Source organism: Pterocles gutturalis, unplaced genomic scaffold (assembly GCF_000699245.1).
Source record: "Pterocles gutturalis isolate BGI_N339 unplaced genomic scaffold, ASM69924v1 scaffold29530, whole genome shotgun sequence".
NCBI lineage: Eukaryota > Metazoa > Chordata > Aves > Pterocliformes > Pteroclidae > Pterocles > Pterocles gutturalis.
In genome coordinates this window covers 1-64,760 of record NW_010144328.1, presented here as the reverse complement: position 1 = coordinate 64,760, position 64,760 = coordinate 1, and the positions used below count along the sequence as shown (strand labels likewise).

Genomic DNA, 64,760 nt, shown 5'->3' with positions numbered 1-64,760 from the left:
GGGATGGTGCCTCCCCCCCTTCCCGGGGCAGCCTGTTCCAATGCCTGACCACTCTTTCAGTGAAGAAATTTTTCCTAATATCTAGCCTAAACCTCCCCTGGTGCAACTTGAGGCCATTTCGTCTTGTCCTATCATTTGTTACTTTAGAGAAGAGGCCAGCACCCACCTCACTACAACCTCCTTTCAGGTAGTTGTAGAGAGTGATAAGGTCTCCTCTCAGCCTCCTCTTCTCTAGACTAAACAACCCCAGTTCCCTCAGCCGCTCCTTGTAAGCCCTGTGCTCCAGACCCTTCACCAGCTTCGTTGCCCTTCTCTGGACCTGCTCCAGCCCCTCAATGTCCTTCTTGTGGTGAGGGGCCCAAAACTGAACACAGTATTCAAGGTGCGGCCTCACCAGGGCCGAGTACAGGGGCACAATCCATATTGTGTCTAAACACAATATATCTCAAGACACCTTATTTTTTTTTAGCAACTAGTATAGGAAGGTGTGGGTGTCTCACAGAATCTATATCACACCACTTGTCCCTCATGGATAACTCAAATATCCCAGAGCATGTCACGTCAGAAGTCTTGCTAGATCACTCTGTAATCTCTTTCCATAGCTACATTTTTCAGGAACAGGTTCTTTATCACAGTTGCTAGGCTGAAAATGAGGCAGAAAGAGAGGTCATGAGCACAGGAGGCCACAAAAGTCAAGTAGGATGCTAGTCACCAAGACTTTCTGGCCAGCTTTGTCGGAGTCCCTCTGAGACAGCTGGCCTCTGCATATACACACCTCACATAACCAATCCTCCCTTGCCAAGCAGCCAAGTTGCCTCATTCATAGATATGGGACCAGACACTTGAAACTTAAATCCTTTGCTGTTCTTGCTTCACACCTGAGCCCTTTTATGGAACTTCCCCTAAACTTCTTTGTAGGCAGAAGAGAGAAATGAATTAAAAGAATACTCATAAGTAATTCGGGACCAGATTTCTATTAATGCCTCTTGCTAATCTCTTCTAAGCTTTTTCTACAGACACATCTTGGATGTTCCAAAATAGGGTTTAGGAAGAAATGCTCTCTTGCAGGCTCAAACCCTGAATGGCATGTTTAGATACAAAAATGCATATTTTACATTTTTTGACAATATTGAATTTTGTGGTCCACATGCACCAATGCAGCAAAACTTGAGAATGCAACACACCTGCCAGAAGTGTCAGAGATCAATGCTTTACAACTCATCGAATCACTGTTCACAGTGTAGGAGTAATGTGCAATTACATCGATGGAGCAATTCCAAAGGCAACAGTGAATAATATGGAATGAGAAATGAGAGTTACATATTTGCATTCTGTTTGCAAGCAAATACTGAGCTGAAAGAGTAAACACTATGTAAGGCTTACCTTCAGCTTGTCCTTTCTGTATTTACAGGGGACACACAGAGCTCTTCCCTGGGTTCTCCTACACCCAGGAAAGGAAAATGGAAGGGGTGAGATGTTAAAATTTCACTTGCTGTTCTTTCACAACATTCATTCTTGTTCCTTTAGAAAAGGAGGGACGATACCAGAGACTTTTATTGAGAATTTCCTGCTGTCATTGCGTAGCAACCTTTCAAATTAATATTTTTGAAAACCCTCCATACTTTCAGGCGAGTTCAGTGCTGTGCATCTTAACTTCCATGCCTCGCCACGCAGTTTCTGCAGTACACACTAGATGGCAATGCAATATCTAGGCTGACAGTCCCAAGGTCTCCAAATCTCCTGTCCAGGGCGGTTCACCCTGCACCGGGGTTTGGGTGGATACCCTTGGACGCTGTGAGAGTTCAGCTGAGGCTCCTCTTTTTGCGTTAATCAGGAACATAAAATAACCATTGCATCACTGCCGCACACAGCTTGGTAGTGTTGCAGCAGTCACCTAATTTGTTCCTACGCTTCCACAAGAAATAGATATTTTAGAGAATGTTTTTTTCACAAAGTTGTGTTTCAGCTTGTGAAGAAATGATGAAATATTTGAACTCGGAAAGATCACACACTCTCAGGCCTGCGAACAATGTACAGGTGTTCCACTTGCTGTTTGCCAGCCGCTCAGAGAGCCAGTCTGGCCACCTCTGATGAAGGGCGTGAGTAAGTACACAAGACCTTCACGCTCAGCAAACCCAATTGCTGCCCCTTACCATAGCATCAGAATGACAGCTCCCACTTTCCAAGACTCCTCCTTTTTAATGTTCCTCATCCAGAAAACTCACCTTCTCTGGTGCTCTTTGCTTCCCATGGCTATGAGGACATCTGACCATGACCTACTTAAGCGTTTGAGCTCAGTTTTACTTACAATGATGACATGTCTGAAAATGTCTCTGTATGTATTTGTGTAATTCTGTATTGAAAATATCTGCTTAAATATGGTTACAGCATCCCTCCCAGATTTTCTATTGTAAATCAAGGCTCTAGCCATTAACTGATACACTGCCTTTATTGCAGGATGTGTTTTGGTTGTAGAGAAAGGAGGCTATGTTCCTGTTTTTTCTATCTGTGAAGAACACATGTATTACAAAGAAAGCATTAGATAGACAGTTATGTGTTGAGATAACATATTTGCACCTATAATAACAGTATCCAGTCAAAAGTTTGCCCATGATATCATCCCTGAATGACAGGAACTAAAAAAATCATGTCAACGGCAAACTTGACTTTGTAGCCTACCTTCAAAAACATGTCTACAGGGTGTTCTGTAGGGTTTTCTGAGTGAGCAAGATATGATCCCTTTCTGAGCCCCATTGTCAAGCTAACAATGCAAACCCTGCTGAGAATCAGCACCTCAGCAACCTGTTTTTAAAAGTTAGATGACAAGTAGGTCAGGTCTAGCTGAAATTATGATTAGACTACTTTTCACCTGTGGCCGTTATTTATGGAAATAAAATATTTCTCCATCTGTGTGTATTTATTGTCTTTAGTCATGATGTATGTATACTTCCTGGAGTTATGAAGATTGGATAGCAGTTTATCTTTTATTTAGAAAATCAAACTTGTAAAGAAAAGTGTTACATGATTTTCCTTACATGCTCATGTTTTTAAAGCTAAAAATATTAAAGGTATAAAAGGTATTTGAGAAGACAATTGAAATGATTTATCAAAAATAGGTTTCCCTCAAAATAATTTTTTAAATAAAAATTTCAAATAACTTTTTAGTATTGGAATAATTCAGTGAAGAGACGAGAAATTTTGAGTCCCCCCCTGAAATTCAATCACATTAAAATTGAAGATATTATCAAAGAAGGAAAAATAACTTTCTGTTGGATTTGATCTTGTCTTATTCCAGGGCTAATTATTTATGGATGTGCTGGAGGAGTGATATGTATATACGTATGCATGTTTTTGTATACAATTACTGACCAAAAGAGGCATTTTGGAGTCTGTGACTGACAAGTCTATGATCTCTCATCCCAGTGAGATGACATCCTAATACCTTGGTGAAAGCACTTCTCATAACACTCAAGAGACCCTTTACAATGATGGATGATCAGTTTGTTTTTCAAAATCAAACACCTTGAACTATACGGACAGAGAGTCAGAACTGGACTCTTAAGTTATTCCTCAGAGAAATAAGGACCAAGATGTTACATCAGAAGTTATCTGTGTCGCTAAACAGATAAGGTGCCAAATGCTGGGCTTGTTCAAGTCTCCCTCTCTGTTTTTATTTGCAAAATGCATGTGTGGATGTCCTGAAGATACAGTTTCTGTTGACTGGCCTACAACTAGTATGAGAAGGATACTGGATGTGTGTCCAGTCGTCACTGTATGTTATGGGAGATTCTGAACAATTTTAGGATGAGGATTTAATCCTAAATTTTGCAGTCATTTGGTATAAAATTTCTCTTATGGTGTTTTGATATATATAATTACTAGATTGGTCTTTTCATATACTTTAAATCAGTACCTTTGACTACTGACTGCAATTATTTTTTGTCACACCTACCTTCGGCTGAAGAAAAATGAGCTTTAAATAGCTTTACCTGTACAAACCGAACTTGGCATGGAGGTGATCCTGCGGGGAGCCAGTACTGTAGCTAAGGCTTTTGTGTTGTTGTGTTTTAAATGTTGATTTAGAAACTTGTATCCATTATTCAAATTAGCTCTGCAAATGAGCTTTGCAGCAAGCCTTGCCTGGTTGAAGTTCGGCACATGGTATCTCGGCATCCCTGCCAAAGACTAAGCTTTCATGCTGAGTGCCTGAAGGGCAAGGAGAGCATTTCCAGGTCTGAGGAGGTGGCGGAGGCATGTTAAAATGACAGATATGCAACCTGTAATAAACTTTCTCTACTACTGGCTTTGCCAAAGAAGATTTTATAGGCAGCTGCCATTGCATGAATTCATCTCTAGCTGCTGACTCACCATGGAGCACGTGCAGCTGCTGATACATAAAATACTGCCTTTCACTTCTTCTGTCCCCATCAGTCTGCTTCCTCCAGCCCTCGTCAGTGGCTGCTGATGGTTTCTCCAGACAGGCATTGACAACTAGCAAACATGTAAAAATCTGTGCTGTGAAGCAGGCAGCTGCCACACACATGTCATCATTACCACATACACATATATGTAGCAACAAAAAGTGAAATTGCACCACTTAATAAGGCTGTAACTCTCCTTCACATCATCTTCAAACACACCGATTACATTGCATACTGCATCACACCCTCCTCACCCATTTCCTCTGCCTTGATAACCACCCATGGCTTTGATAACGACTATTTTCCAACTCCGTGCACAATTGTACCTGAAACCTCCAGGTACTTGGGGTGGTAAAGTGAGATATCTGGCAGTGAGGCAACAGAAACGCATTTGAGAAGATAACACATACCATCGCTCTTCAGCTGAGTGCAGCCCCACACTCTTGACCAACTTTCCGATCATAAATCAGCAAAGACTGGAGCACCTCCCCTATGAGGACAGGCTGAAAGAGTTGGGGTTGTTCAGCCTGGAGAAGAGAAGGCTCCGAGGAGACTGAATAGCAGCCTTCCGGTACCCGAAGGGGGCTACAGGACAGATGGGGAGGCACTCTTTATCAGAGGGTGTAGTGATAGGACAAGGGGTAATGGGTATAAGCTAAAAGAGGGTAGATTTAGACTAGACATTAGAAAGAAATATTTCACTGTGAGGGTGGTGAGGCACTGGAACAGGTTGCCCAGAGAAGCTGTGGATGCCCCATCCCTGGAGGTGTTCAAGGTCAGGCTGGATGAGGCTTTGAACAACCTGGGCTAGTGGAGGGTGTCCCTGCCCATGGCAGGGGGGTTGGAACTCGATGATCTTTAAAGTTCTTTCCAACCCAAACCATTCTATGATTCTATGATTCTATGAAAGTGAAAGTGAGTGAAATATGGGAAAAGACAGACAAACCTGTGTTGGATATACCTTATCTTTGTCTTTTGCGTAACTCAGTCTTGTGTACAAGGCTGATAATGTCTCTTTGCTTGAAGAACTGCACACTTCAGCGCAAGTACTGCCTGTCCAGGGCTTTTCCACACAGGGTACTAGTGATTTACTCGGTGTGTTCCAGCAGATTGGTCAGAGCACAGGGACAGCGTGTCAGCATGGAGAGCTGCAAAGCCTGAGGCTGGGCAGCCTTGACCTGCCTGGCCTTCCATTGGGGAAGGGCACAGGTGTTTTCAGGTGCCATTGTTTTCTGAGATTTACAGGATTAGGAAAAGGATTTGAAGAGAGTAACTGCAGCATTTTAATGACCGTGACATCAAAGGGTAAGAACACTTTGCTCATTTTCTAGGGCATGGTCCCAGCTTTTGGTTGTCATAGGCTGGCCTCAGACCTGCACTTCCCTCAGTCAGCAATCCTGGCTTCCAGAGCTTAAAGCTTCACACACAGGGCATTCAAAACCCAAATGTTCAACGAAGTCTGATCACTGAAGTACTGCTTACACCTACGACTCCTATTCATTTCAGTGGGTCTTAAATAACAATTAGTCAGATACCCCTGGATCTTGGGCCCAAGGCTCAAGTCAATATGGTTATAAATAGCCCTGAAAATATGACTCCAGGGTGATCGATCATGAGGTTTACTGACACCACCGAACTAAAAAGAGCAACTGATATGTAGAACCCAAAGCTAGACTATAATGGATGCCATGTAAATAGCACGGTTTTGGATTGCAAACCATGCACGAGCTACTGCAAATGGTGGTCTGGTCTGCCTTCAAATAGGTGTTCCACCCCAGCTCCCACAAATTCAATGGAAATCTTTCCATTAGTGCAGCCAGCGTTCGTTCAAGACATTTTGCCTCACTGAAAAGTTTTTTGCAAATAAAAACTCATCTTCTTTGTCTCATTTCTGCATTCAGAAATTGAGTGTTGCAAAACAGAAGGTATGCAAGCAGCAAGCATTTAGCAAAGTTCCAAGTAGTGCCTCCCAGTAAAAGTTCTTGCTCCTTCTTGTATGCATTTTTCTGCTGAAAATCAGTGGTTTGTAATCAAAAGTTAATAACTGTACCAGCTTTCAGCATCTGGAGAAATCATAGTCCAAAATAAATTGTATGCTTTACATATTGTTTAGCTCTGGTGTGGTCACTTGATTCCTGAGGAATGAACACATTCTGTGTGTGTAGGACAAACTCTTCACCCTAAGAATGCAATCTAGCAAACACCAGCTGTTTAGGGTTTTAGCCAACAGAACAGGAGGAAAAAAATAAAATAAAAAATGCCAGAAAGCTGTATTTACAGCTGCATTAGCACTTAATACCATAAATTTCTTTCAGACTCAGAACAAAACTGACCTTTAAGAGTAGCAAACTTAAATACAAAACACGGTCTGATTATGAAAGCCCTGATATAAAGCAGGTTTTATTCTTACAGTGCTTTGTCAAGCCCTTGGCTTAGAACTGCAAAGCTCTTTGGTTGCCATGCTTTTCCAGGCGACGATAAATCTGCCCGCTTTGTGCAGTTTGATACGACAGCATGGCTTGTGTGATTCATTTAGGCAATGAAGATATGCCTGAGACCACAAGACTGTGTCACAGATAAAGGAGCTCCCTCTTGCATTGTTTTTTCACAGGGATGCTAAGAGTATTGAAATGCTCCTGGCTCAGGCACATATGGTCATTTATTGATTGGCTGCGTAGATCCAGTTACAGCAAATGACATTGCCGTATGCCCTCCTCCCTAATTACTTAATGAAATTCCTTTCAGCTGCAACAATTTCCATATTAAAGTGGGTGGTTCATGCATAAATATAATGACTTGAGCTGAAGCAATCTGTTTAAAAGCAGAGGCTAAAGGCCAAAGGCCATTTCCTACAATTAAATTAGATAATTTAAAAATCAAGTTGGATTGGGTGGGTTGCTGTGGTTGTAGAGGTGTGCTGGGCAGTCTGATTTATTCTGTCAGAAAGAACATTAAGGCTATACATCTCTTCTGCTTGTAGTGTTCTGGAAGCTGGAAAAGTGGAAGAGACAGTTCCTGGGAGCAGCTCCCCGGTGGCATAGAGAGGTCGACGATCATCCAGGTGTATCCACCCATGTCAAGCAACTTGGTCCTCACTACAGCCTTTCAACCACCCCGCCATGTGACTCCTTCTGCATCTTTCCTGCCTTGCTGGACTATCCGAAGGCTGTCACTGATGTATTTCAACAGGGCCAAGAGTGAAGGACTGCTGTTCTGGCCTGGGCCTGTAAGCACTGTTACAGTGCAATATGGAGGAGGTTGACATTCTTCAGCCTCTCACCCAAAGCTGAGGGGAAGAGGGGAATGAACCCAGGGCACTCACTGTTTATGTGTCCCAGTGTGTGCCTCTGAGTGACCTGGCACGTATGAAGTCTCTCAGCTGATCCATGCTGTCAGTGTCACTGCTCTTCCTCCTTTCTGGAACCTGACTTCAGTCATCCCATAAAGGACCTATGCTGAGGCTTATCACACCTAGCGTCACATGTCCTTACCATAGGTATTATACCAGCACATTACACCCTCTCTGTAGTTAATGGACAAAATGAGGCAATTGTGAATCATGATTCCTGTAAGCTTAAGGCTTGTGATGAGCTATACCACAAATTACAAAGGCTTATTTACAATCCCTTGACCGAGGAATTGTAAGAAGTAGCTCATATGAATTCCTCCCCTCATGATATTTGGTGTGTTTAGGGCTGCCATACGTTATTTTGGAATTACTGTTCCAAGTTGCTATGTATGCCATCAAATCTAGCTTCAGGAGAACTCTCTTTTCAATATGTTGCATCTGATTCTGGATGCCCAAATCAAAACTCCCACCTGGCCTAAGTGACACTTCCTGGCCACAGACAGCTAAGCTTTGTCTGCCCACGTGTGAGCACACCAGTTACCTAAGCTCTTGGGAGTTTTGAGGATTTCCACAGCAGATAGAATTCTGATTACAAAGCATGAGCCTGTAGATGTTCTCAGACTATGTGCAACCCCAGTTAAGCACATCCAGAGAAAGACCCCTCCCCTCTTCCCTTTTCAATCACAAGTCATGGGGCTAACTCAAATGCCAGTCCCTCCCCCAACAAGAAGAGACTTTAATCCCCTTCTCTCAACCACCTTGAGGCTGGCTCCCTCGTTGCAACTTCTCCAGGGATATCCAAGCCTCTCTCACTAAGGTTGCTTAGCTTTGCAAGGAAAAGAGAAGAAAGGAAAAAAGAAATCTCATGAGCTTCAATAAATAGTACAGTGCTCAGGACTGTCACCTGACAGAGAAACCAGCACTCTGCTCTCTTTGAGCATTGAAACCTCCCTTTTGGACAGATTGCATTGAAAATCCAGCCCAGAGCCTCTGTCTAGTTCCCAGTACAGCAGCCCAAAATTGTGGCGTGAGACTTGCTCAACATCTCCCTTGCTCTAGAAGGAGAGGACCGACAGCAACAAACCCTATATGAATGAATCAACAAGTTCTGCATTCATGTGACAAGTCCTTCTACAATAATTTGAATCTTACTCCTCCAAAAAGTGTGTTAATGGTTATTTGAAAACCCTTTAACCTTATTGAGGTATTGTCTTTCTCAGTAGATAGGGCAATAAACAGCTGCATCAATATTTACCTTAACAGAAAAGTATTTTCTCTGTATCAGTTCTCTGCTTTTTTGTGTTTTCTCCAGCCTCTGTGCTGCAAAAGAATACCTCTTTGCTTCTTCAGTTTTCAGATTGCAGGGAAAAGGGATCTTCCTACCATTTTGCAAACATGCAACCACATTCATGGCAACAGCTGAGCTGTGATCAGCTTTCTTGTGTTGCTGGAAGTTGCTGTGTAACGGTAAGCGTGCTGCTCCTGCAGGCTTCCTAGCAGTCAGCTAGCACATATCAGCAAAGGTCCAACTCATCTTCCCTAGACTAGTTATAAAATAGCAGCAACTGTTTGTTTAAAAGCAGGCTATGAGGACTGTATTGGTACACAGTGTGTTTATTTGCTATAACTCATTTTCCAGCAGTTCAAACCATTTTTTTATCTTTGTGAAAAGGCCAGTATGCAATTTAGGGTCAGCGGTGATAAGAGAAGTTGAAAATATTGGAGGTTAAATATCCTCTGAGACTTGCATTTTCACTTCAGCTGTTGCTGTGCGTGTGTAGCTGTCTGCAGAACAGAGTGTGAGATCTGGGATGACACATTCATTTTGAATTGCAACCAATTTTCTGACCAGCCAAATGAAAATATAAATTCAGGCTGTGCTCAACTGTCTCTGCAGCTCTCTCACATTAATTACATCACATGTTTCTTGGAGTCGGTGGACCCAAGTGAGTTACAAACAAACAAACAAAGAAAAACACAGAACCACCCTGCAGAGACAGCTAGAGAGAGGAAGGGTCAAGATTTGTGGCAGCAAGGAAAATTAAACTGCACAACTGGTACAAATTCCTATGTTAAGGAAAAAAAAAAAACAAACCAAATTTTTCAGAGATAAGAAGTGCCAGTATATTGCCAAGCAGCTATACCCCATGGCAATAGAAGAGGTTTTTTAAATTTCCATTTTAAAAAAAAAAAATTCTGTCCTTAAAATCAACTTGATATGTAAGTTAATGAGGCACTGCTAATAGTTTCTGGTCAAAGGCTGGACTGCAGAACTGACTCATTTTACAATTTTTAAGTGTGGAGGCACGCTATAAAACCAAGTTTTAAGTACTCTCTGATCAATAGTAAGGAGAATATGAGCCATACGCTCGTTAATGTAACGCAGAAGTGTATTCTAGCACCATCTAGCCAACTTCAAAGGTAACGTCAAGTCAGCAATAAGGCCCTGACTGTCACATAGCATCAAACCGGGATTAACTGTGTCAATACAGTTGGTGGCCTAAACAGCACAGTTACAGGACAGAAAGAGTTGCAAAGTTGTGCGCCATCTCCCAGTCTGGTTCAAGGCTGCATCCAGTCCTGAAAAAATGTGCTTCTTTCTACAAGAGAGAACCTCCAGTGAAGAAACTGTTCAGCTATCTTACTTATTACTCAGTGTGGAGGAAATACTCTAGTTATTAGGGGATCTGAGCTGTTTGGGTTATGGAGGTGATGGAGAGGAATAAAATTGGCACAGTTCTGACTGAAATTTGTAAAATAAAATCAACAGCAGGGTGCATTTAATTTCTCTTTTACTGCACAATGGCAGAAACTGTAGTGCATTATTTAATTCTGATTTTGGTTTTATTTTTTTCTTAATACTACTGAGCCTATTTTTCTCTGGTTATTTATTTTTTTTTAAATATACCTTCTGAATGATTTCTCATTACTGTGTGTTTACGGTATCCTGACTTTGTATATGGTTGCTATGGCCATAGTAACCTAAAATAAATAACACAGCAAATAAGTGTTCATCTCAGTGACTTGGAATTAATTTGTGAAGGGAGGATATAGAGCACCCATGATCAGGTGGTGAGAAAGATTTTAAACGCAGAAGACCCTGGACACAGGAAAAAGGAGGCTGAGTGTGATTCTCAGAAAGCCAAATCCCACAGGCCTTATTCAGCCCTCACTCATCCAAGATGAGTAACTAACTCAGTATAAATTTTCACTAGGAACCTGGCTTAAGAAACCAAGAAAGGGAGTACATTAGGCTGGGCTGCAGTTCAATAGGTCTTCAAGGAAGTAATTCCTGGATCTTTCCTAGGATCTAGGGATGGGAATTGCTAGATGATGCCTGCATTAGCCAAGGAGTTTATGACATTGTACAAGACTCTGCATATTTTAGCATGAACTGTCTTCACTTGAATTCTGTTTCTTTCATGAATTATTTATCTCCCACTCTTTTCCAGTAGCTAAATTTCAAATTCAAGGTGTGATGACTCTTAAGGACTGTCTTTTTTAGTGAAATACAGGTGTGCAGCATGCAGAAAGCATTACAGAAACTGTTCTCCCATCTTACAGCTGAAAGAGGTCACTACCAAGTGTTATTTGCAAATCAGAGCTTTCCTGGTTATTGCACTAACCTTCCCAGTGCTGTGTCCTTCTTTAGGATGCCAATAAGTCCCAAAGCTGTCTTCGTGCAACTTAGTGCCTTGTCCTGGTAAAGGGACTTAAAATAATGGGCTAGACCCAATGGTGGCTTTGCAAAATTCTGGTGATGAAAAGCAGCTGTGAACTGACTTAATCAACTAATTAAAGGGTGTTTATGGCTATTTCAGCTTTCTGGGACAGCACAGAGTAGCTGGAGTCACCCAAAGGAGACGCCCAGAGTTGCCAGTCTGAGGCAAAGGAAGGGGGCTGCACCATCTCCTTTTCCCACACTGACAAGTAAGGCAAAATGTGGTGTAAATGGGGCCACGGGGGATACAGCATCTGGTATGGCATGACACTGTTTGCCACACTCAGCTCTGTCTTCACAGCCAGTAACAGCTCAGTCAACAGCAGTTACTTCAGAGGTTTTCCCTCAGAGTGAGATTTATTCTTGGCATCCAAACCTGAGTGCTCTCAATGCAGGAAGACTTGTACCATTTCCAAGATTTCTGCTGGCTGACTTTACAGTTGGCTGGAGGATGCAGGGGAAGTTTCTGTTCAGCTTATATGGTTTTCGCCATCGTGTCTTTAGCTCCTTTCAAAATAACAGCTTGCCTTCTTGACAGGAACGAATAAACTGGCAAGGCAATTCTTTCTTTGTTAATCTCTAACTGATCTCCAGCAACACTAGAAAATGAACCATCTCTAACTCCATTTAGGGCTCCTTGGCCAGTGTGCATCGCACTACAACAGCCCCTGTGCCGGGAGATGACTAGCATGCTCCAGAGGGCCAGGTGGTTACCAAATGACAGTGAACATTATTCCCTACTTCTGGAGCCCTGGATAATCCACCAGGCATGTTATGCTCTGCTTTAACCATTTCCAGATAGACAGTTCCAGACATTGCTAAGTGGAGGACACAGCACAGGACAGATCCATACGAAGGACAAATCCATATATAGATGTCATATATTTCTAATGGTCAGAAATCTTAGAAAGGGAAGAAAACTCATTAGCTCCTTTTGTCTCATCTATGTGAAGGAAGCATAGGGATTTGTTGCTGTGTGCCTCTTCCACAGCAAAGGCCTTTGATCTTTCCCCCTGAATAAAACAGTCTTAGGAACATTTTTTTCGTGCTCACTGTTCTGGCTATCCTGGACTAATTCTTTTGATTACTGACATTTCTGCATTTGTTACAAAAATAATTTCTCCTAAAGATAATTTAACTTAATGTATTTATGACTGTATTTATTACTTAAAAGGGCCCAACCAAATCCTCGTTGTGAGCAGTGAAAGGATGCTAATCTTGGTGAGCTTTGATCTATGGGAAAATTGGACTTTCAAGGCTGAAAGAATCATATTTTTCCATCATATAGCAACTTGCAGTAGCAACTCAGTGTTCAGTGTTCATGTAAGGACCACGGCATGTTGCATTGCTCTGTATTTTTCTGGAGTCCTGTTCCTCTCTGTCTGTCATTTTGAGCAAAGTCTTAAAAATACTGTTAAGTTTTTTCCAAACATTTTATCAACTGCTGAAACTATTTAGGCAGATATTATAGGTAATACTGTAAGTAATATTATTTTTATTGAGGTCTTATTAAACAAAAGGCCTGAAAGGATGCCCTGGACATTATGTCTTAAGACATCAACTTGAAAGCAAGTATAAGCCATATGTCTCTTAGGGACCTTTGAAATGGAGACAGAGAGAGCAGATACTGGAAAAAGAACTACTGAAAAGAGCCAAGGAACAACGACTATCCAAAAGAGTTGTGAACCTAAGGTTAAGTAAAAGTATTTTTGCTTTTATGCTACATGTTGCTGTGCAAGTTGCTCAGTTAGAAAACTGTCTTTCTTATTGACTCTCATTTCCCACGGACAGCAATACTGGCCATTTTTTATTTGCTTTTTCTAAAATCCCTTGAAAAAGTTTTAGGGCTTTTAAAAATGTTGGTTATTGTGAGATCCCATGGCCTAAACTGTCTTGAATGTGGAGCTCAGCAAACATTTGAGTTCATTTATAAGGCTGGCATTCAAATCAGGAGCAATTAAGCTGATACAGTGCTAAAAATACGTGAAGGCTGTTTGCTCTGTAAAGCTGTACGTAGAATCCAATAATGAGTCCTGGGATACGGGACACTCTATCACTGTAAAGTAATTATTTGTTGACTGCTGAGCCAGCTGTGTTGAGTTTGCATCTTGGAGTGTTCAGAATGCCAAAGCATCTTTAAATCTCAGTCTTTAATTTAGATTAGACAAATTAAATGACAGCACATTTTTTATTTCTTACACTGTGCTAGTCTCCTGATGCTAAAATTATTGTTGAGATAGTGCAGAAGGTAACTTAGAAAGGGGAGTGAGTAGAAGAAAGGATTTTGTTGACCAATTGCTTGTCTTTCAAAATTCTCTTAGAGATGGTCACTGCTCTACCCACAAGCTACTGATGTCTTGGGACTCTGAGGTCTGATTCTTCCTCTGTTGAAACAGGAAAAGGGCATATATTAATGTTAAAGGAAGCTAAATACTGTATGGCAAAAAAAGCTCCTCTGTATGCAGATAGGTGTATGTCTGCATGTATCTATCTGGAACCTGCTGGTGAGTATCTGTGTATAATTTTACTTGGGTTTATATTGCATGAAGTCACTTCTCCCCAGACCACTTTGGGGTGCATGAGAAGGGCTTACAAAGGATAAAGAAGTATTGGTCTCCTGAGACCTAGTCCATTGCTTTACGCAAAAGCCACAATGCCTCAACCTGCTTTTATGGCCTGCCTCACAGAATTACAGCTGCTGATTTAATTCTGGAGGCAAAAATTAATTCCAGAGGCAACAATCATCCTATAGCACTGGGAGGCACCTCATTTTTAGCAGTGCCTCCCGTACAGGCAGCATTTTTCACTGATCCCCTTTGTGCTCTGTGGCTGCATAGAGGAGGCTGCTCCTGACACTGCTCTGTCCCGCAGGGATCCTGCATGGGCACGTGCATTGTCATAGACTGTGTGAGTGTGTGCATTTTGCATCCTGCTTTCAGTAGAAGAGAGACCTTAGAAAGGTCTTGTCACCAAAAGAGAGACATTAGAAAAAGCAGTAGCTCCCAGATGGGGAAAAAAAATATCCATCAGACATTTGAAAGATAAAGGAGAAAACTCAGATCTTTGAAGATCTCACGTCTGATGTCTGGAGATACCCCATGTCTTGTTTCCCCACTGGTCAGGGCTAAGAAATCAAAGCAGTAAGTGTTGAGCCACGCTGCAACCCTGCAGGAGCAGGGAAAAAGAGGAAGGGCTGAAGATCAGCAAAAGACAGGATCCTAAGTGGGATATAAAGACAGAGGATCAGATCTGGGAAAGCTTTCTCAGAATGTAAAACTCTGTAAATGCCCAGCTTTTTTTGGAGCCTAATCCAAACATTTCCTACAGCACATGGGAGTACTCGCAACATCAGCTTCTGATGCAAAATGCCCCGCTGCCGAGCAGGTAACGATCCAGTGTCAGCACATCTAGGAACCAGCCCGTACGGAAATCCTGGAGTGAGGTAATCTTATCCACTCACACCTCATAAAGCCTTGCAGGAACTTGTCTATCTGGGAAATCAAAATCCAGGTTTAACGATCCAGAACCTTGTTGTGAAGGTCGGTATTTGTGACATTTAATTTTTAATTATTGTCCTAAAGAACCGAGGAGGCCCTATGCTTTCTTATTAAAATCCATCTGGAAAAACAGATGATAAGAGCAATAATAACACTTCCTGGATGGTGGATGCAGGAAAAAGGAGCATACTGTAGGTGTCAGGCAGGTTACTTCATTCCAAGGAGAAACCAGGAAAAGGGAGGGAGCTGCGGCTCCTGCGGCGCATCCCCGCCAGCCTGCCTCCCCTGCAGAGCTGCTTGGAGAACGCCGGAGTCCCATCTGAAAGAAAAAGCTGAACAACAGAATTTGTTTCATCTGCAGGATTTCACAGAATGCGCTTGGCTTTTTGTTTGGTTGGTTTTTTTGTGTTTTTCTTTCACAGTGAAATAAAAGCAGAAAGTGTTTACAACTCACTCCCCTTTTTTAAAGCTGGACATTTCTGACTGACTTTATACTTCTAGTAGAAAACCAATTTTTCTTCTTTTCTTTACTTACAATGAATAAATGTTAAATGTGTTTATATGCAGGGTCTTTACATTGGGTGATTTCTAAAAGAATTCATCTCTGACTCTTTATGTACTCCTGGAAATCTCTGCGACTGAGTGTTCAGCACAGAGCAGGGCTCAGAACTCATCAGCTGTAACACCTGATGCTGTGAGTATTTTCTTGGACTTTTAAAATAAATTTTATTGGATTTCTTTTCAGATAAAAAAATAAAGTTCCTTATTTTTAACACACATCTATAAAGGCGAAACAACAAACTTTTAAGTTGTTGCAACACACTTTATTTTGTCAGGCAAATAGTATTTTAGATATTCAATTAAATAGCACTATGTTAAACTACATTTTGTTCTTTCTTACACACTATATAATGCATATTCACTGTAATGACAGTTTCATCATGCTAGGAACTTATACACATACCTACACTTTTAAAAACAAGATTTTCTTAATAAAACACACATATCTACAGTAACAACAACTGCGAAGAACACATTGTTAGGTCAAGATTTCAGCAAACTTTACAAACTACACAAAACAAAAATAGCCAAAAAAATATCAGTACACGGTGAAGTTCTTAGAAGAGAACGTATCTTTACATTTGGTGAATTTATGCCTAGAAGTCATTTTGCTTTTGTATATTTTAAGGAATCAAATTATATATATTATATAGTAATCCTTAAAATAGGAAGTATTAAATAGCACAAACAATATTACAGTCTTAAGTTTTGGTGTTACCTACAGTAGAGGGGCTACTTTAAACAAATAAAAATTGCAGTTTGCCTATTCTGTACATTTAGGGCCAAACCCTCATCTGGTATAAACCACAGTAGCTAAATGGGCAGCAAGGACGTTACATTAGTTTATACCAGCTGAGCATCTGGCTCCTGACTATGCTATACACAGGGGAAGGCTGCTAAAGCATGGAAGCTTGGAACAGTTACGCACTGACAGAACCTTATTATATATATGCTGAAGTTTTCATGCAGCAGGAAAAATGTTAGTTTAAGTATAATCCCTTAAACAGTCATACCATAATAATGGTATACGAAGCAGCTTTAAAAATATTATTTTATAATCATATGAAACTCTGAGCTATGCTGATTGTTTTAACGGAATCCCTTATTGCCAATATTCTATTAGAAAACAGTGTAACTATAATTTCTGAGGCCTAATGGAGGCCTATTAAAATATCACTGTACCTAACCACTTAAAGGGTAAATTGTACCCTTAAATGCCTATTAATCACTGTATTCCATCTGGAAGCAATTATGATCCTCACAATAGACATTAATATCACACTAACTCTGCAGTGAATCTGCTGGGGAGACAGGAAGAGCATGGCAGCACACAGAGTATATGCACTAATGTCATTCCAGGAGGTAGTTCTATTTTATGGCACTCGATTTTTGGTTTGTCACGTACACACTTCAGGAGTCAGTCATCCTCAGGAAAAAAATAATAATAAAAAAAAAAAAACCAACAAAAAAAAACCCAAAACGCTGAACTGAAAGTCAGCTTGGGAAAAAATAACAATCTTATTTTCCCTTACCCATCTTCTTTTCCTTCTTTTCTTTTTTTTTTTTTTTTTTTTTTTTTTTTTTTTTTCTCCAGAGTCTGTTTTGCCAACTCTTGGGGACAGATCCAAGCTCACTGAAGTCAAAGAGTGAACCTGGTGGTTTCCATAAGAAGGACCTTAGATTACAGTGGCTACATATTGCAGAAATACACATTGGTTAAGGAAAGCACTTGACTAGATGGCAACGTATGAGCAGGCTGGCATTGCCATCCCCTTCGAAGCAAGCAGTAAGCACACAAATTAAATTCAAAGAGCTCCCACCAGCATCAAAGGAGCCTAGAGACAGTGTTTAAGTGGTTTGATCAATTAGGGCCCGCTTCCCGGCTATTCTGCATCAGTTGGTGATAAAGGGACACATCTCACTGATACCAGGCAACTACCAGAGTTATCTCCATTGCACTAGAACTTAATTCACACTGGCACAAACCCAGAGGTGGTCTCCTACACCCTGTACGGTTACTCCCAGAATATTCTAATAGAAGCAGAATCAAAATAATGCCCAAAGAGTTTCAACAAAGACCCATTAGAAAGTTTAAAACTTTGATTTAAAATACAGTATCTGTTACTGGCTGGAACCACAATTTTTCTATGGTACTCATACTTTTTTAATCCCTGTTCTCTGTCTCCTTTGCACAGACTCAATGGCTTCTGGAACACTCTTACACAGTAAAATGAGGAAGATTTGTCCCTATTTTTTGGCATTAGTGTTGCTCAAAAAAAAAAAAAAAAAAAGTGATAGTTTTTCCCAGGATGGCTTGATGCACATTTACCTAATTTTCAACTAAACATACTTAATTAGACCTGATAGCTGCTTCTTAAACAAAAATATTTCTCTTTAAACATGCCTCTCAACTTGTTATACATTTTGGTTTTTGACCTAACCCCATTTTTCTGTTTTATTTTTCCCTCATTCCTTTTCTGATCTTTTCAGCAGAAAACTGAAAATAAGAGGAAATTGTGAAAATAACATTGAAAAGAGAAAGGGTACAAAGACCGGAAAATGGAAATGGTTTAATTTAAAAAATCTAGTTAAAATATTTGCAACTTTGAGAAAATAGTTGAAAAAATAATGTTTTAAAATTTTCAAAGACACTCATGACTTGTTTCCACATTGCAGACCAGCTCCAATTTAACCATGGAACAGACTAAAGGTAATCTATGTTTTTCATTTCTGAGTAAACACTTTACCGTATACCCACATACTGTCCTTTGAAAAAAAATTGGAGTGTAATTCTTTGAAAAATAGCTAAAATACCTAAGTCACTTAGGTGTTTTTCAAAATTGTACGTCATGAACATTCTCATGTTAGCTTTGTGCCACTTATAAAGCTATGTAGTGCTATAGGAAACTCTATTTTAATAAAAATCAATATGAGCAGAGATATTTTAAATTACATTCCAGCACTCATGAATTTATTACAACTCATACTATGCACAATAATCAGTGTTTCCTCTGAAAAAGTATAATTTTTTTTTGTTGTTTTTCTTCTACTCATTCCTTCATTTGACCTCTGAACGAATGAAACATTTCTACTATACTTTACTTGCTTCCTATCAGCATGCATTCACATGATTGGAACAATAAGTGAAAGCTGTAAACCCAGTACTGAACAGTAAACAAGAAGAAACTCATGTTCTTAAATGCAGTGCAAGGAAATCTCAGTACCATCCTACTTTGAGCATGCATCTTAACCCAGATTCTCTCACCACCAGCCTTGTTGGTATAGTTCCAGAGTTGCAAGATAATGCATTGATTTTGTAAAAATTTCTATTCAGCTGTAATTAAATTCTGAGATGTTAAAGGTGAATCTGGTTTAAGATGAGTACCCAGGTCTGCTTCTAGAACAGAGCCCAACATAGTGTCAGTAAGCATCTAGGAAAGAAAATGCTCTGAATTATTTTCTTTAGTTAAGTTACACTGAATTTTATTGGGAGATGGATCTTTTCTGAGGCTTGTTTCATTTGAGGATTTTCACTTAATATTCTATCAGATTTTCTCAAATTTGTTCTCAATAGACACATATAAGACCCCTACAGTGAGGACAAAGATATCTATAACTACAAAATAAAATTAAGATCCAGGTAATTGATTCCTTCTGTTTCTACTTTTCCTGCTATTTATAAGGGCCTTTAGTTTGCTGTAGTCCCCTCTCATCTTCTGGGATTCTTCCCTCTGCTGACCTTGCTGTCTACTGTCCTTGCAGTACTGGTTAATCATCTGCATTTCCGAGTGGCTGAAAGCTCCCACAAAGTCCTTTGGGTGGAACTGCAGCGCTCGTACCGAGCTGGCCCAGGTCCAAGGGGACCACTTGTCCGTCATGAAGGCCACCATCTCTGAATCCAACACTTTGAAATTGATCTTCGCTAAGGTCTGCTTGAAGCTGTTCTCTGTTGCAATGCAGTGGTACAGCCCTCGGTCGCTGTCTTGGACAGAGCGAATGAGGAGTCCTTGCTCAGTAGCTATGATCCTCTCATTCAGCTTGACCTAAAGGGAAAAAAGGCAGAAGGGACTTTTTAGGGAACGTCATGGAACCACACAGTATTGGACCTCTTGGTATGTCTCACTTTAAAAACCTCTTTCTTTCTTTCTTTCTGAAAGGGTTTCTTAAAGTTACTATATTTTGTTTTATCACATCTCCCAGAGACCACTGTAATTGCTACCGTTAGGAGAGACCTTACTTCAAGGTAGGTAAGTGTCGCTAAAAATGACTTCAATATTTGGATTTGTTATGTTAGAATAGATTTTAACAGGATGAAGGCAAAGATGCAAATATGGAGACTACATGAAAGAACATTTTTCATAATGTTCAAATAGTAGAGCTCAGGAAATGAGCTTTTATTTGCCAGGGTTACACCCCCCGAGAATGTCTCTTACAGCATCAGAGCTTGCTGCTGAGACTTGAAGGAAGAAAGGTGCAGAATTGGGGGTTGATCTGTCATTGAACACAAGGTGGCTTCTGGTTAAATATTTTGACTTTGAGCAGGTTCCTGGGGCTATCTTCTGAAGAAATCCATCTGCACTGCAGAGTCTATAGCCAGGTATAGAAGCTTTCATTTCAGTGGCTTAAGCTGGGACTTGGCTCACTGGAAACCAAGAGTAATTTTTCTACTCCTGTTTCCTTTCTGTCTTCAGATTCTGAACAGTCCCAGGAGATGATCACATCATCTGAAGGAAGCAAGTTACCACAGCTTCTTATCATCTTACTATAAATGACCTTGCACACGTCCCTTTGAGTATCAGCTGCGAACTAAAAATTGCTAATTTAACCCATTATGAAAGACTAACAGTGCTTGTATTTTTATGAATGATTTTTCTGTTTTGCCATTGCACTTTGCATTATGCCTGATTCTCCTGGGAATTCATTTATTTGTTATGCTAAGCTGCTATTGTAAACTTTAGCAGACATCATGGAGGTAAGATTTTCAGAAATCTGGGAGCTTGAAATGTAATTAAATCTTCTATTGCTTTAGTTTGTTGTTATTTAAAACTGCATTCATTCTAATACAGTTATTAAACATAAGAACAGAAAAGGGAGATGTTCTGCTGAAGTAAAGGGTTAAATAATTGCACCTAGGTTGCAAGGACATGGCTTGAGTCTTTGAAGAAGAGAAAAACAGCATGAAAGACTCAGTGAAAGGCTTGTAAGTCTTCTCTGATTTTGGAAAATGGCCTGATATGAGAGTAATGCTTTTCAGAATTTATAATCTATCAATAGACACCATATTACTTAATATTTCCTTTCAAAAGATTTCCTTTTTATTCATACAGTAAGTACCTTGGATTTGAAATGGATTTTTTTCCCTTTTATGTTACTTAAGGAAGGCACATTCCCCATAAACAATCACACTCTATATTACAGTGCTGAAACTTGAGAGCCTTAGAGAGTGCAGTAATGGAAAATGTGATTGCACCATGGCGGGGAAATGCTTTTGTCAATACGTGTCCTTAGCCTGGACTAGTCCCTTGCTAAAGAAACCTTTCACATTTCTCCCACTTTCACCTTTTCTCTCTTCAATAGCAAAGAAGGGCTACTGCATGCTGACTTCTTCCTGAACTTTATCCAGGTTATTGCTTTTGTGCCTATTTCCTCCGATCAATAAGAAGTCCTGAGTGCTCTAAACCTTCAGTCTGCAATTAGTAAGGTGTGAAGGGAAAATTCATTAACTAGTTCCCTGACTTCAGGGGCTGACAGGAATTTTCTGATAGAAATCACTGGGGCTGCGAAGTCAAGTCCCAGATATATTGAAGTCTGCCCTTATTTATATGAGTGAAGTGCTGGTCACTGTTCTGCACCCACACAAATTCTCCAGCTCCACTGTGACCAGACTGATGAAAACACAAGCGCTCCCTCGCCTTCGCCCAGGGAGTGGATGAGATGCTGACTGAAGTCCCTTCCACAGCTACTGCTCATGTTACTCACCTCTTTCCTCCTGTCATTGTCTTTCTGTAGCAGCCATTTAATGGAAGCCTGAGGAGATTTGGGTGTGCATTCAAGAAAGGTGGTGTTGTTTTTCACTCCATACTGAACTATTTCTGCAGCGTTTCTGTATGCTAGAAAGAACAAGAAAACACGTCAGGGTACTGTGAACGGTGATATGAAACAGAAAGCAAGTAACTGTTCACAATACAGGTTAAATGTTTGCAATACAGGTAAAATGAAGTATACCTGATCCTGACATTGGCCAATAAAAAGCAATTCAGGGCACAAAATTTTCAAATAAATGAAATAAAACATGAAGAAGCACATCCAGTTCCAAATACCAGTGTTTTCAATCTGACGTGGTCTGTTCAGGGAAAGTGTGGGCTAGTAAGCTCTGCTGATGGGATAACTGAGCTCAGGCATGTTGTTCCTTGAAATGATCTCACTCTCAACTACTACGAGAACACCTGTCTAGAACCATCCAAAGGAGAATGAAGCATTTAATATATTTCTTCACACTTCACCATTTACAAGTTGGGGGAATATGGTTGTATGACTTAAAATACAGCAGCATGACCTAAAGGAAGGCTTTGTCTGTTCCAGCTGCGTGTTAGTATCACAGGGAGGTGAGAGATGGTAGACTTGGCGCCCACTCCTCCACTTCTCTTACAAAGCAAGGAAGGGACTCGGCTCTAAATCTGAAATGCAATGAATACATAGACAGGCTAGCAGCAGACAGCAGGACAGATTTATAGCACTCCAGCAACGCCTGGGCAAGTGCTGAGTGTATGTCATCGCTTAGACTTGTTGTGCCCCTTTTAGTCTTGATAGATGAATAATTGGCAGCTACTGACAGGAACTTTTAGGTGCTCATTGCTTGGCCCAAATAATAATATTTGTCCTGAAAAGAATACACGTGCAAATTAAAAGCTGACATCATATATGAAATACTTTTTTTTTTTTTAAAGGAGCAATGGATACTAAATAAAAAGAGAAATGCAAATGCCTAGAGGTCTAAACATCTAAAATCTTACTCTGTTTTTGCACAGCCCTAAGACTGGTTTTCCTCAGACTCTATTTTATCTCCCATTCTTTTCAGCTTCTTTTATCAACTGATATGTGAAATTGGATTCAGTTCTACTAAAGGAAGGAGACTTTTTTTGGTTCTAGTCCTTCAAAGTTTTTAGCACATTTATGAAGTTGTACCAAAATCAATTGTAACTTTTAGGAGAATAATGTGGAAATATTTTGCATTCAGAGACCATAAGCTATTAAAGAGCTTGTCTGTGGGCTGACCTATCTGCACCTGTGGAACAATGAGAATCAGAGCTGTAACACATTATTATTTTTATGTACACTGGAACTAGGTGTACCACAGAAAGGCATTTTGCTTGTTTAATTGATCAATATGTATCTAACTTCTTACCTACTCCATGCTACTACTACTTATATATGCCAAGAAAAAGACTGAGAGAATACCAATGCATATCTCAAATGGCTATAAGGGCTAACACAAGCATAACAGTATTAAACAGAACCTTTGAAAAGCAGGCATACAAGACCCTAGTTCTTCACGATCTATTTTAAAATTGCGATATGCCAAAAATTTCGAGTTTATACATGCTGAGAGGTCTCAGGCATGCAACCTATCATGTTTAAAGACTTAGTTTCAAGATTTTGGTTCCCTATGAACTCGGAATATTTCTTGCTATTGCCTGACTCTCTGTTCTTTTGTCCTTTAAGTAGGTTTCATATTTTCCCCAAACATAGCAGTTTTGCTATAAATGGCTTTAATTACATTTTGAAAGTCTAAGTTGCTGTTTCTTTTTATCTTTTTTTCCACTGTGGAAACAACTGCCATCTACCTATGCTATATCCCACTGCTGTCTCCAAAACATCCTTTATAAAGTTTCTAAAACACATAAACCTATAAATACATCCACGTTAAAAAAAAAAAAAAAATAAGTTTGGAAAACAAGAAACCTGTTTCACAAGACTGCCAAAGTTTAAACTTTTGTTTCCCCTCATCCCAGAAATCAGACAGTTGACATTCTCAATTTTTCCACATCGAAAGAGGAGACACCCACCCTCGGGACAGACAATGGGGGGTTGCCACAGCACATGCCTGCAAGGTAGGACATGTAGCTCAAGTTACTTCGTGATTCAGAGGCTAAGCTTCAATATGGATTTCTCATATCTCTCAGATCTAATGGTGGGATCACCTTTTGTAACTACCTGTAACTATACCTTCATATAAATAACCTAACACTGAGTGATGGGGAAAGGCCTGCTGGCACTGTAGACTGGCAGCTAGAGCACAATTAGCAACATTTGGCCTGAGGGATCTACACCCAACTGACTGTCGTGGTCTTTTTGGTCCAGGAGATTCTTCCCAAAACCAGTGGAGACCATTTAAGTGTAATTATTTTTAACTGTACCTTTCAAATGTAACTCTTAATGTATTGTTCTTTTATTAAAAAAATTCAATGAAAAAATTTACAATCAAGTCTATTATTTGGTCTCCAGATAGTACAGATGAGAATGCACTTCAAAATGCATGCTCAGAAACAGAGGTGAAAGGAGCATAATTCTCTAACATGTGCCTTTGGTTTAATGGCATACATTACCACCACCGAGCTCAGAGACGTATGCGGTTGAGGAGGACTAAGCTGCCTCTATGTATGTGTCTACTCTTACTATGACGCTGCCCATATTTGACTGGTGTCCATCAATCTGGAGAAACTAGTAGCTGGGACAGCAGAGCACTGGCTACCCTATCCAGCCACTCCACGCCAGACTGACTAAAAAGTTGCACAGCTGGAAGAAAGGGACTTCATAAAGAGATTTGGAACAGTTTATTTTATTGTGTAAAAGGAGAAAGGAATAATCATAACTCAAAGACAGGCCTAGAACCTGCTGTTTGTTGAAAGATGTGCTCCAAAACTCAATATGGCAGAATAATTCTGAGGTCCAAGACTTAAATGCATGAAGAGGCATTAACAAAGACTGAAGGGATTTAGAAATAAAAAAGCCCTCCAATTAACTGTCCCTGTTTCTAGTCAACACTGTCAGCTTCTCATTTCATGTATGCTGAACTATGTATTTCATGGTTCATCATTTTATCATATTTACGCAAGTTTCATATAATTGCAAGGAAAGATGTTAAAATAAAATCAAAACAAAAGTCACAATTGGAAAATAATTATGCTTTACCAGTAAACCACACAGAGAATGTGAGTTATGATGAATCACATAAAGGAAAGCCATGCATTCTTTATATAGCACGAGGATCCCTAAATTATAGTACCTTTCAGGTTGAAACCTCGGCACTGAGTCAGAGGGTTTCCATGTCTCACGTCTTGCCTACGACTCCTCCTGAAATATTTTGTAAAAACAAAATGTTATTCCAATATAGCTACCCTGAAAAAAAACAGGTTTTTTTTTTGCGGATTTTCTTTTTTTTTACTGGATCAACTGTTAGGGACAGTTCATGACCTACTGTGAATGTGCTTTACTCTTGGCAAGCTTGCTAGAGTGAAGATACTGTTTAAGGGAACAACCAGTTTGCTGAAGTTTATAAAATGGTTCTGCTTTTGGTAAGTAGTTTTGCAATGTAGGTATAGAGATGGAAGAGTTAGAGGTGATGAATGAAACAGACAGAGAGCTTCACTGTTGCAAGACCTAACATTCAAAGCCAGAACCCCCAGCTGGAACTCTTCATAAAGGCAAGCACCTAAGAATGAGATGCATAAGAGTCATGGTGCTCATATGTAATACACCAACAGAAAACTATGATATAGGGCATGTTCCCTCCTTGACTGGGGTAGGCACCTTATTTTTGGTGCCTGTAGCCACCTTCGTAGCAGAGTGACTGAAGTATTCATCCAGAGTGGTGAAGAGCTAAGATTTATTTCTGTCCTCTACTTGAGGGTATGTGACTATTTCCAAAAGATACTCAAGCTCATCAAGTCTCAGAATACTTTTAAATGGGACTTTGCTATACTATTTGGATGACAGATTAGCTAGGGGCCTTACTGGGATTAGGAACACTGGCATTTCAGTCCTCCTCAGCTAGGAGGTCATAGCTCACAGAATACAGTGCATGAAAATCTGGTACCTGATTTTTTTATTCTTAAAATATATTATTTTGTTTGCTGAATATTCTGTAAGTTAGTTCAATATCAAGTTCAACAAAAAATATATTGGTGATAAATTGCTGCTTCTGGGATATGTAACAGCTGTATTCTGAACTATGCACTAATGACTTGCAAGATCAGAAACCATAAAAAGCCCTGGGAGCTCCCGTACCACTGAGTGAAAGGTGATGCCTCCATGGCCACACAATACCAGGTACTGCACAAACACCCACAGACAGTGTTTATAATCCCATGTTACCTGATCCGTCACTGCATTGCTGCATTGTTTTAAAAGGAAACGTTTGAAAGGTGATGTTTCAAAGGAGTAATTTCTAACATTCCAAGTATATTTTTTATGTTTACCATCACAAGTATTTCATCTTATGCCTTGGGACCTTAACCTTTGTGAACTATTTGTGTGAGTCAAAGGAGACAATGAAGAATTTGAGTGAATTTCAAGATTCCTGTGCTACCGCGAGCTGCTCCACACTCAGAAATGACACGCTGCTTGCATTAAGCAGTTCTGAGAATGTACACTTACACTTTGGTATTTATAAAAAAACCGTTGAGAAGGTGGTGGTTAGAAAATAAAAGATAATACTGTCAGGTGTTTTGAGGTGAATCAGTGTTGGATGATGTTGGATGAGGAACCAAAATAATTCATGGCAGACAGAAGGGTCAAATGAAGCAAATAAGCAAATGTGTCCAGCAGAAAGATACTACTGTCTAGACTATGGGATTTGGCTCTAATTGCCAATGTTTTCTCCTTCATAATCTCCCATTAGATAAAGGGATTACTCATTTCCTTTTCATATGAAGACCAGATTTTTTTTCCATACAGTTTTAGGTGTTTGTTTTGGTTTGATACAAAAAGCAAATTGCAAACAAAATGTCAGCATGAATGCAAGCCCCAATGGAAATAACCCTGGGTGTATATAATGAGGATGGCAAGGAATCCACTGGAAACTGCACAGACCAGGTATACCTGACTGCTCATTATACCTTTCAGCAACTATGTTAGTGTAGGAGTTAGGTGGCCTGAAACTTGGGGATTTTTCTTTTCTTTCCTCCTCCCTGTCCTCTGACCTTTGTTCCATGGAAGAAAACAATCAGTTTGCAGACTGGAGTCTGAATATGCTGAGTGAAAGCAGCAAAAGCCCCAGGTACTTTAGCAATTGCTACATGGCCAGGTTGGGCTTTGACTTTTAGTCTGAAATAAGGAATGAATCAAGAAAACTTTACAATAACAAAAGAAATCGTCTTTAATCCCAGGGGATGACATTGCCATCAGCTGGTTGGGTCACTGAAGCAGAGACAAGCTTTGCCTGTTTCTGTGCACCGCCTCCTTCCATACAGGTAAAGGAGTAAAGCCCATTAACTGTATCTGGCCTTCTGTGTCTGCAGCTCAGGTGCAGGCAGTGAGAACAGTAGCACATAGTGAGTAAAGCTCTGGTGTATATCTGAAAGGTTTGTCTCCTTTGCAGTAACACCTCATTGTGCATTTTGTAGCTTTGTTTGTATATTAAGTGAATTCTTAGTAACACAAGAGCTCACTCCAGCCTCCTGCTATTAAATATATCCATTGGAAGGAGGAAAGAGGCTCCTGTTTTTGCATAAGAATTATGAGATGGACTAATAGCTCTCTTGTAAATTAAAGAGAAATTGCTTTCCCTGTCTTCTTTAATAAATCTCATGTCAAAACCCCCAAATCTGCAGGCATTACATGGAAATCACATTTGCCTAAAATTTCCATGGAAATAATTCTTTTTACTTTGGAGCAAATGAGGAACAAAAAAAGAATTTATTCCTCAGACAGTCTCAGAGGTATTTGGCTGTATTTAGGTCTATCATAATTACATCCATAGTGAGCAACTGAATTTACACAAAGGGAACAAATGTTTCACTGATTCTGTGTGCATGAGACAGAAGGATTAATATTTATGACTAGGAATGGGGTTTTTTTCTTTTTTTTTTTTTTTTTCAGTGCATTTTTTAAACATGAAAAGGCAAGCTCTTTATCAGACGGTCTTGCAGCATACACTCCTAGGTGATGAACAATGCCAAGCACAATAGCTATGGAGGTATCGTTTATACATGCTCCTGAAAGGAATGACATCCCACTTCTCCATCACATTACATCACCCCAAGCTACACAGCAGAACAAAAGCCTTTTTTCCTTGCAGACTGCACTGGGCTCCTTAAAACTGCTCACCTTTTCCCTGTGGGATAAAACCTGGAGCAGGAGTTGCCATCCCAGGCGCAGTATGGATCTCGGGCCAGGCAGCAGTCAGCGCAGGCAGTCCCGTAGATGTGGCAGCGATGCAAGGACACCTGGGTGACCCCTTCGTCTGAGCTCACATACAACTGTTGCTGTAGAAGGAAATGGAAAGATTTATTTCAGATGTGGAGGATCTTCACCTGAGATTTGGCCAACACACCTAAAAACCTTTCAATTAATTTTGGAATTAACTCAAGACCAAGAGAGGAGCCACTAATACATATAAAGCCAAGGCAAACAGAATTCTCCCAGGTGAACAGGCGTATAATATTTCCATCTTCCTGTTAGAAAACACTTAGAAAAACTGGAGAATGTTAATGTTTTTTGGACATTGAGTGTCATTGTTCTGTTCTGAGGCAGACAGGCTAAGTTAATAATGCTCAGATTTGAGAACTTGGTTCTTATTCAGTGAGGATTATTGGCTCAAGCCTTTGACCTAAGTATTTTCCCTGCATATAGTCACTTCAATAAATATTATGCAGAATTCCTAGTTGGATTCTCCAGAGCACAGATTTCCAAGACATAAAAGCTAGGGATTATGCTGGGGCTTAGGGCCAGGTTCGGATAGCTTTATATACCTGGAAAAATAAGCCAACAGAACTTTTATCATAAATGAGAGCTTTTGCAAAAGAAGATCAAGGTGACTAGGTCATCACCAAAATCTGGGCCAAAATGACTGTTTTACTCAAAAACAATTAATCAATTATTCTTAAAATATAAAAGACTTTTGAACAAAACCCTAGAAGCTCCCCTGATCTTTCTGTCAGAAAACTAAAAAATTACACTGGATTCAGTTTGGTGAAAAATGTTTACGTATTAGTAGTTTTGTAAAATATTGAGCAACATGTTGCTTGCAAAATCATGGAAGACATATTTTAGTTTGAGTGTTTAACATTTCAGTAGAAATCATAGAATCGGAGAATCAGAGAACGGCTAGGGTTGGAAGGGACCTTAAAGATCATCGAGTTCCAACCCCCTGGCTGTGGGCAGGGACACCCTCCACTAGCCCAGGTTGCTCAAAGCCTCATCCAGCCTGGCCTTGAACACCTCCAGGGATGGGGCATCCACAGCTTCTCTGGGCAACCTGTGCCAGTGCCTCACCACCCTCACAGGAAAAAATTTCTTCCTAATATCTAATCTACATCTACCCTCTTTCAGCTTAAAGTGGTTATCCCTTGTCCTATCGCTAAACTCTCTGATAAAGAGTCCCTCCCCATCTCTCCTGTAGCCCCCTTCAGGTACTGGAAGGCTGCTATAAGGTCTCCCCAGAGCCTTCTCTTCTCCAGGCTGAACAACCCCAACTCTCTCAGCCTGTCCTCGTAGAGCTGTTGCTCCAGCCCTCTGACCATCTTTGTGGCCCTCATCTGGACTTGCTCGAATATGCTCATCTTTCTTATGTTAGGGGCCCCAGAGCTAGACACAGTGCTCCAGGTGGGGTCTTGTGAGAGCAGAGCAGAGGGGGAAGAATCACCTCCTTCAACCTGCTGGTCACACTTCTTTTGATGCAGCCCAGGACACGACTGGCTTTCTGGGCTGCAAGCGCACACTGGCAGCTCACGTTAACCTCCTCATCAGCCAGCACCCCTAAGTCCTTCTCTTCTCAATCCATTCTCTGCCCAGCCTGTATTTGTGCTTGGGGTTGCCCCAACCGACATGCAAGACCTTGCATTTGGCCTTGTTGAACTTCGTGAGGTCTGTACGGACCCACCTCTCAGCTCTTTCCATCATTCTTAATGCCATCATTATTACTAATAAACAAACATGCACAGTTGCACCATTGACCCAACAAACTGAACGCTGCCTTTTTTAATTGACCAGACTTCCAAGAGAAAATTTTTATTTTGGACTTATAGAGGGCAAGTTTCTTATAAGGAGGGCAAACTTCTTTTAGTACTTTTTTTTTCTTTACTTGTCAAACAAAACAAGAAAAAAATCAACATTTCCACATAATTAATAGAAATTGTTTTATCTTAGTGGCTCTGGGGCATATAAATAGCTCATGCAAACTTCAGTCAAGTTTCTCCATATTCATTATGGAAAATCTCCTGTCTATATTTAGTATGCTGCAGAATAGTTGGTATTCTAACATCTTTAAGTCAATTTATTTCTTAATTAATAAGCACTGAGTAAGCATTACACTTCTCTTTACCTTTTTAGATGAAATCTTCATTGTTGTTATAGGAGAATTACTCTGAAAGACAAAATTCCAAACCACATTTACAAGGACTCTCTTGTTAATACTGTCCCAACATTAAAATTTATAATTCAATAAAACCTAACATATATCTAAGAAAACTATGACTTCTTATATCTTGGAAAGAAATCACTCTTACTAATTTTCTTCTATTTTCAGAACTAAACAAATGACATCAATAAAATTAACGTCTCACTAAATGTATTGGCTAAACTCGACCTCATTATTATTGCTTGTACATCAACAAGTTTTTGTACACTTCTAATCAATCATCTCCATCTGTGTTACCTCAGCAATATAGAAGCAATGTGTTTTGAAGCCATTACTCTCACTTTGTAATGAGAAATTATGTTTGTTCTTTCATGATGATGATAAGGAAAAATCATACAATAGCATGCATATTTACTATATGATCCAGACAAGACTATGTCATATTTCTCCTACACATTATCTACAGTGCATACAGTTTGGTTACCATCCAACATATACTTTCAGATTATCAATGACTGGAATATTAAAAATGGCATGTGTGTTATGGAATGTTTTTTTTTTTCCTGGAGACAGAATTGTATACTACTGTGTGTCATCACTGCCGTCTATTATTGTCTATGTCCAAACCCAACGTTAAAGAGCTAGAAAAGGAATTATCACATTCATTGCCTTAAGCAAGTGAAGCAATTCATTATTCTCATACAAACAAATGCTTAAAATGATGTTAATAAAAATGTTCAGCATTTTTAAAGGTTTAGTGTTTGCTCAGTGACAAAGGAAAGCCGTAATGGTGGGCCAGGATTAATGCAGTGGACTACAGGCAGAGCAGGGAGGCTAGGACTAGAAAATCTGGCTGCGAATCATGTGAATTGGCAAAGGTTTGAAGGAGTTTCAAGCTGCTGTAGTGTTTAATGAACTGTCTGGAGACTCAAGGTCAAATGCAACACTGGATGTGATGCCACATTCTCCTTTCCTTGCTTATACTCTGGAAAGGAATCAGTGCTTTGCTTACTCTCAGTGTTTACTAGCACACAGCCAGTGATCTCATTCTCCCTCTTGGACAGACTCATCAAAATACTGCCATCCAGCCCACACAGATTGCTATGGCAGAGGTTACCATATCATATTTTTAGGGTTCAGGATAAAAAGGTCTGTGCACAGAGGCCCAGAAACAAGGTTGAGGGTCAGGATTCCTCTCAGCCCACCTATCTGCTTGCTGTACCAATTTACCTTTCAGTAGATGGAATTGGTAATACTTGGGTGAAACTTATTCTTTAGGTAATATTACTCACATGTGTCTTTTTTAAAGGGAAGTCTTCAACAAAAGCCTAGGAAGACTAATGAAATGAAATAGAGAAAAGTTCATGACAAAACCCTTAACTAAGTTTTTAGATGCATATTACCATTTGCCTCAAGACTCTGTTTTAAAGAATAGCCCATTCAAAAATTTGAAAGAGATTTTTCAACATGAGGGTGAACATTTTTTTTAGGTTATTACAAGCTGCTACATGCCTGAGTGATTGACAGAGGCTATTCCCTTACTTCTCCCTGTAGCCATTTGTGTTTCTTTTCAGCTTATGTTGTATTAAGCTTGTAGCTTTCTTGACTCCAGAGACGTGGCTTTGAAGAACAGGAGTTAAGCAAAATCAACACTAGTTTGCTTCCATTCTGCAGCTCAGAATCATTAAGATTATCAGATAATCAAAGAAGTACAGAAATCTTAGAATCCATCTGTAAACAGTGACAGTCTCAATACGTGATGCCAATGATAAAAGTTGCCTTCTGGCAGCCACTATAGCATGACCTCGCAAAAATGTGATTATCAAAATCTTTCTAGCCAGTATAACAACACAAAAAATAAGCACCTTAAATATAGGGGGAAAAAATTACTTCAGCTAGCTACAGCCTTCATAGCAGTGGACATTTTATATTCCACTTTGGGTGGGTATCAAGCTGACAGTATGCACATTTACTTAATCTTTTATTAAGTCACAGTTGCCCTTGCCAAAGTCTCTTAGAACAAAGTGTTTGTGTGAACATACACATTGGAAGAGTAAAAGCAGGAGCAAGCCAAACCTGAAAAACCTCCAGCTCTTCTAAAATGAGTTCTCCACTTGCAGAGAAGTTGGTGGGTAGGACAACAACTTTTTGTACAGTTCCTTGATCTGGAAAAGAAGAAAAAGTGAGACAATGTAAAAGAGAGAGAAAGAAAAAAAGCAGATGCACCATTCTCAATTTTGAAAAAAAACCCCAAAACCATGAAAGCAAGCACTATGACACAGAGAAAGACTTTAAAAGATATTGAGTAATTTCAAGGGTTTGGGGTCAGAAAGAGCCATGAGGTGATTCCTTCACAAGTCACAGACTGTGGATAACTTGTACATGACTGTATATAGTATTATTCTTTGTGTATAAACATGAAGAAGTCACGGTAAGATTGGAGTTACTACCATGACTGTTACGATTCTACCCAAAAAGATCCATCAGTGTCTTCTGTGGCAGTTGCTGTACAAACACACAAACAGAGGCAGTGTCTATCCTAATGATCTTAAAGCAAAAATACATCAATATAAGCAGGCAAAAGGGAGCTACTGCAGAATTTAATACATCTTCATATTCAATAATAAAATGTAAGGACAAGTGATGACACGAAAGGCAAACCTTCCAAAGAATAAGTCTATCTTCAGCTAAAAAAAGCAGGATGAAAGTTTTTTTTTCTACCAGGAAAGTCAAACAATAATCAAGTGTGTTACGTATTGGTAGGAGATAATATTTTGGTGCATAAGGGAAAAAGGAAAAACAAGGTGAAGATACTGTAGCTGCTCTATCATGCCTGCCCTCTAAAAATACAGTTTCAATCCTCCAAAACCACTCCGTCCAAAGGAGTAAGAAGGAAGGGGCAATGGCAGTGTTTTTTACAAGGTAGATGTGAAGAGTGAGACCAAAGGGATATTTGTGATTAGTTTTCCAAACTTGTTATGTGGAAAGAACATATGACATGGAGGGGTCCATCTGTGAAGGCTCTTAAAGGCTGAGACAGCCACTGAAGTATTTCTGACGCGGCAGAAAAGGCTGACTGTAGGAGAATCACAAAGACAGTCATGAGGTATTTTTACTTGGTAAAACCAGAGCACATAGAATTCCTCTTGCCTGAAAGGCCTGGAAACTAGTCTGAGTAGAATAAATTTATTTGCTTGATATTGATTCTGAGGAATAAGACCACATGGTATAGATTCTGTTCAGCCTTCAAAAATTTTATGAGCAATATAGACTTGTGCGGTTAGTAATACATTAGTACATTATTATGATATAGGTAAGTATCTACATGTATTTTTATGAATTAGTGACTGAGGAAAGGAAATCTCAGCTTCCTGTTTGGCAATTCATGATGCAGACAACGTAAACTGAAAAAGGGCAATTTTGCTAGGGTCAGCAACTAAATTCCATGGCTGGAGCTGCAGGGCAAGTTGGTTATGGTAAATAATTTACATCTTCTTATTTCCCTGGAGGAAGCCAGCAAACAATAATATATTTTATTTTTTAAAAATAAAATGTAAAGCCAGAATATTTCTATGCAATGATCCGACCACACACAGAGACCACATTGCAGTATTTTGTCATTAAAAGAGAAATTGAAAGCTGACAAGACAGAAAAATGTGTAGCTATCAATTGTACATGCTCAGGGCACATTAGGCATGAATTTTTCATGAGAATTTTCTATGGAGAACATTTATCCTTATTATACAACGGCACAAGAAACCAGTTCCTTCCGAAGAAACTTTACTGAAACTAAATCTTGTGATAGCACAGATGTGGTCTACACTGGGTGCCAGTATTAGAAAAGCTATGAGAACCTGAGAGAGATTTACTAACTGCCAGGACCCACTGAAGCTTTAAACTGCTGCAGATGCATCCCTTGTTGGAGCAAAGGAGAAGCATGTGCCTGTGTGTGTGTGTCTTTCTGCGCCTACTGAAGGGAACAACTCACTCACAAATACACACAGCTTAAGTCCAGTCTACCTCTGCCTCTTTGCATCCTTTTATCAATGTCCTCTCTCCAACATCACACTATACCATACAAAATATTGTATCAGAAGTGCAGGAAGGAGTTGCAGCCTTTTGTGGGTTTTTTTTTCAGCTGTCTGCAGTGTCAACTACCTGTAACCTTGACATGCAGGGCACTGAGCATGTTGACAGTGACCTTACCTGCAAAGGAATGTGAGGCTGCTGAGCCTCTGAAGAACCGGTTTATTTCCATTATCCATTAGCACATGCCACACATTTAAAATTCCTGAATTGTCTTTGGTCTTCAAACATTGCCCCAGACTGAAATCAGAACCTGAGGGGAGATTTTATCCTGGGCACTGGCACAGAAAATACTGATAATGTCTGACGCCAAGCCCTTGTGTCCTAACAACCTTTCTTATTTGAAAACTAGGTTCCTATCTACCTTTTTGTCACACCCTAGCAAAATACACAGAGTTAAGGACTGTTTACCTTGGTATTCATTCCCTTTGACTCAATATTTTACCATTTGCTTTGACTCAGTATTGTACCATGAGGGACAGACCACTGCAGAAAGGAATGTCCCTTTGTTTTAAATAAATTAGTAAACTTAATACAAAATTTAAAATAAATATTCATGGTAAGAAAAGTAGGCAATAAAAAGCTATTCATTAAATGAAACCAATTAAAGCAAGGAATTCCAATAGTCTGTATATATACATATATATAAATATATATATACACACATACTTCCAACAATACATGGCTTGTCAGCTATAGTCCTCCACTGCTTCTAAAGATAGTTTTTCTACTGTTTCTCAGCCTTTTCCTCAATAAATGAAAAACAAATATTTGTGCCCAGAAAACACTTCTTGTTCCTTTCTCAGTAGTACTGAGGTCTCCACTATAAGCATAGTAGCTGACAAATTAAGTCACTTATACATGGTCATGTCAGAAACCTTATGGTACATTTGAGTTTTGCTTATTTCCTTTAATGGCAAGGCAGCAAACTAAATTCCTTTGGTCAGAAGGAAGGTTGGAAAGGACGCAGCACTGTGCACTGCAGGAGATATATGCAAAGTAGCAGTGCTTGAGCTGTTTCCCAGTGTATTTCACAACAGATAATCTTCTGTGTTGCGAGACAGACATAAAAGATCACCAAACAAGTATAAGTCAATTTTTTTCATATTTAGGTCAGTGTATGAACTTGCAAGCTTATTCTGTAAAAATCGTACAAAAGAACAGGATGGTTTCCTTCTCTGTTTACTTGTCACTTCCAGAAATCCACTTGAAAACAGTTCTACATTGTTATGATTTCACATAGTCATGAAAAAGCTATTGTGTCTCCAGAATATCAATCCACCACTAGGATGTATGAAGTGAAAACACAGATTTATGCTCACCACTTCCCTGACTTCACCGGGAGATGTTCGCAGCCTCCCATCTGCCCAGCAGCCTGTGAGTCAAGGGCAGATGGACAAATGAGAAGGAATCTCTTTCAAGCTCATGGCAAGAGGACAAGGGCAACTCATAATGACTGTTCTTCAGTTTCAGACCTGCTTGAACAACTGCAGTCTCCCGGCTTTACATGGAAGACAATGTGACTGAGATCATGTTCCCCCTGAGAAGACTGAGAAAGAGGGAACAGCAAGGGAGGAAAGTGCTAACATCCTGCAGGCTAAAACACTGCATAGAGAGAATGCAGACCGGGAAACAAATTGAGAGGGAAGAGAGTCCAATAAATGTTCCAAGGAAGGAAGGAGAGACTAATAATAATAATAAAAATAGGAAAAAAAACCACTTCCTTGGAATGCAGGGCATGATTCTGGGCTGGTGCTAATCAGCTAAGTTTCACTGATACCAGTTGGACTAGTAGACTAGACTACCAGTTGGACGCCTGACTACACTAATTCCTGGTCTGACTGTCCATGGGCAATCAAAAAGGCAAAGCCTAATGAACAGCAACGAAAAATACACAGGTGTTTGGCTGCAATCTGTACTCCAGAAGCTGAACTTGCATGTTTTTAAAATTTTGCTCTCTGAATTTTGAGTAGCTTTTCTTTCCCCATCCCTAAGTGAATACTGCAGCCATCAGTACTGTGAGCCTCAAAGAGAGACAGGACCCATCAACCTGAGCCATGTCACATGAACAAATGGAACAACAAATGAAAAATCTGACTTTTCCACATACATAAAAAAAATTACTGCAATGGATACCAACTGCTACACTGCCAGGAGTTTCACAGAGAGCCCTCCTGCAGTAATCCCCCTCCCTTATGTGTCAGACATTGCTAGAGATCTTCTGAAAACTCGTTTCCATGTTGTACCTGTCAGCCTGATGGCAGCTGAATTACTTTCGGTCTGTAATCTGAGTTGAATCTGATCAAACAAACAACATTATGAAGAAAAAAACAAGCAAAGAGTTTGCAGAACAATTAAAATCTCTCTTTTTTTTTCTGAAAATGCTGAGCCTCAGCAGAGCACCTGAGACGGTGGCAGGTTAGCAGTTACAGCTGAGAGCCAGGTCCCCATACTCTCTGCTGTCCCTAGGTGTCTGCTGTAAGTCAGGGTTCCCACCACAGCCACCTAACCTCTCTGTTCTTTAGTTCACCCATCTGTCAAATGGGTGTAATTTTTTTCCAGCTCACAGCAGCATCACTGCAAAACTTTTAAAAGTCATTTCAAGTTGCATCAAAGAAGAAAAAGACAGATACAAATGTCTAATGAGCTCACACTTGAGGGGAAAACTTTCACATAGCCCCAGCCTGGTCAGTCTTCTGGCATACACTGTGATCTTGTTTGAACAAAAACTGAACAGGGAAAATGAAACAGGTGGAGGAACACCCTTTTAACTTATGTATCTCCTTAAAAGGCTGTGAGAAAGATTTGGTTGAGTTGGCCAATTAAAGGTTTTGAATGACTCAGGCAGGATGACCAAGAGGAAGAAGGAAACTGTGTCTGCTGCCTGTTGTGCCAACGTTGTGCAACATCATCTTCCCGAGCTCACAGGCACGAAGCTCCAGCCAGTGAGTCTGTGGGAGGCAAGCTTGCTCTTCTGACCAGATTATCTCTCTCCGTTAGAATCTGTAGCTCATTACATGATCTTGGCTGTTGTGTTACTGGAGGCTACCGTTGTCAGCAAGGGTTAGTTTTCGAAAAAGAAAGCCACCATGTAACACCATGAAAACAAGTATTACAGCATTATGCTCTGAAGGCACTTCCAGAATCCAGACTTTAAAAAGAAGTGTTGCATCAGAGAAGAAAAGATAATAAGAAACATCGATCAGCCTCATGCCACATCAGATGCATTTGGCCCACATTAATCATCTGAATAAGCCACACTGAAGTCTGAAGTGCCTTTTCAGGACAGTAACTTAGATCTCTTTCCACAAAAATGCATCCTATCTCGATAACAAGGAGTTGAAAAAAATCCTATTGGTATCCGTGGCTGTTTAAGTTTGACCTAGACATTTAAATATTTTCATAACAGCAAGAGCAATAAAAACCCCCATGCATTATCTTTCAGTTGTGCAATCTGTGTGTACTTTGACCGAAGGCTTTCATACTGCAAGCAGTAGGTGGCATGCTTAAAAAATAAATATTAATCTCAGGAAAATGTTCTCATGCTGTTTTACTGCTGTTCTTAAGGATACACAGAAAACAGAAAATGTTGAAAGCTTGGGTTCTTTAAAATATAGATACGTAGATATAACTGAAATGAGTGAAGTAATTACAGCAAACTCTAGGGTGAATCAAAAACTTCAGGAGTGAGTCCTGGCCTACCACAGAAACAGGATAATGAAAGCAAAATTCTAACCTCAAATCCCTGAACTGATTATGTTATTACTCATTGCATAGAGAAGAATATCATCATCATTGCCCTTGTCAAGTATGCAAATTAGTGTTTACAATATATAAAGTAAATAATCCCTGGGGTTTCTGTTTGGGAAGATGAGGTATACAGCACTCTTCTCTTGTAGCACTGCTCTCTACCCATAAAGACTTGCTCCCTACTCTAAATCAGCTCATTTCAGAGGCAGGTGAAGAAATCCCTTTGGGTGGAATTAACAAATCTAGCAAGTTTTGTTAAGTGCTTTAGGAGTCTTCAGGTCGAAAAGCATAGGAAAAATAGGAGATCGTTATCTGAAAAGCGAGTAGAATGCTGTAAGAACAATGTCTGTCCCTGGGATTTCAATGTACTAACTCTGGGAATGGACCAGCCCCTGAGAGCTCAGCGCTTTTGTCTGGGGGTGCAAAGGAAACACTACATTTATTTCTTGTTATTGTGAAAAAATTACACAGCTGCCTATACCCTCCCATGCCATGGCTACATGACGAAAACCACTGGGGTTCTTGGAGCTTTATACTTCTGTTATTCTTCACTTGCATTCAGGAACTGATTTATTACTAAGGCTACAGGGGAGGAAGAGAGGAAAAGCTAAACATTTTGTGTGCTTTACATCTGGCAAGACATAAAACACTCCAATTTCAAGCATGAGACAGGTCACTGACAGTGACAGACATGGCTGGCAACATCTCAGTTCAGCAGCAGTAACTCATCATCCAAGCTCAGTGTAATTGTCACCAGGTGTCAAGTCCCATTGTCTCCGGTTGTGGGGCTCCAGGCTCCCAAGGAAATTATCACATGAAATTCTCCTATACAATGTGGTTTTTGCATTTGCCAGGATGAAATGACACCAAAGCAAATCCCCTCTGCATTCCTTTTGACAGTTAATATCTCTATCGAATCCTCCTGAGTCTCACAGAAAGCAGAGAATAAAGAAAACAAGTTCTCCTCTCAGTGGCTGAAACTTGATCACTTTTATTTAAAAGGGCTGAAAAACACAGTAACTTACATTGCACCAATTTCTTCTGAGGAGGACCTTGGAAGCTATTAATGTCCTGTGCCTTACTTAGGAAGAACAATGCCTCCCCTCCGACTAACTAGAAAGCAGACAATGATCCTCGTCTCCAGTGTAATGCAGAAGATAAAGCAACGAATATAAAGTATCAAGAGCTCCAGTTTATGTACTTGTCCCATAACGGACCCCGTGCTGCTACACAGAAGAGGATTAACAAAACGTAAGAACAAGCTGAGGTATGTTAAAGTTTTTAGCAAATCACAGGTGTGTCTGTGAGGCCACACTGATCACCTAAAAACAGTCAAAAGCTAATCAAAATATAAAATGAAATGAATCGTATTTATCTGTTGTAGAATTACAGAAATGTAAAATATCAGCATTGTACATTTTCATACACATTTCAAATTTTCAATACCTTTCTGTTATTAACTATCACTGCTATATTAAGAATCCTATATTGGTTGGAAACTAAAATGTCTTCTCTTTTCTACTGATCTTTAGTAGAGTTTTCCTCCAATTAACATTAGATTTTATAGAGCATTTTAAAACGATGGCACCACTATATAAACAAAATGCATAAAATGTTCATTTGAAAGACCTGTACTAGCCTACCAAGCTATTACTCTGGCTAAACATTGTGATTTGGCAAGGAATAAAGCTAACAGAAAACCAAACCTCCTCTTTTACTAAGAGTTCTTGTGGAGTTGTATAACAGTAGTAAAGACAGTAACTACTAACACTACTTTCTACTGTCGCGTACAAAGACTTTTTTCTTTGCTTCTGTTGGAAAGGAAGAAAATTACACTAAAGGGTCCCAAAGTCAAGAACTTTAGCTGCATTAAAAGAAAATGTGGTTACATGTTGGGGAGGACCCCACCTCAAGAAGAAAGCCCTGTCCTAATTAGTGTAATTTGGTAGTTTTCAAGGACTCTGCAAGTAGGATCAGAGAGACCTTCAAGAACACCTTAAAACTCATTTATCAACTGCCAAGCAAGAAAACAAAAATACCCAGATCAAAACCTGATGAAATTTCTAATGTAATTCATTACCCAGCATTTCTTCTACCCTGACTATGCCTTACAGCATGCTCAGCATTCACTGTACAGGAGATGGTGACCTGGTGCAGGTTTGACACAAGTACATGAACAAAGTGTTTCTGTTTCCCTATTTCCTTTGAACTGCAAAAGCCTGTAGACTGGAAGGGGGCCTCTAGAAGTCATCTGGTCCAGTCTCCCACTGAAAGTGGGTCCAATTACAGCAGGTTGCTTGGGGCCGTATCACGTTGGGTTTTAAATCCTTTGAGTCTCCAAGGAAGAATTTACAACCGCTCTGGGCTGTTATCCCAACATTTGACCACACTGACAGTGAAAACCTTCTCCCTTATATCTAATTGCAAAACCTTCTCCCTTATATCCAATTGCAATGTCTCACATTGCAGCTTGTGTTCATTGCCTCTCACCCTGACACCAAGCACCTTGAGAAGAGTCCAGATCCGTTTTTTCCTCCCATTAGACAGTTGTCAACAGCAAGGTGTCCCCTTAGCTTTCTCTGAATAACCTCCATTCTCTCAGCCCCTTCTCATACATCACATGCTACACTCCCTCAACTGATCTTGTTCCATTAGGTGAATGTTCTTCTTGTACTTGGTAGCCCACAACTGGACATGGTACTCCTGACAGGAGCTGAATACAGGGGAAGAATCCCTTCCAGAAACCTGCTGGCTGGGTACACTTCTGCTAATACAGCACACTATGCAGCTGGCCTCCTTCGGCACAAGAGCACCCTGCTGATTTTGATAGTTGGGGAGGTTTTTCTAAGAAGAGTGAAGAGAGTTCCTTTTAGTCCTGCTCCTATAGAAGCCTGACATTGTTGAGAGATATTTTAGCACCAGCTTCCTAAATCTATTATAACAGGATGGTTATTTCCAGCCCCATGTGAATTTGTTGGCACACACAGTTATTCTACAAGCAGAAAACAACCAGGACCCTAATAATATGTGAACCGTAAAAGTAATGCAAGCCATCTCTGTAATTATTTTCTGATGTTCAGAGATATATTTGTTCTCCTGGAGTTCTTTTCCTTTGTTCTACTTGAAACCATCTGTAGTTAAAAGATTAGCTTTTGTGACTATCAACCCATAATGTCCTGTTAAACCAGCGGGAGTTTCAGACGTGAACGAATCCTAGGGTCCAGTCAGAGTACCATTCCACTTGTCTGCTTCAATTCAAAAGTGTGATGCATATCTGAATATTTAAAAAAATCAAAATTGATCAGTAGGAGAATCACTTGACCTGTTCCCTGCAGACTTCAGAAGCATAACACCAGATTAAGTGTTGATGTAACTAAAAAACAAAATGTAGGTTATATTAGACAGAAATTATTTTAGAATACTTGGATCAAATTCTCTGTGTCCACTACTGCTAGGACTCCAAACATTTGTTTCTCTTTCTCTGCTAAATACTTCCATAGTTTTACTTTTTTTTTGGTGGAGTTGTTATTTCTGCCTTTGTAACATCCTGATCAGATTTTGGTTTTCTTCAGAAGTAGCTTACACAGCATATATTAAATAACGAACATGAGCGTATACAAAACAATACAAAGCCATATGTTGGTATTTTTACTCATGTTAGAGAGCATCAGATTCTAATGTGGAATCGTGTTGCAGACAAACCATATTCAAGAGAAGTACTATAACTTAAACCAAATACAATGTACACTAGTGTTGATTGTATAAGTTGAAGGTATAAGTTGAACAGATCGGAGGTGATTGCAAATTACAATGCAATGGAGGAAAACAACGGTTGCTAAGTTTGTCTTACCTGTTCCAAGAAACAAGACGTGATATCTTCCGTCAGCGGCATTCACTCGATCCACAGCAATCTTGGTATACTTGTAGTCAGCTCCTATCCGGATGATTAATGGCCTCTTGTGTATTGGGTAAATGGGATTAAACATCAAAGGATGATTCCTGATGAAGGTCACAACATCATCTGGAAACTCTTTGGTCGTCCGCATATTAGGTGTGAAGGCTCCTCCTGGGCACTGTAAGAAACATGCACAACAATGCTTTAACGATACTTACCATCTTTCAGAGAGTTTTCATCCCCAAGTCATTTACAAATATTGACAGATAGTTGATAAAGTTCCCAAAAGAGCACTTCAGACTCTGACTGAAAGCAATTATGTTCCCGTAATGGGAATGAAGTGCTTGAAAGCTTTGTACTCCCATCAATTCAGATAAAGCAAACACAAACATATTTTTGCACTTTCAAAACCCATATTGATGGCAAAGATCCATACTTCTGGATGTATTTCCACATTCTTTATGCTTCCAAACTGCCTGTTGAAAAAAGAAAAATAATCCAAGCAATTGGTACGGGAAGACACCAAACTTTTGCAGTTGGTTTGTTATAGATTTAATACAAAGGGAAAAGGTAAAATCTAACACTAACTGTAATTTGGTCAATATCCCTCTAGTCATTACGTTGATTATGAGATAGTGAAAAAGGCCGTGACTCATCTTCATTTGAAAAAATAATAATATGGAGTTGATGAGGGGGTCCCATGACAACTCATCTACATCTGAGAAGACTGACCCTTCACAGGATCTTGTCTACACATTCTCCTATGCCTGAGAAATAACAGAGGTCCATGAATACTCTGGAGGCTTCTTTACATGTAATGAAGAACCACCCAAGTAATCAGCCCTGAGGCATTCTGGACCTCATGAGGAAATACAAGCAATCTTAGAAATCTCAAGTCTTTACTGAGAGTGAAGCTAAAAGAAGACTGTGGGAAGAAATCAGGAGCTATGTCAGTAAGTAGGATAATGCTCTGGATGTACCTATGCTAATTTACATTACTTTTTTTCATCCACCGTTACCACATTTCTTTTTGCTTCTCCTGAGCTTTCATTTTGCCCCTTACCAGACTTCTAAGCTGTGAAACTCTCCTCAGAATATTGGAGCTATTCAGAAATATTTCAACACAATACTTTTCCACTTGGAAAAAGTTGATTTATTCAATACGAATCATTTCATGGAAAATTTTTTATTTTGATGAGGACCATTCTTATGTCTAGGATGGAATTTTTGGCCAAAACCACAGAGACAAAAATAGCTAGTAGCTTAGAGTGAGATTTACCTCACCTGACTTCTGTCTCAATATCAGGCATTTATTCTCAGTTAGCCACCTAGGTTTCCTCTGTAGTCAGTAATTAAGACTAGATGCCCTGCTTTTAGATGGCTAAAATTACACAAAAAAGAATTATACTCTGAGACACTAGGAAACTCGCTGGGAATATATGAGTCATGTCTCCAACCTACCTGATGTGAGCCAATGTTAGAATCTGGGTCTTCACCTCCTAGGGGATCCTTCTAACCACCAGGCAGGAGTGCCTGTTCCACCCTTGTTGCTAAAAGCTGTTCCATCTCGTGCACTTAACTAACCAACCACCGGGCAATACCTAGAACCAAGTTGACAGGGGACTGCAGCCTAATCCCAGGCTTTAGAATAATTTTCTGTCTCAGTTAGGATTTAATTATTTATACAAAATAGAACAGCTTTGGTGGGAATTCTTTAAAAGAAACTGCTCTGGAATCAGTTACCTGCAAGAAGAAGAACTGGAACCCAGCTCAGATATGTGTTTTTCTTCCCATGTGACATCCTTGACAATTGATTCTTATGGACTCTTTCTTATTCTGAGGGTTTTGGTTTGGTTCTCATTAGAAATGACTCTACATGTTAGCCCCCTAAGAGTGCTCACAAAATTGAATTCCTGTTTGCTCTACTCCTTCCCTCTGTGGCACTTCCATCCGCAGTCTTCCAGGAAATGTATGGAGCTATCTTCTAAGATTAGTAACAAATGCTGAAAAAAGAACTGTGTTCATAAATTTGTGGGCTATTAGCAAGATTATTCTACTTGCTAGTGATCTGCCAGACCCCCATTCCTCTCCAGAGCGATTCTGTTTCATGAGCAGTCCAAATTAAACTTTCCTGTCTTGCATACCTCAGTTAAAAGAAGACTTTCTCTGATATTTTCTATCCTTCAATTCTTGACATGGAGATCATAAGACCTTTGTCTGTGACTTCCTGCAAAAATGTCTGTGCTATGGTTCACCCCAGTACGACCCTAAAAACTTACATTATATAGTCGTTCTGAGCAAAGCCTTAACAAACATCTTTAATCAATTAATTCTTTTGCTATCCCCTGTACAAACCAATGACAAGCCAAAGATGTCACTGAAGAACCCTATAAGCTCTCTCTTTCCTGGTCGGATTGAAAGTGTATCCTTCACACCTCATTCAAGGAATTGGCTACACAATAATTATGTTCACAGTTGATCACCATGCAGTTAGATTGCAGAGAGAAACAGAATTCTTTAATTTACAGCATATTCCCCTACATGCTGTTGGTACAAAAACTATTTCTGTAAACTCTGAAAAATGGAAACTATCCTCAAACATCACTGAATTTAGTAGCAAGCTGCCAATTATGTAATTTCTTTTTTCCTGTCTTTTTCCATAAGTAATTTTTGCCTGCGGAGAAATAAGAAACCATTGGTATTTAGTGAAGGGCAGCCAAACACTGAAGAGCTGATTATGGCCAAATGAACATATTGCTTTATTTAATGCTACTGAAGCTATACCAAAGCCTTTTCATTGTTTATCCAATGCACTGCGACACAATGCACATTCATTTCTGTTGAGAGATTTGGTATTAATATCTCTTTACGCAACTCTAAAGTAGGATTTTCCATGTCATATAAAAAGGCATCCCTGTCTAGCCCAGCATCCCAGAAGTTCCAAACCCCCTATGTTCCACAGGAAAGAGGCTCATGTCCCATAATCTGCAAGCGTGGATATTCAAAGTTAACCCTTTGAAACCTTGAAATTCTGAACAGCAAAAAAATCCTCATGTCCCAGTTTCTACAGATGCTTTGACATATAAAAATAGAGTTCGTGGCATGCATTTAAAAGTGGAACTTTTTGGCAGTGAAATAAAAGCAAAGCCAAACAAGACCCAGCTTGGAAAATACACCTTTACCATACTGTGTTGTGGCTGAATTGTGAGGAAGCACAGAAAAGCCAGTGATCAGAAAACCAGCAATGATAATTTTAAAAGAATTTCTTTTGGCTTTATTGTTTGTTTGAGCTATGATCTAAGAGTTTATCTTCAAATGCAGAGATCATCAGCACATCTGAAAAATGTAGGTAATTTCTGTCACAATGTTAAATCCAAACCTGAATTTTCTTTTCTCCTTTCCATTGTGCTGCCCAATTTCTTTAGGTCCATCTGGAATACCTCATAAGCCTAAGAGGTGAACCAAGAATAACATGGCAGTGGTTGAGGAAACACATACAAATACAATATTCTGAAGCAGGAAGAAACTCTGGAATGTGCCTCCTCACAAGAGCACGAAACTTCCTGTTTAAATGGGCCATTTATTTTCTTTTTTTGTAAAGTTTAAGCTTAAAGCCTCAAAGAACTCATGAGATTAGAGCTGTATGAATGAATTGCAAAGAAAGAATAATGCTAGCATTAGATATTAGTGGAATATCAGGTATTGATTAGCTAATTCTAGAGACCTGGGCACATGAAGTCCTAAATCTTACAGTCAGTAATAACTGCACTAAAATGTCATGAAGAAATGTGTAAACAGGGAAAGCTATTCCACGCATCTGAGCATTAGTGTACTAGAGAGAAAGAGAGAGAAAGAAAAAGATCTACATCACAAAGATGAATAGGAATGAAATAGTGACATGGTTCAAGGTTCTTGCAGTGACTTGCAAAATTAAAATAAAATTTAATTTCCCGTGATAAATCGAAAAGCAACAAAGTGTTCATCTAAAAAAAAAATAACTGCATCATCAAGTGATGATTTATGACTTTGTGCATACTCATTTAATTCTGAGACTTAAGAAATTGTAAGAAGACTTCATAGGAGTCAACTGAAGTCCACACTGCCATACATAATTTAGCAAATAAGGATTTAAAGAAGATTTTAGAGAAAGTTTAGATATTCTTCATTAAAGTTGGAAATATTAGACCTCATATTTCTGCTAAACCTAAATGAAGAATAGTGCAAATAAGTAAATAAATAAATAATGACAAAAGTGCACCAACAGCAACTTTTTTACACCATAAAGGTGAAAAGAAAAAAAACCAAACAATTTTGTTTAAAATCTTTCATGGGACATTTTTGTAAAACTTGGAAACAGAGCTAGCTCTAATGGTGTACAGAATTTATTGGAAAATTATTACTACCCTTAATACAGTGAAAGAAAGTCCTGAAAAAATTTCAAGGCATACAAAAAGCATTCTTAACTAGGAGAACTATTATGAACTGATTGGCATAAAAACTCATCTATTTCTAGTTTTCTCTTCTAAGATTCAGTGCCTGACACGGTATTAGACCGAGTCAGATGACAAGTCCCAGAGGCCTTGTTCTCCTACTACATCTCCCAAGCATCCCAGCAGAGCTGCAAAACTTTAGAGGACTATGGAAAAATTCATACAGACTGAAGACAGATTTACAGACATTTGGATCCAGACTGCAGAATGCACTCACAACACTGTCTTTGTATGCTTATTTATTTAGCTATCTTTTGTTCAGACACACACAGAAAATATAATGTACGTGTAAACAATATGTTTAGCATCTAATGAAATAATTCTTACCACCCTTTCAGTAGAAAGAGCAAGAGCGATTAGCATTTTGCATGACTTTTAATTCTTTATAGAAGATTTCCAGATACTACATGATTTGTATGGCAAGCTGAGAAGCAAATAAAGTTGTTCTGAACTGTAACTAAGTGTCATAGTCACATGTAGCCCATTCTCCTGGAATAAATAATATTTATTTATGTATTAAACAAAGACAAGTAATTGGCAAGCCTGCATAAACATCTTTGTACTTACAGTGCCAGGTCGAGGGTACGGAATTCTGCCCTGATATGGAATCAGCTGGTGGTTTGGGCCCTCCTTGTGTGCAAACGGCCCATTGAACACGGTCTGGATGTCGGACAGATGATACACACACACAGCTGAGCCTTTAAATATGGAGCTGGAAGACAGTAGGAAAAAGTTAAGTGTTGCAATCCACCAACTGTTGTATAGTTTTTCCATCATTTTGCATGGTCCAGTAATGAAAGATAACTCTAAAATAATATATTTAATACAATTTAATGCTTTTATAGCATGAATTTAATACATTTAAAATAAACTAATTTATTTTCCTAATATAAGCCATTACTCCTTAAGACCTAGCACCTTCTTGAACAGTGAACTGAAAAAAAGAGGGAAGAAGGTATTACCCTACTGGTGGAATAAGAAAATTTCCTAATGTTGAATAGAAAAGAAATATAATCTGGACCCAGATAAATCAATGGCAAAAATATTGCTGACTTCAGTGAGACAAGAGTTTTATAAACTTTGTACTGCCAAGCTCAGCACAGGTTTCCAGAACTCCCCACCAGTATACTAACCACAAGACCTCCATGAGTCTCCTAAAATACATGGCTAAAATACTTATCAAAACATCCAACACAATTGCAATTGGTTAGATTATTACAGTCAGTTGCCAGCTTTTCTAAGCAAAATGAGGACAGGTTGTGGCTGTAAAGGAATTACTCCTATCCAGTCCTCAAATCCACCCACAAAACTGGTCTTACAAAGACCCCTTCAAAAGAGTTGAAGTTTGATGCTTTCTGAGGAGAACCAAGGGGATCCCCTAGAAGAAAGGGATGTTTTTTCCCCTGCTTTGGGTTCAGTAATGCTCTCAGATGTCTCCTCAGCCAGCACAAACCCTGAATGGCCTCCATCACCCCGTGATGATGGAAGGCACTAGGGGAATAATTTCTAGAGTGATTCTAAGACTGACTGAAGTGAATTAACTCCTCCTTTTTTTTTCTCTCACTGCATGTAAGGTTTGAGATATTTATCTTAACAAAGCGGAAACTCCAGACAGTCTAAAATCTGCCTGATGTTAACTGTAGGAGGAAGATAATCCAAGTAACTCTGTTTTCAATTGAAGAGCAAAAAAAACCTCCAGAAAAAAAACCTGAAAACATTACACATAGTGTCTAAACAAGGAAAGTGCAATCCACATTGCCTTCAGCTATATCTGGATTAAGAGGAGAAAGGGTCTATGGTATTTGTGGGAATTTTAGTAGGTATTAATAGGTTTTAAGAAATGTAGTTACTCTTTCCAGATGTTTTATGTTAGATTTACAGCAGATTATGCCACCAAAATAATTTACTTTAATATTATTTGGTTTCCCTCTGTATGGTTTTGATAAAAATACTAATAGTTATTTGTGGAGATGTTTCTCTCTTGCTACTGTTATGAGTTGGAGTCTACAGAGGTGAAGACAAAGGAACTGTTAAGGAGTAAAAATCCTTATGGTTGCTGTATTTAACTAGGTAACACATTTCAATCTATAGTCAAAAAAAGAGAAAGAAAGCATAGAACATGTGGTTCATGATAACAGAAATGCATGAGTGTAAAAATTTCAACAGAGAGAGCAAACAGCTTGAGCGCCAGGAAAAAGTGAAGTTTTCTCTTTGTTGTCACCTTATATGGTCCTGTGATTCAAACCTCATTTCCACTGAAGGAATACCAGGAGAGTTAGGTAAAAGTGTTTCCAGTTCAAGCATGCTGCATCCACAACCTAATTGTAAGTGTAGTTTTACTGCTAAACATAACCTCAGCATTTTATGTTTTTGTGCAATAGGAATCATAAAATGTAGACTGCACCACATGTTTACAAGTTACAGGATTCTTTTTTTTTCCCAATTAAATATCACAAAATCATATTTTCCTGGCTGATTCACACATTCAAGAAAGCAGATCCCTGGATCCACATGAAAAAAGACATAAAAGTTTCTTGGGAAAAAATATTTTTTTAATGCAAGGATTTCTTTACTGGAAATTGCCACTAAAGGAAATCTTAGTAATAGTAAATAATTTGCTAATTTGACAAAATAAATTAAATGAAATTTAAAACCAAGCAAAATACCTATTTGAAAGTAAGTAATAACAGCTAAATAATACAGGATAGCATATCAGATATCAGTAAGTAGTAACTATTTCTATCCTGCATACTACCACTATACAGTGACGGCAAAAGAAAAGTGAGAAAAATGAAGGTAGAGATGGCAGAATCTGTTGTTCCACCTGTTGGTCTATCTTTGTGGAGAGTTTGAACATAGTAAGCCATATCTGGTACTTCCACTGCCCTTGGGAGCTCACAGTACATTAATATTACTGATTGACAACAGGGAGGCTGCAAGGAGGTGATCAAATGCCATATAAGCTTGTCTTTTCATAGCCAACTGAGGCTGACTGGGTTTTATTGCCATCTGTGCAATCATTTGCCAGATGAAAGACTGGAAATGATTCGTATGAATTCATGTAAGAATTCCTGGTTTGATCTTTCAGGGTGCTGGATGTCCTTCAGGAGGTGTTAAGTGCTCTCAGATGCCACGAGTTCACTGCATTGAAGTCGTCTAGCTTTCCGCTGCTGAACAGTAGCAAGTGGTCCTCTACAGAAATGTTCTCCCAGGGCCAGGTGACAGTATGTCAGGGAGCAGTTCGCTCCAAGCAGCATGATACTGAGACTGTTAATCCTGCATGCAAATGCTGGCTACAGCAGACATAGAAAATTGCACAGAACAGCCTTGACCACAGTCCATCACATTCAGTTTTCATCTTGAAAATTGTGCAGTTCAGAAAGGTAACATTTTTCAAATCTCTCCATTTACCTTGATGTTGTAAAAATTCCATACACAAGCGTTGTTCTGGGGTTATCTGTCTCCAGAAGAAACACATCCTCTGTAAGAAAGAAAAGGAAAAAGAAAAAAAAAAACTAATAAAATATTTATTTGCCAGTTTAAATTATGACTTTATTCCTCCTGAAATCATTGGTAGTTTTGTCTCAGACTTGAATGGGAAAAAGCAGACGTATCATATGAATGGACCATATGCATAAATCTAGCATTTGAACATTCAGAAACAGATTTGTAAATTAACTCCATGCCATCTAGCCTTATGAAGACAGAAGGCAAAGACTTTCAAACATGTTCAGGATCCATGTCGCACATTTCTCGCAGCTGGATCTCATTTCAGCAGGTTGTTTAACAGTAGGCAAACATTTAAGTTGCTGTAGGTCAAAGACAAAGAGTTCCTATAGACAGATGTAAACCAAAGTAGGACAATTAGGTGTTTCATCGTCCAGTACACTCTCTGGATGTCCTCATTAGCTCATTTGCAACATGGTATGAATGACAGACAGTTTTGCAGTGAAGACACTGAGAGATGTAAACCTCCAGCTTCTGTTGTGTAGGGATTTATTGACTGTACTGTGCAAAGCTGTACCTGCTCACTGAACTGAATTTGCCCACATTTACCTCTGATCTCTTGATTATTTGTTTACACTTCAGTGAAAAATAATTTAATCTCTGACAGATTCTCCTTAAAAATGTTTTTAATAACTATTAGCAAGCTACCTCTTAAACGTATTTTACAACACATGAAAAGACTGAACTGAGCTTTTTATCATAGAATATGTTCTTTAGTTTTCCACTAATGTATGTAGCTCCTTCATTTAACCCTCTGAATCTTTAAAATAGTCTTCCAAATACGTCAAAAGCAAAAGATTTCACCGTGCAGAACTGGAATCATTACACATGAAAACAGAAGCACACACTTGCTCTCTCCCAGTTTTCTGCACTTCCAGCTGCAGTTGTGTTCCTCCTCTTTGCCACAGGATTGTGCTGGGAGCCCAGACTGAGAACACTGTCTCCTGTTCTGTACGGTCCTACATTTTGTCATGCAGAAAACTAAAAGCAGGTATCCTACTGCTTTGTTGAAGAGGAGTAGGCTGGCAAATCACAGCTCTGAAAGATTAGTTGCTGTGGCAGTGCTAGGAGGCACTGGGAACTTCTGAAAGCCAGTCCTGCAAGCACCTCGCACGTTCCGAGTTAGAGCAAGCTAGGTTCTGCCCATCAGGTTCCACTGAAACCTTGCACCAATGTAAGTACCCCAAATATTTCTAATGATACCTAGTAATCAATACTCTGAATTCCATTTGCTATGATGGAAATTGTCAACAAAGTCAGAGAGTGATTGCAATAGAGAGGTCAGAATCAGATGCAGCCCCAGTGTGAGGCCCATTGGCCATATATATTTATACAGTTATAGTACTACACATACCAAATCTTACAATACCTGAATTTAGAACTATGACTTTGTACATCACAGCTGTGGACAATATAGAATTTGAAACTTTCTGATAACATTGTTTGACACTTAACTATCAAGACATGCATCCATCAATTCCTTATTGAAATGAGACCTCTTATGACTGCTGTATAGATTACTCAGATGTTGAACTGAGAATCTAACAGCCTGAATGAATCCTGAGAAATTATATTTATTCATGGTATTATTGCTGGTGCTAGTAACAGGATGAATTTGCACTACCTTGAACTATCAAATTGAGGCCTCTACCCAGTGATCAAAAAAGAAAACCTGTATTGCAGAAAAGCTGTATGTTATACATGTATATACATGTATATGAAATACTATAGAAATCTATGTTAAAAACCCTCTATCATAAAACTAACTAGGAGCAAATAACAATAGATTCCACTAGTTCCTTTCCAAACACTAATTCTTTACATATATAATTCCTTTACAGAGTCAAGATTAATCACCTTTATTTCAAAGATAATGATAATACCCAGAGAGATTTATGAATAAGTTTTTTCATTTCCTGTCATAAAACTGCAAGGGGGAATTTTGTTATTAATTTCTACAGGGCCAAGATTTCACTGTCAACAACTTGACTAGGGAGCTGAATGAACGTCAACAATTAAATACACACAGGGTGTAGGATTTAGATAAAACTTTAAAGGGATTTTTCTTGCCATACCTAATTCATCAAAGTATGTTTCTGTTCCATCTTCATCCATTACTGAGCACACAAGTCTTGCTTTCAAGAATGTTGTCCACTTGTTCACAAGACTACGCTGACCACCTGTGTCATTCTGGAAAGGAATATTATTTTCAGAAAAAAAAAAATACAACACAGCTAACATTTTACTGGGCTTTCCCACATTTTCCTCAGGTTAATTTGACTCATCATGTAGACAATTATGCTGTTATAGTCAATATAAAAACCAGACAAGACTAAACCAAATCCCCCCATGTAAACACTCCAGAAACAGGAAAAACAGAAACTAGTTTTCTGAGCAGACTCTCTGTGCAGGGCTAGCAGGCTTGAGCGGGTCAGGCAGTTCATTCTGTGCAGCAGCCATCTGTGTAGGTATGATTAGAAAGGACTGTGGAGATCTGTATCACTCACCAATACCTAGTGTGGACAAGTTCATGATACCTCTAAAAGGGATGTTTCTTCTAGTCCTGGCAGCAGTATAGCTGCATCTGAACGAGTAAGCTGTGCTGGCCCATGAGGTGGATGCTTTGAATTAAATTGAGAAATGATGGCCAACATGGGTCAAGCTAGTAGTGTACGATTGCAAGTCCTGCTACCTTGGTCCAGAGCCAGCTTGGTCACAGCTCGCTCTAGGGTCTTCCTATCTCTCCCCGGTGCAAGGTGGGAACTGTAACTGCTCAAGCAGATGGTGCGGCACAGAGGTGACAGCTCCTGCCTCATTCTGCTGGTGAACACCTTAGATAAGAGCAGTGTCTTCCAAACTGTACAGCACAATGTCACCCAAGGAAGGGGAAAAAGGAAATGCAGAAGCTAGGCAAATGTGACTTCAATGAAATGCTCTGCATGTTTCACTGGTGCTCCCGGAGCTGGTAATCGACTTTCTGGGTGACCCATAAGGGGTCTTTTGGATGGGTCTTTCTTGGCACCATTGTGCTAATATGTTAGGCCAGTCTCAAAGGTGTTGATATATTAATATGATAGTATACAAATATACAAATATGAATGGCTCAGTTTTGTTTTCATTAGCTTTGGGATTCTGCCACTGACTTCCATGTAAGTCTAAACAGGCTGAGGCCTTTCAGGAATCATCTGGGCTTCATTATAAGAGTAACATTACAAATCCAGCTATAATTGTGTGAAATGTCTTGCAAAATACCCAAAAAAGGCCTTTGGGCACCCTCACAAAAATATAGAAAACGGAGATTATAAAAGAGATCACATGGCTCATCATATCACTTGTGAAGAAGCTTAACACAACCCCAAACACACCCTCACACCCATGCACAACAACATCAAAAAGCAGCAAATTCTAAAGAAGACCCAGATTAAAGACAGGGAATACACAAATGCTCACAGTTATCTTCCTGGGCCTTTCCAAAGAAATGAAAAGGCTAGCAGTAATTGTGCATTCATAATTTTTCTTTCACTAAAAAAAAAATCCATTTCACCAGAGATATTAATAGCTGCTTCAATAATTTTTCATATACAGTTGATTACAGATATGAAAAAGGAAATGAAACAATAAGGAGCACTGTGATCATAAATTAATTACTGCACAAAGTAGCCATAATTCCCAAATTTAATTTTTCTGTGCATGCTTTTAAAGTTAGGCTCACACATACATCAATTCAAGAACTCAAAAAGGACAGATTTTGTAAAAAACAAAACAGTAATTGCAAGTTAAATCAGAGCAAGTTAAAAGCTTAGCTCTCATATTTCCAATGTGTTTCAAAGATTTTGAGTGTGTGTGTGTGTGTAAGTGTGAGAAAGACTTCCCTGTCTTATAATTACATTCTTCTATGCAAAGAATGTACCTTGTTTGTCCAACGGACAGTAAGTTTGGAAATTCAACTGTGATAACTACTCTGACTCAGTCAGAGCAACACACAAATCCCTGAATCTCTGAATTTCCATATCATTATAGATATAACCAGATACACATAACATGTTCAGACCCTAGCTGTGTGTTCAGTTACAGCTCTTCTTAATTATTGATTTGGAAGGTGAAACAGGAAATTTGTTTCAAATATAAATCAAAGGCTTTTCAATCATTTAGTCTTTTAGCTTATCATGTCACACTAGCAGCTTGTTCTAACAACCTGGCAAACAAAACAGTTCTTACTGGGCATATTCTTGCAATCATGGAGTGAATTTGCTTTGTGCTTCCGCTGTTGTCTGTGAGTCTCTCTTTGAAGAAGAAGTAGATTTTGGCATCGTTGGGGTCAGTGCCATCTGGGATAACATGCGCATCCACAAAAATAGGCTCTGAAATGGAACAGTGTACCAAAAAGATTAAACCAGAAGATGTATCAGTATAAGCAATTAATGATCTGACAGTTACTGACTGCTTCAAGGAAGTGCTACATAGTGCATGTAGAGGCATTGCTGTGATAAGTTAAGCTATATGCTCTAGCCTCATGTCTGTATATACCAGATATCACCAGGTAAGTGGCTTCTTGCTGGTTCCTGCATCCTCACATCTTACCCCACAACAGAATTTTAGAAAAGTGCTTAAAATGCAGTATTAGACTACCACAGAGATTCAAAGACTTGGAGGAGGAAAAGAGAAGAGTCAGTGTGTTATCAGGGGCAGTGAAGGAAAGACTCACCAAGGCAAAACATAAAAGTAAGCTGTTGAAAGACTCATTAGGAAAAGAACAAATAAGGTACATAAAGAAGAGAGAAAAATAACGCATGGAAGATTGAAAAGGAAAGCAGGGTATGCAAATGCTTTAACAGCATTTGAGTTCATATCAGAGGCTGATAAATATAACCAAGTGTACACGTAAAACACTGCAAAGGAGGGCTAATGAGAGAGCAAAACAATTTATATCTTTAACAGTAAGTGCATAATGGACAGTGGAGGAGTCCTCAGATGACCTTCTCCTTTGTCTGAAGGAAGAAGCGGATCCTCTCCCTGCATGAGGGCTGCATCTTTTCAATGATCATGCTAGATTGCTTGGTCAGTTGAAATCCAGGACAAATCTTGAAACAATCTGATACAAAGGTTGGATCTCTGACAGAAAACTCACTTTAGACTGTAGCATTTTTCTATTCACATGAGCACATTCTCAATTAATAGAACAAGTGTCATGATTCTGGCTCTAAAAGAACATGGAAATGAATTGTGCTTGTCAAATACCTGTTCTGAGCATATGTAACAGGCAGATTTTCCAGAAATTAGGCATTTTAATGGTTCTTTTTCCCTAACTCACTTTAGGGTGCACACTTCAGGGTGTGCAGATAATTGTAAGACTGCATAGCAAACAAAAAAAATTCAGAAAGCAAACATAGTTTCCCATTTACAGGGAATCAAATTTATTCTGTTTGCTGTCTTGTGATTTCATTGTAGTCATAGCCACACACGAATAGCAAGAGTCACCTAAAAATTGCCAAGACAAAAACACAGAAACTGTAGTTCAACATACCTGAAGGCTTTTTCAAATTGGAACTGCTATGTCAGTTGCTCTATAACCTTTGACATCTACCTCTGCTCAAAGAGTTGACCACCACTGTAATTCAAAATAGTTTAATTGGAACGACCCTTCTTATCAGTAAAGTCAGGGAGAATTTTCACATTGATTTCAGTGAAGCCAAGAGTTAAGTGCTTGCACTCAGAAATTAGTTTTCCAATTGTGTTTTGAAAATCAATTTCTTATCACTGAAATAAATGTCAAGAATTGTCACTGACTTCTCTGATAATGGGACTCTATTCTGCACACATTTTGAATGCAAGTAGTGGTGAGTCTTTTGTACAGAGGTAGATCAGCTTAACTAACTGAAGTTGGCAATTCATTAGAAAAAAACTTAGTATTAAACACTCTAATTTAAGGCAATGTCTGGAGTTGGAAAAAGTAGTTCCCTAGAAGTCAGACTGTCTGACCACTTGCCATTTGAAAGGTTTTCATACACTTGCCCTTGAACAGCTTGGTTCAGTCTTAATGCAAAAAAGGCCATTGGGTGGGGTGGCCTGAGAGGTTGGCTCATGCACTGAACCCTTCGTACCTGTGCATTGTCTACAATATGTATCTACACACATTTCTTCACGGTTCAACTTTATAAATTAAATTCTGATAACAGCTCTTTAAAATACAAGTTCTTTTTTTTAAACAAAACAAATATGAATCTCTGTGAAACCCATTAAAACCTCTGGTAAAAGAAAGGCATCTCACCACTCAGCCACTTGGAGTTGTGCTGGTCCGTTCGCACAGCATTCCTCTTGGTCAAACTCCTAAAAATGGCTGCATCCGTCCCCATGAAATCGATATACATTCCTGAAAAAAGCTCTTCATCTGCAAAGAATTGAAATGGAGGGGGAAAAGCAAATGCATTGTTATGGCTTTTGGGAAATCCATGTTTACTGATCTATTTTTATTTTAAACTTGTCAGCTCTTTATTTACACAGGAGTTTATAAAGATAAATATTGGGTCATGGGAATGGAGTTTCCCTCTAATTTACAAAGACAGAATCTAGAATCATCAGATTTTTCTTAAAGACTTTAGGGAAATGCATAAATAAATGCAACAGCAGAACTGTATATGTGGTGAACCTTTCTTTGATATGAAGCTTAGTTGCTCAACGTTCACTGCTAAGGATCACTGGAAAAATCAGGCTAGTGTTATGAAAAGGAATCACATTCAATTTTTAAAGTATGTACTTCAAAAAGCTTTTTTTGGTATGGGAGCAGACAAAATGACTGGGCTGAATTTATTGCTGGTGTAAACTGGCACAACAACTGTTGCAGTCAGTGGATCAGTGCCAATTTTTACCAACAGTATTGTCAAGGGTGCCCCAGGCAGCCTCAAGCTGACTTCAGTATTGCAGAGGCCAGACAATCATATTATTGAACTCACGTAGAGTAATAGGGAGCAACAATTGTCCCCTTTTATGTGCTTGATTCTAAGCACAGGGTCATTATGCCTGAAGAGAATTAGACACGCAACTCTTACATTAACAGAACTATGAACTTCTGATCCCTGTGCAGGGCTAAAAACTCAGTCCATCAGTCAGGATGCATATCTGTGTTGGTGAGAGTCTGTGTGTGTGCATAAATATATGTACATATAATTCTAATTACATATACTATCATTTTCTACTCCGTGAATAACCAAGCAATTTCCACTGACTAATGACAATGAAACCCCAGAGCAGAAAACAGTAGCTAAAATAAACTGTAACTCAGAGTGGGAGTGGTGGCTGAACACATTCCAGTACAGCTGGGTCCTTTGATTGATGTTTTTGTCTGAATTCCTGGACTACCCAGAGAGTGTGGTCAAGCTGGCAAGAGTCACAGGTTCAGAAGCGCTTGAGGCTATTTTTATGCTGTGTGTGTGTGTGCATCAATACGGAAGACTATTGGCTCATGAGAGAATTAAAACTCTGGAGATTTTGTTTTTCTGCTGCTGGCTAGAGCCTGAACTGAACCCCTGCAGAGCAGCCAGCAGCCACGCTTCTGCTCTCATCTCTCCCAGTGATGACAAGATTCATACACAGGGGATTTAAACAATGCATTTGCTTCATGTTTGTGAAGCGTTTGCTTCCTGGGTATCTATTGACAGAATGATGTTAGATCTATACTGATTTATAACTGATTTTGTATATTTGCCTCATTGCCTCAGTCCATCACAGCTTTGTTCTTGTTATGAAATAAACTGTCTGAAAGAGATCGGCCTTATGGTTCTCACTAAACGTTATGTGCATATAGACATTTGCTCACACTTTAACAATAGTACTACACTATGTAATTTTGATCCTATTACATATCAATGCTATTAGTTATGTGTTAAGAATTCCCAGTGTCTGCCTGCTAATCATGTATCAGATGATATCTGTCAGCTCCACTTCCTTTTGGTTAAATTCTTAAATTCCTCACCTCACTTGGTGTGCACAGCACAACTCGTTCACACTACTTCTGTTTGTTGCTGGGGGGAATTACCGAATTGATGAGGTATGTCTGCTTTTATAAATACCTCAGAGTCTTGGTGGAGAGAGAGACACGCATCCTGTGCATTAGTTATGCCAAGCTTCTTCAAAGAACATTTTTCACTGCTTTGATGCAAAAGTGTCTTTGTACAATGGCAATGTGTACCAAGTTCAAATTTGTTTTTAAAGCATCACTTTTCCTCTGAAGGGTGAATCAGCTTTCCTACTGTATTATAGGCTGGTGATGCCCAAAATTATGAAGAAATTGCGTCTATATTTAAAAATGGTTCTTTCTTTTGTTGTGGAAGAGTTAGCTGGTCTGGCAGTATTTTCCATCTTCTGAAGTGAGGGGAAGGAATTCCTCCTGCAGAAGAATGCTCAAAGGAGAGCCCAGAACTGGGCTCAGTCCTCGCATTTTAACACAAGCTGTGATTTACAAGATCTTCCCTTTTCTGGCATGGATATTGAGGCGAAATTCATTCAAGCTTAACGTTTTTTGAAGTGACTGGACTTTGTGGTAACAGGAAGAAAGTACAAAACCCAATCTGTGGGACTCTTTTGAAAAAGAATGTGACCTTTTTGGTATAATTTAAATTTAGTAGATTAATTATGTCATGAAAGATAAGTCAAACACTAGGGAAGGTTTCTTCAGTCACAGAACTGAAACATGAAGGAAGATAATGTAAAGTCTACTAAGATGAACAAAGCTGCCATAGATCTATTGCAGAAAAAAAATCAGCTTACTTTATATACAGTAATTCAGAAACAATGTACTTTAATGGTGTTTCATAAAATCCAGAAGGAACAAGGAAAGGAAACTTTATTTTTTAATGGCAGTTGATACCTCTGTGAATAAAATTACTTGTCTTTGTAGTAAATATATTTGCAATGAGAAATCACAAAAAAAAAAGCTAATTTATATTTTGAACAGACCACATAAGACAGACTACATGACACTTCCCTTAAGCTCCACAAGACTCAAATTTTAAAGGAGATATCTGGCACAATATGTAATTGCCATTGATTTAGGGGAAGCCAAATGGCAGAAACACTGAACATTGTTCCCTTTTAAACCTTGGGTGAAAAATGCAGTACCTGTGTGCATTAAGCTTTATTTGCTAAGAAAGTCTAAAAAAATTGTGCAACTGCTGATTCCTTCATAGCCAAAAACATAACAAGGAGTAGGCACATGTTGAAAAATAAAGGCTTTGGCACTAGAAGTCTGCGAACCTGCTGCAAACGTGAATGGTCGGGTTACACTAAGTATACATAACATGTCTCCTGATTGAAAAAGCATTTAATTTCTTTTTTTTTTTTTTCTCTCCTAGTTGAGAAAGGTTTCTTTTACTGATGACTTACATTGTACAAAGTGTATTCCCCCTTTGAGTGTTCAGCTAGGTGTGCAAAAGGCACACACAAAGTTGGGTATCCCTCATAGTCACTGAGTACAGTCGCCATCAATTCACATGAATATTTGAAGTTGTCAGTTGTATCACTTTCTGGCCTTTCAGATGGAAGAAAATTGCAAAATTGGTTGGGTATAAAGCCAAGTGAAGAATGAAGAGCCTTGCAATAGCTGGTGGGCTCTACAGCAGAGATGACAAAAAAAATGAAATTCAAAGTAACTGAAGTCTTCAGGCTTTCTTTCCTGGCTGCTCTGAGATTTTACAAATAATTAAATGAGACACAAGTGCTGTCTAGGATGAACAAGGTCAGAAACTGTTCAAACATAAATGCTAGACAGGGTAATGCAAAGTTGAAACTAACCCTGTGAAAAAATGTGTAAGCTGGAAAAGGGACAATCTTTTGTTTTCTGTTTCTCCCTCTCTCTCCCATTCAACAGTTTATTTATGCTTTTCATTTGTACACTCACCTTTAGCTTCATGTAAACCTTGAAACAAGGATGGACTCAACCCTTGAGCCCATCAGCCAGCCACAAGGTACTGCTCCTTGGAGGCTGAATTCTGTGTCCAGCTCATTTCAGGCATACCGTCAACCCACACCACGCGTGATCATAGGGGTTTAGACCTCAACAATTTGGAGTATTTTTACTTACTGATCATAACAGACACCGTGTTCACATTAGGGTTGAAAGAACAGCGCCCCTTTCCTGATTCACACTTGGAGTCGATCTTGAAGATTTGTTCCTGCAACGTAGATTTGTGTGTCACTTCTCATTTCAGAAACCATCAGACGCAAAGTGATTTTTATGCTTGGCTGTTTCCAGCATTAAGAATGCTCAGCACCTCTGGGCACTTTTGCTGTAGTATCAGCAGTTTAGCTTTCCTATTCAGATTTTCATCATCTTTCTAGACAACTTTTCATTGGTACTGAGTTATTTTCAAGACTCTTATAAATTCAAGAGACTGAAAAAGAGAATTTTTCCCCCTAGCCCAGTTATGTTTTGGAGAGGTTGACTGATCTCTGCAATAACATCTGTGGAAATTACTTCTGTGTTTTTGAAGTTATTTGTCATTTATTTGCTGAATACATGGCGAAACTTATACTGGTCCAGGACATTATAATAAAACTACTAGAACAATAACACATATTAAATAAAAATCTCTTATGACAACTGTCATTTGGTGATTGTACAAATAATTTGTTCTTTACTGAGCTACCAGACCTCCAAAAATCCCCTAAATCATACTTATTTTCTTCAGTACTATCTCTTGGATTATGTGTAGAGCTCCAATTCTGTAGTGATAGATGATTTATCAGTATCTCTTGCCATAGCCTGAAATCTCTTGGAAATTTTTTGCTGTTTAGGAATCTTGGTATGGGGCTTTGTTTATATTTTATGTGATTTATAAACTGGAAATACATTTGGCAAAGGAGAAGCCATCTGAACTACAGCTTGAAATACAAGCAGTCTGAATATCTTTAGAAAATTCACCCATCTTGGTGCACCTCTTCACTTCTTGGTTCCCAGCAATACTGAAGAGCACAGTATGCTGAGCAAGAAGGGCCTCTCGGGTCCAAGTCCATTCCTTAAAAACTGCAGTCAGTAGTGGCAGAGACATCAATCCATCACATCTACGCACATACCACTGTATACCAAACAAACAACTTGTTCCTAGCCTCCTATAACAAACTTCTAATTCTTAATAAAAGGCCAAGAGACACAATTGCAAACATCTCTGTTTTGACAGAAAAACATAGCTGACAAAAGCTCCACAGAAAGACTTCTGTGACGTAGATGCCAATGTATTAGTTATTTGACTAAGGAAAGCAACTCTTTATATTCCCTTTAACAAATAATGTACATGACAGGGGAATAGGGATGTCACGCAGACCACTGAGCAGCCACCCGGCGACAGCGAATTGGAGACTCCAACAACCTGAAATGTTCAGTTACAGCAGGAAGTTTTCATATCTGTTATTCCCTCTTTCCCCCCCTCTTCTGTTTTGCCTAATTTAGTCAGAGATCTTATCTGTTGCTTCAGTAATAACCCCTCTAAACAATGTTAAAGCATAAGTATGAAGTTTCTAATATGATCTTGGGGTTTTCTGTTGTTTTGCTTCTAGATTAATATGCAGTTTGATGTTAATCCATATTTACCATATTATACCACTATTTACCAATTCAAAATGCCCATTACTGCACTGTTAAACTAGCTCCAGGATTACACTTGATTTTAATATATATTAAACTACTTTTTAGTCTATAATTAATTCACATAGTGATTACATTTCCTTCTGTTTGCATTTACTTTGACCTTAGAATATATTTGGGTGACTAAGAGAGTCATTACCAAAAAGTATCAAGTGTGCTAAGCAAGAAAATGAATTATTTTTTAACCTCTCTTCCAGGGAAAAGGGCATCAATCTGCTTCATCAATGAAGCTGCCTTTTTTTTTTTTTTTTTTGTTGTTGTGAGAAATGTGGAATCCTGGAGACAAAAGAGGAAAACAGGCCCAGTTCTTATGATTATTGGATATGACTCTTACTGTCAGGCTTTGTAGCTTCTAGAGAAAAACAGATGTGCTTTCTAAAATATCCATTTTGCACGTGCGAAAACAGCCTTCTGTGCATGGAAAACTGTACTAAATTAAAGGTGAAATGATAAAAGCAGAGAAAAAAGGAGTTCTCCCTAGTCCCATCAGCACTACATAGTTCTTCATTCTGCTCTATTAATTAGTCATGCACTGATATATGCAATGAGTTCAGAAGGAAATGCTTGGTTTCAAACTGTTATGCTATTGTTGGCCTGTACAGTAATAGCTTTGAGTATGCAATGCCTACAGTCAAGTGTCTGACAGACTCCAGACGTCTGAAACAGCAGTTTATTTAATCAATTGATCATAGGCATGTAGCTATACAGACAGGCTAAGAGAAGCTAGTTCTCCTCTTCCAAAACATGTATCTTTATTTTTAACTTAAGAAATTTAACTTCTTGCATCATCTCGAGATGTCATTTCCTGCCCTACCCCCAAATCTCATTTAGAAAAAGCCTAAAATAATGAGATTCAAAGTCCTCTGGGCTACAGTACTGCGACTTAAGCTGTTAAAGGATATTGCATTAATTAGAGACAAATGAGATCACTTTCCATGTTTTAAATAATTTTTCAAGAAATAGGATAATGCTGTGGAAAACTGACCTCAGTTTCAAAATACATCAAAATAAATTAATGCATACTCTGTTAATCGGAAGGATGGATTTACTTTCTCAGTTCTGCTTGCTTGTGCTTTTAAATCCAGGACTATGAACCCCTATACTTAGATTAGTCACTAGGACTGAAGGTGCAGTGATTCAGACTATATACTCTGTTAAGGAGGCTGGAGCCAGGTAGTGACCTACCAAAAGTCACTGAGATCATCCCATGCAAACCTACCTGGAGAAACAATGATTTATCACCTCCCTGGCAACTTCTGCAGTAGTGTTGGGTCTTGGACAGAATTTCCATCCCACTCTCAATGAAACCAGTGATGAATTTCCCAGTGTCTTCCCTAGGAGCCAGTCCAGCTTTTAAAGCTGCCCTCACATGGCAAAACTCCAGGTAGCACTCTCTGATCTTCCTTCCCAACACATCTGCTTCCACATTGTACAGGAAAATATACTGCACATCCCTGCGCCTGCAGACATGAATCTGACCCAAAAGCTACTGAGGTGCTGGGTCTGGGTTAAGTGCTTTTTCTTTCTCCTTCTGGTTGCTTAATTTATCACCTATTACACTTCCACATAAACAAAGATTTAACTTTCAAATCAGGAAACTTGGACAATATATTTATGAAACACTTGGTACTTTGTATATTGAAAATACACAGTGAAACTGAATATAGAAAAACTGAAGACCTATCTAGACAAAATGAGATTTACACCCTGGAAGATCTCACAGTGATAAGAAAACTTCCTGACTTCATCGCAGAAGAATCTCCTGGGGCAAAAACTGTGCAGTAGAAGAAAGTTACCTGTACTGGGATTGCATCTAGTGGGTATTAAGCTGAAGTCCAGCAAACCTTCACATACCTGGTTAGCCCACTTAACAGCTTCATCCAGGAATCAGTAACACCTGGAAGTTATAAAAAGTAGACTGCACATTTTACCTTTTATCTGTCTGGCTCCTTCCTTTCAAGTATTTCTTGGTACTTTTTCCAATAAATAGTAAGAATGAATTCACCAGACAACATCAAACACAAAGTAGTATCAAATGTAACCTAGCATTTGGTAAAACTGGGGAAGTTTGGACAACTGTCGTATTTCAGGCATGGCTTTTGATCATGGCTTTGCTTCTTGCTGGAAACAGGTGAGAAAACTACGGATCTTTTTTCTTTTTCTACTTCACATGGGTGAAGGAACCTATTCAGACCATTGGATCTTGCATTTTCAAAATGTTGAGTTCTGTGTGACACTAGTAAGATCCACCACAGAAAGAGCGGATAAGATGAAAAGAGACTTACCTCGGACCTGCGGCCTCTGTTGACATACACACACACAGGGCTGAAGGCACCGCTGCCGCAGACATACAGGTGTGTGCGATTGTACGACTGTATCACACGCACAAAATTTCCACAGCCATGCTGCAGGGAACACAGGAAAAAAAAATCATTTCACTTTGGCAAATGTTGTTAGATGTTGGGACCTCAAAGGAATAGATACAGTTTATAATTTTAGTAGTATCATGAAAATTGCTCCTGAGTTTGGTAGTCTCTGGATTTGAACTGCTGGGGACTTCTGTTTTCTTTTCATGCCATTTTGCCTAGTCTGGGAATTGGGCATTGATAGGGCAATAGATATAGAGGAGCGGATGTAACATTTCCATCTCCCCACAGCAATCTAATTTTCACCCACAGACTTCTCTGTGGGAAGAAGCAAGGCCTCTGCAGGAAAACAAGTAGCAACCTTATAAAGTTTCCTTAAGGACACCTCCAAAATAGTCTCCTTTTTTTTCCCCTAAGTTTTTCATCATAGCTGGAGATAATTAAAAACCAAAGTAAACCCATATCTCAGATCCTATTCTTTGTGTAAAAAAATTCTCTCCAAAACATTAAAACTCTTAACAACACAAAGCAAGTTTGCAGTGCATTGTTGCTCCATATTGCAGATCAATGGTAACATTGTCAAATCAGCATGAAAACTAAAACAGAATTTTAATTGCCACATAGTTTCACAACCTGGGATTTACAGTTTTCTCCTTCCAGCATACCCCTTTCTTCTCTTGCTCTTTCCTTTTTTGACTATGATCAACTGTTAATACACTTTAGGTTGAAAACAGATTTTTTTTTCTGAATATTTTTCTTACTGAGATCCCAAAACTGCCTTCATATTCAGACATCCAAACCTTCACCAAAGACAGTGAGAATTGCATGTGTTCTGTGAGCACAGGATTGGAAATTGTGTCATCAGACATCTTCATGGAAATCACAGAATCACAGAATCACAGA

At 39.1% G+C, this 64,760-nt stretch overlaps 1 protein-coding gene across 1 annotated transcript; it reads right to left on the bottom strand.

The window, feature by feature from the left end:
• Nucleotides 1-19,124: 19,124 nt before the first annotated feature.
• SEMA3C (sema domain, immunoglobulin domain (Ig), short basic domain, secreted, (semaphorin) 3C) lies at nucleotides 19,125-63,896 on the bottom strand. Its single transcript, XM_010085071.1, has 14 exons — nucleotides 63,777-63,896; nucleotides 59,932-60,022; nucleotides 56,125-56,244; nucleotides 54,075-54,217; nucleotides 51,932-52,046; nucleotides 49,761-49,830; nucleotides 46,917-47,061; nucleotides 41,815-42,037; nucleotides 32,204-32,292; nucleotides 30,092-30,133; nucleotides 27,877-28,034; nucleotides 24,836-24,903; nucleotides 21,529-21,659; nucleotides 19,125-19,592 (listed from the first exon to the last, which is right to left on the bottom strand). The coding sequence occupies exons 2-14, from the start codon at nucleotides 59,936-59,938 to the stop codon at nucleotides 19,179-19,181; spliced, it is 1,725 nt and encodes a 574-aa protein (XP_010083373.1). The 5' UTR covers nucleotides 59,939-60,022; nucleotides 63,777-63,896; the 3' UTR covers nucleotides 19,125-19,178.
• Between the last annotated feature and the right edge of the window lie 864 nt (nucleotides 63,897-64,760).

What these genes read in the sequence shown, in the direction of transcription:
- SEMA3C (XM_010085071.1), bottom strand. An exon ending in CGTACCCTCGACCTGGCACT is followed by an intron (nt 42,038 to 46,916) that starts GTAAGTACAAAG and finishes TGTTTCTTACAG; the next exon opens with TGCCCAGGAGGAGCCTTCAC. An exon ending in ACAATGACAGGAGGAAAGAG is followed by an intron (nt 19,593 to 21,528) that starts GTGAGTAACATG and finishes TTTTCCCTTTAG; the next exon opens with GTCAAGCTGAATGAGAGGAT.